The sequence below is a fragment of the Euprymna scolopes genome, chromosome 5 (assembly GCF_053919585.1).
Source record: "Euprymna scolopes isolate OS-2025 chromosome 5, ASM5391958v1, whole genome shotgun sequence".
In the NCBI taxonomy this organism is placed as follows: Eukaryota; Metazoa; Mollusca; class Cephalopoda; order Sepiida; family Sepiolidae; genus Euprymna; species Euprymna scolopes.
In genome coordinates this window covers 45,996,955-46,069,043 of record NC_136486.1, presented here as the reverse complement: position 1 = coordinate 46,069,043, position 72,089 = coordinate 45,996,955, and the positions used below count along the sequence as shown (strand labels likewise).

At 32.1% G+C, this 72,089-nt stretch overlaps 1 protein-coding gene across 1 annotated transcript; it reads left to right on the top strand.

The window, feature by feature from the left end:
* Window positions 1-36,725: 36,725 nt before the first annotated feature.
* LOC145276577 (protein FAM200C-like) lies at window positions 36,726-57,467 on the top strand. The gene is made up of 2 exons (XM_080127772.1): window positions 36,726-37,254; window positions 57,385-57,467. Exons 1-2 carry the CDS (start codon window positions 36,726-36,728, stop codon window positions 57,465-57,467), a joined length of 612 nt encoding a protein of 203 aa, XP_079983898.1.
* The last annotated feature ends 14,622 nt before the right edge of the window (window positions 57,468-72,089 follow it).

Here is a 72,089-nt window from a genome sequence, read left to right as displayed (position 1 = left end):
CAAAACTAATCTGACGGTCAGGCCTTTATGTGCTTTAGACGTACCACGCAACATAACATTAGTGAGTTTAATTTTCTCTACCGCTCTCCCTCGACCCAGGACTGTACCCTTATAAACAAAGTCTCTGACAGCATAGATACATCAGTTTCCCTCTACACTAATGCACAAGTGCATATATTTGACGACCTCAATGTTCACCACAACAACTGTATTGGATTTTCTACTTACACATACGCAGCTGGTAGCAAACTCGAAACTTCTCGATATCTCATTCACTATCACAGACGGTTACGTTTCGGACACGTTTCTCTGACTCGACAAGAACAACACGCATCACTTTTAGATCTGTTTCTGACCACAGTCCCCGATGATTGTGTAACAAATGCCCACAGCCCACTTGGAAATGCTAATTATGGAGTGATAATAGTTGAAATCGCCCTAAACTCTATAGCCAAAACGGAAGAGCCATTGCTCAAAACAACTAGATATTATTAAAAGGCTGAATGGGAAGCCATCAGGGATCTCATCAGAGTAGCTCCATGGCGAAATATATGTTCACTTCCTGCTGAACAGTGCGCACATGAGACCACTGAGTAGTTAAAAACGGCAATTGAAGCACATGTTCCCGCAAGGAAGTTTAATAGCAAGCGCCACACTCCCCAATGGTTTACTTGTACTTGTGCAGCTGCCATTGCGCAAAGGCAGCGTGCGTACCGCTTATTTAAACGACATAAGTCCAGTTCAAACAGACAGAAGAAAGTCAACAAATATCATTTTGCGATCAAAACAAGTCGTCAAAAATGAAGTCTCAAACGAAGAAATTAAAACGATGGAAAAAAGTTCGGGGCATCGGAAAATAGGCACAAATGATGGAAGAAGCTATGAGAATACAAGTCTTTTGCTTCATCTCTGAGACCTCAAATTATTGGGGTGGGATTTTGCTGCTTCACGGGTTAATCGGGCTATGTACAACGATGCGTATATGTTTTGTTATTTCACCAGAACATTCCATTAAAATACATGTAAAACAGACACAATGATGCGACATTGAAGTGATGAGACAGAAGCTTGAAGACTTTATTATTATTATTATTATTATTATTATTATTATTATTATTATTATTATTATTATTATTACATTTTCACCCCAAACAAAGCACAGTGCCATTTTGAAGTAGAGAGGCTACAATTGGGGGCGTAAGTAGCAGGGATATTATTAAGGGAGATATGTAGCAAGATTACTGTTGACATTACAATTGAACTTCTGCATATCAGTACAGTTGGGAAAATAGAATCGCTGTCTAAGAATGACAGACTAGTGGCAGATATTCTAACCCACCTATGGCAACAGTACTTCATGCATCTTAGAATGGTCGCTTTGTCAATATATAAGATGTTTTCCATTCTACAGTTACCATTTTCCTTTAACGTTCTTAAGTATTTTTTTATCAATTTCTATAATTTACAGAGGACAATCTCTCTCACTACCTTTTTTTATATTTCATCATTTACTTAATTTTAAAATTTTATTTTCAATCACCTTAAAGATCAAATTATGTGTGCACGGTTGACAATTATACGAAAAGTGTCATTAATGTATCTGCAATTATAATTTTAAAGTAATTAATTAGAAACAAAATTTCGGCTTCCCTGTTTGCATATGTGTGCAGTGAGCAATATTCCATATTCCCGGTCGAAATGAATTGCGTCGAGTCTGCGATGATACGTGTTATTTTTCTTAACGCACAGTTACCAGCGTTGTCCTAATGAAAACCGCTTAGACGCTTGTAACTAGTCTTTTGAAAAACTTTTGACTAATCTTCTTGGCACATCTCCAAATTCATCCTCGAGCAGTTGACGCGTTCTGGCTTCTGGTATGGTGTGAGCAACCTGGGAATCCATCTGGCAGGCACCTTATGCATATGCAAATGGTCATGAATGATAGTTTCCCCAGATCCTGTACTAATCTTGACATCTTGGGCTATTTGGCGAATAGTAATGCGCCGATCTTCCAAAATAGCAGCCTCAACTTGACGGATATATACCTCAGTAATGGCAGAAGGCGGACGACCGGGTCTGGGAGTTGTTTCCACGGACTTCCGGTCATGTTTGAATTCACGGTGCCAGCGTTTTACAAGGTCATGTGATGCGGTATTATCACCATAACTTTCTTTCATTTCATCAAAAGTCTCCTGTGGTGTGCGTCCTTTCAAATACAAAAAACCGGATCACTGCTCGACATTCAACTGGCTCCATTTCACGCCTGACTCAGTTCAAACGCCTATGAAACAGAAACCACAATTAGTTCAGAGCTGTTATTTGCCATATAACCCGTAGAGATATAAATCATTGCACATGGAAAGTTTCAGCTAGATCAGACAACTGGAAGTGGGTCAGGGTCTTTACTTATTGCACGGCCCTACGTACAAAAATGCAAGCATGAAACGTAATGTGGTTGAGATTTAAACAATGAAAAGTAAAACGGTTTGTTCTTTAACAAGGAAAAGAAAAGGACACGATATTCTAATACAAAATATTATACATTTATAACTTAACATACCGCAGCTTAAAGATTTAAAAACATTATTTTTTACACTATATAATTAATTTAAATTAGTACTGCCGTAATTTAGTTTATAAATTTATCATATGTTTACTAGAATATCTTGTCTATTTATTTTCCAGTTTTTACAAGTCCTATTACTTAACTGTTTTACTTTTCCTGCTCGCATTTTTTATGTAATCCATGATTTTTCCTTGCTTTGCTTTGACATAATTTTCTGTTTCACCTGTACCTGTAAAATATTAGCGACAGTACACCGGAGCTCGAGATCGGGACAGCGGTGACAGTGGCAGTTTTTTTTATATACTGTTACATCATCATCACAGCCATTCTAAGCCGATTTGAAGTAGCGTAACAGATTTTTGTTTATATGGTGACAAACAGCCAATTCCCCACTAAAAAACATCTCTCCGTTCCTTACAGATCCGGAGAATTTGTGAACCGAGTAATTTTATTAAAACGTTTGTTTTACTGAAAGAAAAATTGTTGTTATTTTTAATATAGGGTAGAAGGTCACATATGAACTGTAAAAATTGTTTGAAATTTAGTCGCACAATGAGTGAAGCTTTAAACCGGGGTTAAACGAGTAAAACAAGTACTTAACAATATATTCAAACACAACCATGTTTGAATTATTATAGACCAAAGTTTCTAATGTACTTTTATATTATATCTAATCTGATGTAGTGATTTGAAAAGTATAAGAAATTATGATTCGATACTATCAGCTACAACTAAAGCCAAAACGTATAGCGCTTCAGCTTTTATTACTCTTTGAGGTATTTTATAGTCAGAAAAATAAGAAATAAGTGAAAAAGAACCCATTTTTCCTATCTATCTATCTATCTCTCTCTCTATATATATATATATATACATATATATATATATATATATATATATAATTAGTTAGTTATAAAATTAAAATTAGTTATAAAAAAACATAAAAAACAAACCTAAATTAAAAACAGGTCAATAAACTAGATATCCAGAAAAAATAGAACACACACAAAGGAATAGGTCAACCAGAGGTCGAATATGCCTTTTTCCGGTAAGTGCATATTTATTGGCTGATAGGTAGGGCGCGCTGGATACTAGAAAGCTGATTGGCTAACTAAAATATCAATAGAATGTGCGTATATAAAAACGACAGACAACCACAAAATTCGCGCATAAGCCTGAAGAGTCCTAGGGTTGATGAATCGCGGGATATTCAGTGTAGCTTAATCGCCATATATATTTTATAACTTACTAGCTCTACCTACGTATTGAGCACTTTTGAAGTAAATACTTAAAGTTTACGCATAAATTTATACTTTCGTATATTAATTTTATGTGAGTAAATGAAGTAGTTATATATATATATATATATATATATATATATATATATATATATATATATATATATAGGTGCATGTGTGCAAATAACACATTTATTCGAATTTCGCTTGCCAATTTCTAGTATTTTACATTTCAGTAATTTAGCAGCTATTTTTACCAGTTACAATTCAGGAATGAACAGTACACAACAAATGCTATTATTTGACATGTTTCGCGCAGCTGGGCATCTTTGTGGCTAGGAGAAGATCGATTTTGAAAACATGTAGAGCGACAGACATCTAAAGTTTAAAAAAAAAATTAGATAAATCTCATATAAATCAAGAACGCTCGTTTTTATAGTTATGCAAAAAGCATCTCTTAACAAATATGCCAAAGTTAATTGTTTAAAATGCATTAACTAGAAAACTACTAGTTGCTGTGTCCAACCATTTACGGCTATGTCTTGTAGATTATATATACACAATATATTGTTGTATGCACTTTTATAATCAAAAGTGCGTTCTTGTTTTTTTTTTCTATTTTTTTTTTAAATCTGTCATTTTTATATTATTTTAAATTAACAATTGCTGTCTGTAAAATTGCTTTAATCAATATATGTCCGGTATGTGAATTCATTGTGTAAAAAATACAATTAAAAGTTGGTATTTTTGTATGTTTTTTTCTATCTCACGTTGAATATTGATTATCTGATTAAACGTTCATTGCTTCGTAATTGAAATTTGTTTAGATGACTTCAAAGGCGATACATATTAAAGTAAACAAGTATATACATACACAATTGATTGAAAATGACTTATCAATAATAAAAAAAAACTTGCTAAGCGTGAAACCTTGGCTTCATTCTCATTAAAAATAAAATTAAACGAATCAAAAATTATAATTAAATCTCTTCTGAACATTTAAAAGTATTATATAAATTAAAGTGTCCTTTTCTCTTTTCGCCGTTGTAATTAATTGGTGCTTTTATTTTTCCACTTTCTTATATTCGCTCGACGTTTGAAGCACTAATACTTTTAGAGGCACTAATACTATTTAAAGGATATAAATTAACTCAGCGTCTGACAGGACGCATTAAAAATTGATAGGCTGCTTTTTTTCGCCGTTTTCTCATCATTTTTTGTTGTTGTTGTTGTTTTCTTTGTCAGGTCTTATTGTAAAATTGTAATCGTTGAAGGAATGCAATTTTATGTCGGTAATGAATTTGAGACCATAAAAAGCCGATAACATCAGAAATTAGAAGGAAAAGATGAATACAGTTGTGAGGATGACAATTAGAAAGTTATATGTACTACTTCGACAGACAGGAGGTGACAGTGGCTTAGTGGTTAACGACACGAACATGCAACCTGTGTATGTTATGTTCAAATCCAGTTCGTCCCACAGAAATGCTTTCCTTAAAGTGCTAAGGACTACCACCGAAAACATTCCTGAAGATATTTAATCTCTTTATTGTAAGAATTCTAACTGGATACCAGGATACTTACTACCATTTTAAATAACAGAAGCAGTAAAATACTCCTGTTTCTACTTTTACTTTATAGACACGATTATATCATAGCCCGGACAGCATCAGATGTTCTTATAAAGATGTGAGCGGCAGACATTTGAACTGGTGATAATGTTATGGAAATAATATATTTTTGGTAACGGAAGTGTGTATGGATATAGGACTGGAATTTGATACAGAAATGATTAAGCCTAAAAATGTAAAGCAATCAAATGTTTAGAACGAGGTTTAATACTATAGGATAAGAACAGTTGGCTTTAATAAACAAAGATACGTAATAAAAGACCAGGTACGCCTCTATGGTTACGTAGGTACATGGCCTAAAGAGATTGGAGACAACTTAGAAATTTAGCAAATATTCAGTCTGTAACGGGCGAACTAGAAAGAGAGTCAGCCGACAGAATGGCACCCAGCGAGGGTAGAATTAATATATAAAATGTAGATAGGTTTGTATCAGCGTTCAACCTTTTAAAGGTAGGAAAACTTCTGGTATACATCTTGCTTAAAAGTAGCTCGGTGTACGTTGTTCCTGGTAGAATTTCGTTGCAGTTTTCCATCCAACAAGATCAATTATTGGCTAAGTGTGTCCCTTAATTGACCAAATGTATTAACCGCAAAGAATGCTATTTATCCCTTTTGCTGAAGGTGTTTCTACCTTTGTTCGGCCAAAGATAAAGATAATTATTCCGCCTCTTATTTGTCGTTATATTGGAATATACACTGAATAAGTTGTTTTGTGACATTTTCCAAACTAGGCTATCAGAGGCAAATACATATATGAAGAACAGCCGCAAATCTCTCTCTCTCTCTCTCTCTCTCTCTCTCTATATATATATATATATATATATATATATATATATATATATATATATATACAGGGTATACAGGGATGAACGAGAAAAAGTGTCGCCCTAAAGAAAACAGCACTACAGCTTTATTTTAAGACCTTTATTGTAAAGATAAATTCAGGTAACTTGATTCTGTAATAGAGTTTATATCTATTCAGTGTAGCCACCTTCAGCTTCAATCACCGCCTCGATACTAGCCCGGACTTGGGAGCATGCATTTCTACAAGCGCTGACGGGAGCTCGGCAATTCAAGGCGGATAGGGCGATCAGGCTGGCTTTGATTTTGTGGGAGATTGTGTTGGTGATGTTGCCCAGGTATGACTGAACGAAGTAGTTGTGAATTCAGATCTGGTGATGAAAGAAGGGTGCAAAGACGTAGAATTCCTTTTGAAGCTAATCCTGTGTCTCTTTGGAGTTGTGGGTCAGCACCGAATCCTGCTGCAACACCCAGAGTCTGACAGCTGCCACCTGACTGCACTAGCGGATTACCACATTGTTCAGCCCATCCATGTGCACGTGACTGTTGACTTCCATGCCGACTTCGCAAATGTGAGGTGGCACGATGTCGCCCTCACTTGAAACCACACCAAAGACCATAAACTTTAAAGGAAACTTTGTTTTCATCACAGTGGGTGCGTCCCTGTTATTCGTGGCAATTCAACGATGCATTTTAAACTTTGATATGGCAATGACCCTGTTCTCAAAACTTTGATAGCTAGAGAGCATGAGTTGTACAGAAGCATATCTCCGATCTCGCTCGTCGAACACTTTCACACATGATAGTAGGCTCCTGTCGCTCTTGGAATGTCAATCGGTCATTTAGTAGATGATTATCAAAACAAAACAAAACAAAATAGAAAAGTGGTTTTCGCCAAACAAAGATCGAATCCTGCCGTCTTTTCACCTTCTATATTATTCAAAAATGATCATTTCCTCTTTGGTAGTAAAACTAATGTTCTGTTGTATGCAATAAAACAAATAAAGACTTTCATCCTGAACGTTCGTTTATTTGACAGAAAAGTCGACGAAAGAATACTAGTATAAATGAGTAGTCCCTAATTCTGTGTAAGTCCACTTGAATACTCCTGTCCATACACGCGTAGAACCCTGCGATTCGGGTGCCCTATGATACGGTTTTTCAGGTTACAATGCGGAATACGATGTTTTTCCGGCCCCTGGTAACGTTATTTGCCTCGCCTTACTTTGTTATTTATAATGTTATTTGATTATATACATGTGTATTTCATACTGTACTGTATGTAGTAAGTAATTTTAATGATGTATCTCGGGGTTCTATTGTTCATGCTAACATTATACCACGTTTTCATCTACAAAATTTTAAATTAGATTTATTTTTCAATTATATAAATTATTACATATTTCCCAGGAATCATTGTGGCGTCACAGATAGAGCAATGTTCCTATTTCCAATTCCTTACCGTAATATTACGGCAAATATTTTCTCTCTTAAAGTCTGTTTCATTATTTTCCATTTTACGCCGTATACGGTTTGCTGACATTTCCCGTGTTTATAATCATCATTTATCCTTATTTACGATATATTGCCTAAGTTGCTTACGTTATATTTATATTCAGGATTTTTCCTTGGTTATTCTTAATTATCAATAAGCCATCTCTTACTATTTACTGGACACAAATTAGAATGCACTGCTTCTCCAGAACAACACAGGACGAAATAAAAAGAAGAAACTGAAAGTGGTTTTATATTATTTCTATGTCGGCAGGCAATCTTCACATTTTGATCAACGATTATAATGGCTGCCATGTGAGCTACCAGCAAGCAACCTCTATTTTTCTTGTAAAACTTCAAAGAAAAAAGGCATTATAAATTATACAATAAACTGCCTGGATTTATTTTTGTCTATTATCGATGAGGTGAAAGCTATTAATCAGCCGGTTCTGATGTGGAACCTCAGGTCGTTTGGCATGCCGCCTATATATCACGTGTTCAAAGGGAATTCTTATCTCACTTAAAAATTTGCGAAAAAAAAAACATTTTGCGAAATTAATTTAAAAAGAAGCATGAAAAAAAAACATATATATTTACATTTTTAATTGTATGTATGTATATACGTATATATATATTAATATATACATGTGTATATACATTAATATATATATGTATTAATATATATATGTATTAATATATATTTCTTAATATAAATAAAAATATATATGCATTAATATATATATGTATTGATATATATATATATATATATGTATTAATGTGCATGCATATATATATATATACGATTTTGCGAGATTAATTTAAAAAGAAGCATGAAACAAAACATATATATTTACATTTTTAATTGTATGTATATATATATATATAATCATATATACATGTGTATATACATTTATATATATATATGTATTAATATATATATATGTATTAATATATATTTCTTAATATTAATAAAAATATATATGTATTAATATATATATATATGTATTGATATATATATATGTATTAATGTGTATGCATTTATATATATATATACATATATATATATATATGTACATTATGTATACATAAATGCATATATACCTATCTATATATGTGTATCTCTATTGTTTATAAACATGACTTTGTGTGTTTGTGACTTACTTTCTCATAGGTTCCAATACGGTTAAGCCTATCTTTTGCAAATTCTACGCAAAGGTAATGTATATATCTAGCAGAGTTCCTAGATTTTTTTGTACATCCATTCATCCGATAACTATAGGCACTTGAAAAAAAAGTAAAGGAATATTTTACCAAGAGAAATAGTAATTTTTTAGAAAATTACTAAAAAAAACAAACAAACGATTTATTATGAGCTAGAGGCAGAGCTAAGTGTAGAGCACTCTACTACAGAGCGAATGATCTCCTATTCAAGCCCAGTTGTGCCTTACCATTTTATTTCATTTCTTATTAATGGGTTCAATTTACGATAAAAGAAGAGATACTATTTAAAATCGCCGCAAATCAATTCTTCGTTTGCATATTTTAAAATGAAACATTAATCAGAAGTGGATCTTCCAGGACATTCATCGTCAAGCCCAAATATCAGTTGCCGTGATATTGTAAACAAAACGGACATAGTTTGATGAACCCTATTATAATTATTATTAAATCTTTTTTTTTTTCTTGAGAAGTATTATACCGAAAAAATTATTTTTCCTAATTTATAATATTCAACGGATGATTTATTCTGTAATAATGCATATGCAATCTGCATAAATTAAAATATCATGTTTAAGCGTATTCTACGACGAGCAACGCCGGGATATATATATATATATATATATATATATATATATATATATATATATATATATATATATGTATATATATGAGGGTGTAGATAAATAGATAATCAGAGATAGAGCATTAAACCAGCCAACCCTTTATTACAGGAATATTTTTTTAATTGTGTATAATACTACATGTTTTCAAATATGATAATTTGAATGAAAAACAACAATTATAAAAGTAAAGTTCCATTGATTAATTATTGCTTTGTTAACAATGTTCCTATGTATTTAACTACATAAAATACTCAGTTGAATATTTCTTGCTTTTGTGGTTATGGTTTTATTTTAATTAGTCAGTAATAATATTTTAAAAATTTTTATTCAAATTAGCAGAAATTTACACGGCTTGTCAAATGATGTATCCCACACTAAGTCCTACAAATTAGTTCTTCGCTTTTTTTATTCCATTTTCAATGCAAACACGGCACAGTGCGATTTTTATGTAGGGGGTTACTATCCGGGATATAAGTTACGGGGATATTATATAGAGAGTAGAGCAGCGAGATGCCCGGTCACATTATACTTGAACTTCTGCATGTCCTTTTAATTGGGAAAGTAGGAACTCGGAAGAGAGTTCCAAAGTCTAGCAGTTCTGGGGAACATACTATTAGATTAGAAAGCTTTCTTACTTCTAGGGATCTCTAGTATGTAGGGGTGGAATTTTGCTGATTGTCGGGTTTGCCGGGGAGTATTTACAACGAAGGGGTGCTATTTAAATACTTCCACTATTATACAGCAATTCTAACTCTTAGGAATCACAGTATATTTTCTCCCTTCCCTTATCCTTTTCTCTAACCGCGCGTTTATTAACTGCTGAATTAAAGAGACAAGCAATGAATTACGATAGTCTAGTATCAAAAACATGGCATAACCAGAAGCGGAAGTTTTAGCTGAGCTGTAGTAGACATATAAACAAGAAGGTATAGAGGGTGAAAAAAAGAAATAGGTAGAGGATAGCGAGCGGATATATCATTACATTTGATTTATAATTATATTTTTTCAGACAAAACTGGATATTTAAACGCACTTTTCCCTTATTTAGATTGCTATAATATTTGTTCCAACGTTGTCAGTCATTATAAAATGTCTCTTACTACCGGCCTTACTCTATGCTGGTTCATAGGAGCTGTCTACGGAGATTGATTTGAATATAGTCTACTGTAGACACCCATGCAATCTACTGTGTACGTTTTATCTAATGCTCCTTTTCCTCGCAATTTGTGTATGTGTATATAATCGGACAAGCTAACACAGTGATATATATATATATATATATATATATATATATATATATATATATATATGTGTGTGTGTGTGTGTGCACTGTTTTATGAGATGTTTACACTGTTTACGGTGATTGTTATTTTTTTCCTCTTTATTTATCTGCCCTAAGACAGGGTATATTTAAGAACGATTTATGTGCTATGCTCAATTGTCTGATGTGTATCTGGACTCTCAGGCCAGTGCAGCCTGGCGTGGCCTAAAGCTGTCGCTAAAAATAAACAAAAAACATATTATACATATAAAAAACAGGAATTTAAATCATTACAACAAACAATCTCAAACTGACAAGCAGGAAAAATTCGAGGTTTACTGTAGCTTGCTTCATTCAATCTTTTTTATCATTATTACAGACGATTCACTGCTAAACTTCGTTTGTATATCTATTTTTTAATTTATTTTTTACATGTAAGTATTCGTTATTGAGACATTTGTGAATGTAAACTATACAAGTTTATGTCTACTAGATTAATCTAGAACGATAAGCAGCTTATATTATTCAATTAGTTTTTATCTATATAGTCTAGATTGAACTCGGAAACTATTTTAATAAGCTTACGAAATGTTCAATTAAGCTAAATTTCTGGCAACAACTATAAAATAATTAAATACATTACATGTCAAATAGCTGTAAACTAGGCAACAGTCCATTTCTTGAGCAACCACTGTATATATACTTATTTCCGCTTCCTATTTTTATCCCTGTTGCCATGTCAGTAATAAGGGTTCTGGAGGTAAACGTTTTACCTTCACTGACATTATCCGCCTGATAGCTAGGCATCCTAATCTTGGATTAACCTCCAAGAAAGCCATCCTATTAGTAAGTTCAATGTACTGAGACTAATGAATTGCAAGTTGGTGAAATGATTCTCGACCATAGGCCTCCCGGCGCCATATTAGTGGGTAATGTGTAGTTTTGTATGCATTGATTTGCATATCAATGAAGCTTTCCACCCAGGAAAACGTTATGAAATAATAAATCCAGAGGGAAAGGGAGTCGAATTCTTGGAACCGGACTTAAAAGATCGGAATGTAAAAAAGTCATACGAACAAGGACCATCACCTTTTTTTAATTGCCTGCTATTTCGACATGAAAAAGAGATCAATGCGACTGAGACAGAAGTGGGACGTGTGCACATTGAAAGCATCGAGAATATGAAACATTGAAAGCCTCGCGAAATGAAGATATTAAAATGATTTTCGTCGAAATTCGTGAAATTTGAAAGCGTCGAGAAAGGGAATAATTAAAATGATTTGCGTCGAAATTCGTGAAAATTGAAAGCGTCGAGAAAGGGAATAATTAAAATGAGTTGCATCGAAATTCGTGAAAATTAAAAGCGTCGAGAAAGGGAATAATCAAAATGATTTGCGTCGAAATTCGTGAAAATTAAAAGCGTCGAGAAAGGGAATAATTAAAATGAGTTGCGTCGAAATTCGTGAAATTTGAAAGCGTCGAGAAAGGGAATAATTAAAATGATTTGCGTCGAAATTCGTGAAAATTGAAAGCGTCGAGAAAGGGAATAATTAAAATGAGTTCCGTCGAAATTCGTGAAAATTAAAAGCGTCGAGAAAGGGAATAATTAAAATGAGTTCCGTCGAAATTCGTGAAAATTGAAAGCGTCGAGAAAGGGAATAATTAAGATGATTTGCGTCAAAATTCGTGAAAATTGAAAGCGTTGAGTAAGGAAATAATTCAAATGATTTTCGTCGAAATTCGTGAAAATTGAAAGCGTCGAGAAAGGAAATAATTAAAATGATTTGCGTCGAATTTGCAAATTAAAAGCGTGGAGGAAAAGAAATATTTAACGATCGTGCCGAACTTTGTGAAAATGAAAAACCCCGGAAAACGGAAATATTAAACGATTCGCGTCGAACTTTGTGAAAATTAAAATAGTCAAGAAAGGAAAAGATTGAACTGATTCGCATCGAACAAAACAAAACAAAAAAAATTAAAAGCATCAAGAAATGCAAACATTAAATTATTCGCGTCGAACTTTGTGAGAATTAAAAGGGACGAGAATTAAAAATATCAAACGATTCGCTTCGAAATTTGTCCAATTTAAAAGCGTCAAGTAATCAAAATATAAAAACGATTCGCACGAATTTTTTTGAAAGTTATAAGCGTTCCCAAATTAGAAATGGTAAACCATTTCCATACAAATTATGTAAAAACAAAAAGCTTCGAGAAATAGATATATAAACGATTCGGGTTGAACATCGTGACAATTGAAGGAGCCAAACATTGGAAATATTAAACCATTTGTGTCGAAATTTGCGAAAATTGAAAGCGTCGAGGAATGGAAATATTAAACGATTCACCTCGAATCTTGTGAACATTGAAAGTGCAGGGCCATAAACATATTGTTATTATCCAGGTCAACGTTTGAAATTTAAAAAGCGAAGACATGAAATTATTAAAGGATTCATGTCGAACATTGTGCAAATTTAAACCTTAAGAAATGAATAATTAAAACTATTCGCGTCTAATGTTTTGAAAAGTGAAAGCGGCTACAAATGGAACTATTAAACAGTTTTCCTCGAACCTTGTGAAAATTGAAAGCGTAAAGAAATTTAAATATTGACAGTATAGAGAACTTTAAAGATTAAAATGATTCGAGTCAGACTTTGTGAAACGTGAGAGCATCGATGGATGGAAAAATTGAATTGTGATTCGAGTTATTTTTTTTTTCTTTTCTTGCTAATCGCCGTTATATATTCAAGAATTACGATTCGACTTTTTTGTGCTTGGAGAAACTAGTAATGTCTAGCAGTGCTAAAAAAGCAAGTTAAATGTAGCAGTTAAATGTGCGGTTGTTAACAGGGAAAATGAGAGGTGGCTAGCACGGGAGAGGAGAGAGAAAATAGGCGACATGGCTAGCTGTGTTCGAGAGGTTAGTAGTGCCTAACGATGTCTAAGAGATTAGTTTTGTCTAGCGGTGTTAGAAAGCGATGTAAGTGTCGGTTATGGTTATTATATGAGATTATATTTACAGATTATGGCCATGTGTAGTTTGATATGCTTTGATTTGTACATCAATGAAGCATCACCCTCCCGCAAGGGAACGTTATAAAAAGCTAAATTCGAAATGGGAATTGAAACCGAACTGCATAGGTCGGAATGCAGAAAGTCATAAAGTCGCTGACAACAATCCATTTTTTTTAAAGGTTCATAATGCTATAACTTTCTTTCTACATGGTCTGCAAAAAATTATTCTTTCGCTACTGTTTCTGCTTTTCTTTCCCTGTTCAATCATTAACTGATCAGTCTCGTATCCTGACTATTATATACTCTCTTTCTCATATGATATGGCTGTCGAGAAACGCGGGGAATCAAGTTACAAGGTGCCTTTCACAAATTTTCAGTCTTTAATGCGTATGGATAGTTTTATCAGTAGTACACACATGCAATTCTATTTGACTTCGAAGTAAGCTACTTCAACCGAAGTAGTATGCAAACAAGTAGTTCTAAAAAATAAAACATTAACTTTCAACCAAAAATACGGCTCTTCTCAATTGATAGTGTAATTTTTAAAAAAATATCATCAACTATTCTTTTACTTTAAAATGTGACATGCCAATCAGTAGATAAAAATCCTTAGCAATTTCCCGCACTAAGATTTCTCACGCTTTTCATTTGATATATATATATATATATATATATATATATATATATATATATACATATATATATATATATATATATATGTATATATATTCTCTTCGTTCAAAAAGAACATCAAGTATTTTTACTTACAAATAATATATCTATTACTCTGATCCCTCTCTTTTTGGCAATTAATAATTCAGTCTCTTTCTCTCTCACTTACTTCAGCGTCCAAAAGCCAACACTTACGATAAAGGTAAAACATCTCAAGAAAAAGAGAAAGTAACTTACCTGGCCACCATAGCTTGAGAGAATACTCAATGACCGACCATTGAGGATCAAACTGGAGGACTGCAACGAAATTCTGCGTGATGATCACCAAATTTGACCAAAGTTCATGAACGGTCAGCGGCCACGATGATCTTTTGTCTTGTGACAACACACAGTGTATTTTGTCCACCGAACCAAATGTCTCCGATAGAGACGATTATGAAGTTCCAAAGGGCCACGTCCTGGTCAAACGGCCGCAAAAGTAACTCGTAAGCTCTATTTTCACTGTTATTGATGTAAGATTTGACACTCAAGATGGTTGGGTCACACCTTGTTGGGTGGTGGAAGGCCAACATGGTTCCACGGGGAACTATATCTATCGATCTCTGTCATAACGCAGGTCACCAGAGCATCAAGAACTGTGAGATTTGAACCATACCATCTCCCTGTTGTTATTTCTGATATTCTCTGAGAACCGTTGGGGCAAACGTCGCGCAAATCTTCCACATCTTAATTCTCTCGGGAATAATTTTATGTACAATTCTCACGCTGACATGAAACTGTGCATTTATTGGATTTATAGACCCACATCGGTTCTTAATCATGGAATTCTTTATTTGATAAATTAATTCTGGTGCTCTGACTGTAGTACTACTCCTACACTTCTTATCATCGCTCACAGACTCCCTTTTCTCCTTTTGTCTTTTATGCAACTAAAACCTATGCTCGATTCATGCAAGCTTGTTCAAAATCAGTTTGAAGCATACCGTACATTTCTAAGGAATTTCTGCAAATAAAATGCATATACAAAATATTTGGGAACTTATTAAAATCACATCTTGTGCACCCGATTTATAACGTATTATAACGTATTTGTAACGCATTTATAACGTATTTATAACGATTTATAGCGTGTTATAACGTACTGCTGGGCCGCTACGTTATACGTACTGGTCAGGACAGCTCAGGCTGTAAGAATTAATATTACTTAAGATCACGGTACGCAGGAAAGGCTTACGAATGTTGAATATGTCAAAAATATAACTTAAACATTTTGGACAGGTTCTTAACGCAAATAGAATTATTTCTGACTTCTAAAATATACATTTAAGAAAGATTGGAGCTTGTATCGGTTAAAAACTCTGGACACTAACAATCAAAATATTAACTTTGATACTGTTAAGTAACCTCAAATATATCATCCACTTGATCAAAATGAAACCACATTTTCATCTACAATAATGATAGCACTATGTAAATTTTATCAATGTTAATACGTTATTCTAATTGATATCAAATTTAATACTGTATTCTAATTGATATCAATTTTAATACTGTATTCTAATTGATATAAAATTTAATACTGTATTCTAATTGATATCAAATTTAATACTGTATTCTAATTAATATAAATTTTAATAGTGTATTCTAATTGATATCAAATTCAATACTGTATTCTATTGATATCTTTAATGCATGTCCTTATATCATCAATAAGAACATCATCTTATCATCTAATTATCAATTTTTTGCACTTGATTTTATTGCAAAGAAATTCATTTTTTATATTCGGGTAAAATTCATTTAAATACAGATTTTATCAGTAGTTCTCTCTTAATGGCAATTAAAACACATCCGTACACATTCTACATACATTGACAGATACATTCACATATATCTATAAAGGCATACATACATACATATATATATATATGTGTGTGTGTGTGTGTGTGTGTGTGTGTGATATTTCTTCTTTTACTTAGTCGATTATATATTTTATACACACACACATACACACACACACATACACACACACACACACACACATATATATATATATATATATATAATCGATTATATAAAATAAGAAATATCAAATATAGACTTGTTGTGGAGACATTCACACGCTTATAACCGCTGAGATCAACTTAGGCATATAACCAGCAAGTCTAGACCGCTCAATGAGAGCTATCCCAGATGTCGTACAGAGATGCATCCCCACGTACTTACTCACCTTTTCTGTACGACTAACCCTTGCTTGATATGAATGTTCTTCTTATTCTCACGAAGTCGTCGTGGTCCTACTTTCACTATTTCCGGCTTCATTACAATGGCGATAAGGATGTAAAAAATAAATACTAAAAGAACTCACGCGCAAAAATCCAACTTTCAAACGTACGAAATGGTCAATTGCAAACTTTCTAAGTTACAACGAAAACCACACATGTTCACCGACGGAAAATTTCAGTATAAAAAACTCTAGAACAATTAAATTTATCTACTCAAAAAATTGTGAGTAGAATTTATTTTTTCATGCTTTCTAATAAAGGTAACCTTGTTTTAATTTGCCGTAGAACGTGTCGACCTAATTGTTTATGCAACATACACATGGATTTATGTTGGAAGATGTTTTTCTTCTGTTACTGAAACTTTTGGAAATGAATTCTTCTTTCATGACAAAGTGGTTATTGTTGAGCGACAAGTTGTTTGTTTGAACTGTACCAAGAAGAAGAAAAAGAAAAAGAGGCATTAATTTTATTATCGCAGACAATTATCCTCATTATTTTCTTAGTTTTTTCACGACGTTTCGGTCAACTATTCCTCGGGCCTTCGGCAGGTGGTAACCGCGACGGATAGGAACTCCTGACTGCATCAACTGCAATTACTGCCGTCCGTAGTTGTTGTCGTCTCCCCACGTTTTGGCCAAGTAAGCCTCTGACTGGCTTTGGGCAGGATTGAAACCGCTATCTTTAGACAGCTCTTACTTGGAACCGTAGAGGGTCAACGTATCTATCATTTGCACCACGGGCCCCGCCGGGCGATCAAGGTTGATTTTTTTGGTCTCATAAATTCATGTTTATTTTATTATCTTCCGTGATCGGGTCCGTATTGAATAGTATATATTATTTAATTGAAATTCATTATTGAGATGAGTATCGTTTTATTGATTTTATTTATTGCTGACCATTATCCTCATCTTTTTCTTTGTTGTTTCACGACGTTTCGGCCAACTATTCATCTGACTTCGTCAGGTGGTAACTGCAACGGATAGGAACTCTAAATTACCTGACTACATCAAATGCAATTACTGCCTTCCGTAGTTTTGTCGTCGCACCTCGTTTTGGCCAAGTAAGCTTCTGGCCGGCTTTAGATAGGATTTAAACTTCTATCTTACGACAATTCTCAGTTGGAACTGTAGAGATTCAACGTCTCTATCATCTGCGCCATGAGCACCGAAGAGCGATCAAGGTTGAATTTTTTGATCTTATGAATTCATATTTATTTATTATCTTCCGTGGTCGTGTTTGCACTGATATTTCTTCCAGGCATAACGCCGTCGAACGACTACCATTACCCACTGCATTGTCCGATGGGATTTTCGCGAAACTGATCGGAGGTTAGATCTTCTTTATGGTCGATCTCAGTGAGGATTATCTTCAGATTCCGGTTCAAAGCTCAAATCTACTTTGCATAAACACCAATAGGGGTTTATACAAATTTGAGAGCCTAGCATTTGGGTACAATGTCCCTTCGGCGATTTTTCAAGAAATAATAGATACTATGCTAGACGGACTTGATTTCGCAACTGCATACTTGGGCAATATAAGTATCATCAGCAAATCCAAGGGACAACAAAGAGAACACATACAAAAAGTATTTTCACGGATACAGAATTTCGGTTTCAAAGTTAAGGAAGGAAAGTGCGATTTTTTTTCCTACATAAAATTAAATTCCTAGGATACATAATTGACAGCGAGGGAAGGAGACCAGATCTTGACAGGACAACTGCAATCAAGAACATGCCAACTCCCGGGAACGTCACCGAACTTCAAAGCTTTCTAGGACTGACCAACTATTACCAGTCATTTATTCCCAACATGCATAATCTTCAGGCCTCACTCAACAATCTTTTGAAGAAAGACAATACTTTGGAATGGACATCTAAATGCCGGGAGGCATTAAACATAATTGAAACTGCATTGACGCCCGACCTATCTCTTACACATTACAATCCAGAATTAGATACAGTTGCCAGCGATGCAAGCTCTGTAGGTATAGACGCTTGCATACTAGGGAAGGTCGACTTGCAATTTTTTCAGAAAATCTACATGCCCCGAATGATGATATTTGGGATTTGATGTGATAAAAACATATACCAAAAATATATTCCTATCGTGAACAGATAATTGAGCATTTAATTTTAAAAATCGTGTAGAAAAATGCTGAAAAAGCCTTCATTTTCATAGCATTTTTCATAACACTGACTTTGAAATTTCGCTATTTTTATAAAATATATAATTAAAATATTTATATGAAATACATTGAAAGAAAAGTATATAAATGAATTATAATTTTAACTATGAATCACACCTAGCAAAATATCTCAACTTTTACTAATTGATTAAACAAAAATTGTAAAAAAAGCTAATTAGCAACTAAGTCTTTTAAATTTCACAATTCAAAAAAAATATGTGGAGATGTATTACACAATATAACAACTTGATACAAGTTACAGAACCATGTATTTTATTTTTTTTATTAAATGCAATAATATAAACTGTTATAATAGAACTAAATGTTTATGTATACTTTCCTTTCAAGAAAAATGAATGTCTAATTTGCTGGCACGACGACTTTGTAATAATGTGTCTATGTCTTGCTTCCTGCCCATATACAACTTTTCGAGAAAAATTAGTCAAATTTTACTAATGTGTGGCGGCAAAATTGATAGCAGTAATCCTTTCATATTTTTTTAATTGTTCACTATTTCTGGAAACAACAACACTATTTATGGAAAAAACAGCAGAAAAACAAAACAATTATTTGAAAACACTTTTTTTAATATATTTTCGCGATGTAATATGAATAAAATTAACTATTTTTTGGGTAAATAAGGAAAACTAATAAAATTTAATGGATAAATATTTATTTACCTAATGGACAACATCGTTTGAATGCCCTCTTCTCTCACATCCAGTTCATATGAGTTTATACGATATCATATTTTCCGGAAGTAGTGCAAAAACACCATATTTTGAACTGTTTAATAAAACAGTCATTTGGATTTCAGTTAACTATTTTGTTCTCTGAATCATATTAAAATATACTGTTGTTGGTTAAAAAAAATATATTCGGTTATGATCTCAAACCAACTAACTGCTTACCCCTGGATGATAAATTTTGCCAAAATGTTTAATTTATCATAGTGTTTGAGGATAGACAACTCTAGTCTATAAAGACATTAATCTTGTGGCTCATGTTAGCCATCTTCCTAGATTCAAGGGCCCAATTTTCTAAGTTAACTTCTCCACAAGATATGCCTACAGCATACTAAAAAAGTAGCCTTGGTTTTCACACTTAAATTATTTGTTTCTTCGGCTGTCATATAATGATGATCGGGAGGGACACTAATTTTTTAAAATTCTACTTGAGGCAAATCTTGATAATGTGTTTAGGCTTTTTGTTGTTCCATCAATTCATTTAACACTTGCTGTAAATCGCAGTTCTTCTCGTGGAACCTGAAAATTGGAAAATTTAAATACCAATATATTATTTTATTTTCCACAAAAAAGGACCATAATTGCAGGTGAATTTATAGAATTAATTTTACCTATTGTTAGAAGAACAAGTGCAGATTATGTGCCTTGTTTGAAAATGTTCTGTCTTGCACGTTACTGCAAAGTCATCATATCTCAAGTCGGGAAGGTTACAGCTACAAGAAGATATATCAAACAGTCTGTCTAGCTGTTCCTTCATTCTTTTCACTTTGATTGCTGCAACCAATTTCCTGTCAATCTGTTTGGCCCTCTTATAGCAAAGTATATTGACCTTCTGTCCTATATAATATTACCTTAACAAGGGCAAATGTAGACTGACGGCTTGCCGAATACTAATTATTTCCTTGGCAATTAACTTAGACATCTACTATTTTTTTTAGTGGGATGACTGTTTTTGAGGAAATAACTAAACTGGATGACTTGTCGTGAAGTTGGGGATGTTGTTTCATTCAAATGACAAGGTGGACCAGCAAATTTTGTGAACCACGGGTTAAAACTGAACGTCGTGATTTTACTGACATTCTAGTCTGAAAAGTAAAACAAATAAATTAATTATAACTGAAGAAACTATATTAGGTTATCTTCCAATTTCATACGTAAAATAGAGGTGCTAGTTATAAGAAATAATGAAACACTTTATAGAGTTGAATTAGATGTATTAGAAAAGAGAGGATTAAACCAAATCAGAGGCATAGTAGTGTTTAGTTTAAACATTTTTAGCAGATTTAACTCCCCCTTCAATAACATGAATTTATCCATAAAAAGATTGTGACATTTTAAACGAGTGTTTAGTGTTTAGAGTTTGAAAAACCAGGGCTTGTGCATCTATCTTACTAAGCTATTTTAAATAGTATTTTCAAGTTAAATTCAATTTTTTATGAAATTTTTGTTTATTAAATTTTGATGTGAAAGTACAGAATAGTTACAATACAACTTCCTTCCCATATTAAGAATGGTTTTCTTAATAACAAAGTTATTTTAGCACAATAACATAGATGCAGACATAAAGAACAACCTTTAAAGAAGTTTCCTTAATTACTTGTATTAATCTTTGTGAGTTATCTGATTTTAAAACTATAATTTTAAAAGAAAAAAAAAAAACAGCTTAAAAACAATTACTCCCTAAAAGTAAAAGAAATTAAAATTTGATATTACTTTTCTACAGAATATGTTTTTTATTAAGTAACTTGAAAATTTACGTGGTTATATTGCGTAAAGAATGTATAGAATGAAATTGTTGGACTATATTTTTGTTGTTGTTTTAATATCAAACTAGAGTAATACCATATTTTAATAAAAAATTCAAATAGAATTTGATGTGAAATATTAGGTTGGTGCAAAAATAATGCTTTTGACGTCCATTTCAACGTAAAAAATGACATTGTTTTGTGTAAACCTAATAGAAAAACAAATTAAAAAAATATAAAACAAATATGTTTTATTCACAGCAGAGACTTGAAATAAAATAATATATATTTTAAACAAGTCTTTTTCGTTTTCCTTTCGTAATAATAAACCCTAAATCGTAATGTTTTCAAATTAAATAAGAAAACAAACGTTAATTTTCAATATCAATAACGAGCGTGTTTTGCGAGGGTTAAATCTAAAATGTTCCCACCCTCCAAAAGTTCATGAAAGGAAAAAGCGAACTTTGGTCGTTATTATTTAAAAATCACAAGTTTGCCTTCACCCTTTATATTTATTTTATTAATGGATTATCCTCACTCATTTTTATTTAAAAATTTAGTTTAAAAATTATTCTAAATAAGGATTCTGTTTTCTTAACAGTACGGATTGTTTTGATGACGGGACGTTCTTGACAATTCACCGTAAAAATTTTATTCACTTCAATTGTTCAACTTTTAAAGTCATTTCCTCAAGCAAAGGTAACGATTTTGAGAAAGATATTTCGTGTAGATCTTTTCTATGTCAAACCCCAACTATCATCACCATTGCCTCACCGGGGTTCCAAAATCGACCTGCCCTATTGCATACTACACAGAATTCCGGACAGAAGCGAGAAACCAGTGACACATGCGTCATCCACTTTATTACCATAGGAAAAACATTACTCGCAGATTGAGAAGGAAGCCCTCGCAATAATATTCCCAGTAAAAATGTACCATCGTTATTTGCATGTAAGATTTTTCAATTTGCAAACTGACCATAAACCACTACTAACTCCGGACCGCAGAAAAGACAACCTGTGTATGCAGCCAACCTATTGCTGAGATGGGGCACGATCTTTCTTTACTAGAACTTTAAGTGCGAATACTTCCCTTCACAAAATATGTTCATGCTGACGGATTGTCGAGGTTAATTCCAAGTCAAAGCGAACCACTAGAAGACAATGTGATCGCTTCTTTAAAAAACAACGGCGAGATCAAAAATCGGATGCTTAACGTGAGTAAAGAACTACCAGTTACCCTACAGGAAATAAAATGCGAAGCCCGAGAAGACGAATTCATTTGCCCCACAAAACAGAAGATCATGGTAAAACATCGAAAGATAGCGGACATTTTCACCTTGTGTGACAATGTGCTATTATACAATGAAAGGGGGGTTATAACCAAGGCTTTACAGAAACGAATACTAAGACATTTTCACACAGGTCATCCAGGAAAGAATATGATGTAAAGCCTTATGCTGACCAAACATGAATTTAGACATGTCGAATGGCCAAATATTAATTTAGACATCTCAAATTTGGTGGCTTCTTGCAAGGGTTGTACCCTAGCAGCTAAAACATCACGAATCACCTACAAACTATGGCCAATGATAGACCAACCTTGGTCAAGAATACGTGTTGATTTCGTAGGATAAGTGGAGTTGATTGTAGTAGATAGCTATTCAAAATGGTTAGAAGTACTCAGGTGCAAGAGACTCACCACAGGGGTCACTATCTCCTTCCTCCATGAACTTTTTGTCCGCTTTGGCGTTGTCGATCGCTTAGTCAGCGACAACGGGACACAGTTCACATCAACTTCAGCGACAGTTTTCAAATAAAACACATCATTATACCTTCATATAATCCAAGGTCTAATGAAAAGGTAGGACGCTTCATAAACGCCTTGAAAATAGCATTGAAGAAAGCTTCTGGAACACATTCAGATAAGACCTTACAACAGTTCTTACAGGTTTACAGGATAACACTGAAGCCGAATACCCCTGCACGGGCGTCTCTTGCAGAGACCATGTTTGCGCGAAAAATTCGACCAGTATTCCAGAAACTACTTCCAAAACAAGCAAATTCGTGTAGGACCACTACCGTTCCAGAAAAAAACGTATAACCCACGATAAAATTTTTCTTTAAAGCATACGGAAACAAAATATTATTTTAGGGGACAGGGAACAATTGACAAAAGAATTGTAAACACATCATTATGGTCCCTACCACCACTCACCAGAGACACCTTAATCAAATTAGACGTCGTCGTGACGATGGAAAAGACACACCTCAAGTCGAGAAAGAAGCTAGCGATACGTTGTATTATATGTTTGATCTCAAGCCTCCTCAAACAAACTTAGAACAGCGCCGATCGACAAAGAGCAGAAAGGTTACTGAACCTCTTATCATCGATCCAAAAAGGAAGAACTACTAACGTGTTTTCCCCTGAACAAAAAAGCATGGCATGAGGGTGTGGTGGGGACATACACACCCTTATAACCGCTAAGATGGACTTGTCCATTAGCCATATAACTAGCAAGTCTTAATCGCTCAATGAGAGCTATCCTGGATGTCGTACAGAGATAACTCCCCACGGACATTCTAACCTTTTCTGTACCAAACACCCTTGCTTTATAAAAATGTTCTTCTTATTCTCACCAAGTCGTCGTGTTTCTACTTTCACCCTTTCCGGTACAACTACAAGAATATAAATACATGTCAATCATTGGGAAAAATAAATCTCCACATTAGACTCCTTATTTCTACTAAGAAATCACTCGGCGTTCATTTATTCAACAACTAAAAATACGGTGTACGTTTTTAAATGTTCTGTATGAGAATATCACCAAAAACAAAACATGCATCGGTATGACTATTACCAGTACATCTCGCCGGCTTACATGTCATCTTCACAGAACAGTTCCATGCAGCACATGGCCCACCTAAAATCGAATTTAGGACAATATTAATTAAAAGCACCGCATTTTTGCCCCTTAAACTTTGTGATCTGCGGCTCCCAATTAATGAAGCTCTACCAATTCCCATGAAAAAAAAACACCATCAATCAGACTCAATATGAAGGGGAATCACGCTTAAGTTTTTTTTAATGATGTGTAAATATTTAAATCGACTTTTCAATATATTGACAAGACGCAGATTTTAATTCTATCGAAAATCTGTGGAAAACTCATAGAAGTCGAAACGTTTGCCACGTTAACTAATATTTTATACACTGGAACTGAACGTTCGAACATTTACTCGCCATAAAGAAAATATAGTTTGCAAGAAGAAAAAAACAGTAATTACCCTGCTGCTCAACGAAATATACATACATATGCAGTAGGACCCCGGGATACGGCAATTAAAATTAGTAAAAAGTAAAAAAACAGTGCAATATATAATAGGCCTGTGTATAATAAAATAACATTATATATAACACCCTCAGACGGGGAAAATACTGTTACCGGGGCTGGAAAAGCATCGTATTCTATATAGTTACCGTAAAACACAATATCCTTGTGTCACCCTATCACGGGGTTCGTAAAATGTATGTATATATATATATATATATATATATATATATATATATATATATATATATATATATATATGTGTGTGTGTGTATATATATATATACATATCATATATATATATATATATATATATATATATATATATATATATATATGTAAGAGTGCAAGTGGTTATGTAAACATGTCTGCTTGAACACGCCTGAATTTTCAGTTTTTGTTCGATTCTCCGCGATTGTTCGACTAGTCCCCGAACAATCTTCGTTTGCTTCGGCTATGCCACTTTATGATGGTTGTTTTTGCTATTTTCTCAAGCGCTTTTGATTTTTAATCACGCCCGTCATCAAGAGTGGTTGTTATTGTGGTTGTCGAGGTGTTGTTTAGTGTAGTAAATTTATTAGTATGCTCTGTTCACTTACTTGTTGTTATTGCTATTTTATTTAAGTTACCTTCCTTCCTTAAGTTGAATAAACCTAGTTTTGAAGTAATCTTATTTACTTTTATGAAAAAAATGTATTTAAATGAATGTTACTAAAAAAAACTGATGATGAGCAGGACTCGAAATTCAAGAAATAAGTGCATTGGTTCGATGTAAATTTGAATTATTAAATCGTCTAATAATTTTAAGAATGAGACATGTATTATAATTACTCAATACTACGTAAATGTTCATACTAATTGAAGTCACTTTAAATCATTTACGAACTAACATATTTTAAAATGACCATATGTTTTTGTCAAGTATTTTACTGTTGTTAATTCTCTCGTTTATCTATGCAATTGTTTGACGAGTAAATGGTGGACATTGGTACTATTGCGTAACTTCGTTTTAATTGATACGTCAGATTTGATTGCAAAATGATCACGTCATAATTAAATACGGATTTCTATAATTTCCTCTTGCAAAACAGGTAATTAATTAATTAATCCGCCTGTGTACCTTTTCTTACAACCAATCAATTCCGTTTATTGGAGAATATTGATTAATGCTAAGTAGGAATATCAGTTCTCCCTATTAAAGGAAAATGTGCTTAACTACTAGGAAATTTTGTGCTTAACACAACTGCACAAAAATGCACACACGTATATATATATATATATATATATATATATATATATATATATATATATATATATATATATACAGTGTTTCATGGTAAAGAACTGATGATCCCTTAAAAAAATTATTAGTAAATTCGAGAGCGAGTTGATGCAGTGATTGCAGGTGGTTAATTGACTTACTGGCTAGATAGTTTTCTATCTTTTTTTGTATAGAGTTAAAGGTTAAAAACTTCAAAGACTATATTTATATATATATATATATATATATATATATATATATATATATTTGTGTGTGTGTGTGTGTGTTTGAGAGAGGGTGGTATTCCCAAGTTGGGCTTCTTTTACGCTCATTATACTTTTTAGATTCTTAATACAGTTTGCTTTAAATGACCCAACATTTATTATACGAAAGAAAAGTTTCGCACATCATAATACTGAGAACACATATATTAAGCAGCTAATTATCGAAGGTGTTCAAATTATTGGCCATTGTGGTCAATGAACAGCTGGCAACGCTCACTGATTGAAACGAAAACGTTCCTAATCAGTTTAATTAATATGTTGACACATCATCTTTCAATGATTGCTTTCAACTTATTCATTGCAGCTCGTTTTTTAGTGAGAACCCTGTGTTTAACATGACCCGACCAACTCACTCCCGCCTCCTCCCAAAATAAGAAAATTCCAGGAGGGGGGGGTGATTTCAAATTCTGTGAGAGTGGACAGTACTCGATACTTTCTCTTCAGTGTAACTATCTGCTTCGCAGATGACTATTAAGATATGCTCTTACGTCAGGATGATGTACTCAACTCTGCTGGAAGTGCTATTCTTTCTTTCTAATAATATTTATGGAAGGTGGTTTAACGTATTCATGTAGCAAGTTGAAATGATTTAAAGAGTGAACACATTTTATTGGGGCATATATATATATATATATATATATATATATATATATATGTGTGTGTGTGTGTGTGTGTGTGTGTGTGTGTAATGCTATATATATTCGTAATGAGTGTATTTTTAATCGATGTGTGGATTTAGACTTTGCTGCCAATAGAAATTATTATCCTCATATTTTTTTTTAATCGAAGTATAGTTCTATAAACCTCCGCTGAATTAGACGCTTACTTAATTCTAATTATTTTTCTATATCTTAAACAAAATCAGTAGCATTAGGTTTCACTTGTTTGAACTTGTAATGAAAATTTCTCTTTCTTTACTTATATTTTTTCTGTTCAATTTCCAATCGACGGCGTCGCTTAGACAGAAAGGTTTGGCGTAATTACCACAAGAAAAAAGGAGAGTAGAAAATCTGCAGCATTGAATATTAATAATCAAATGTGTACGCTCATGTGATCGACTGATTTGACGTGATTCAACTATCCTTTGATTTAGTGCTCGCCTTTATTTCTTCAATCTTGTTTTCGAATCATTATTTTCGTTTGAAAATTAAACGGGCATACATTATAATACAGTATTTGATGATAGCATAAAAACTCTCTCCTTTTTACACTTACGCACACTAAAATCAATCGGACGACGGTATCTGCAGTTTCTTCCTTCCTAATTGGTTTCTTTTGTAAAAAGTAGTTAATACCTAATAGGTGGTTAGGTAAATGTAAGAATTTAAAGTAAAAATTTCAAGATCAAATAAAAAATTCACATTTGATTAAAAAAAAAAGCTGAAATGGAAAAGGGAGATAATTCAAACTAATTTAAACAAGGGAAGTAATCTATAAATATAAAAGCGAAAATGTGTGTATGTCTGTATGTATGCATGTATGTTTGTATGTATGTATGTGTGTTTGTGTGTCCGCAAAAAACTTTCGACAGACAGAACAAACATTCACAAACCTGGTTTCATATTGAAGCTCTATCCTTCGCCCTAAAAATATCGAAAGATTGGCCAAGAACGTTAATTTTTTAACCTCGAAATCGACAATTTTCTACAGAGGGGGCAGAGGGGGTAAAAAAACCGTCCTCTCATGACGACGACCGGTTCTACGCATGACGGCATAACCTGATTTAGTTTAAATAGTTAAAGAATTGACTCAATTTTATTTACGTCATGTTAGGTCAGTTGGTTAGGGCGTTGGTTCCTTATCTAAACTTTTTGCGTTCGAATCGTGGTGTGAGATGTCTTTCTTTTTATTTTTTTCATTTTTTTTAAATTTAAATATTGAACCAGTGTTATTTAAGCCATTTTTCACGTAACGTTCGTTTTTCTGTTTTTTTTTTGTTGTTGTTTACTTCGCTTATTCTTAGGTTTTTATTAACACCCTCGACCGACCACACACACCCGAAAACACCCGGGTACCCACCGATTTTTAAAATTTTAATATCAAAACGGGCTTATTTAAGCCATTTTTCACGTGTTTGTTTTGTTTGTTTTAACGTTCGTTTTTCTGTTTTCCTTTCTGTTTTTCGATTTTTATATTTAACATCGTTTGTTTGCCTTACGTTAGTTTTTTTTGTGTGTGTGTGTGTTTTTTTTGATGTTTGATTACTCCCCCCGGGTACCCCCCGCTTCGTTTTTCTGTTTTCTTTTTTTTACTTCGCTTATTCTTAGGTTTTCATTAACAACCACACACACCTACAAACACTCGGACAACGCCGGGTACCCCATCCCGCTAAGCAGAGTTTCTTTACGTTCGTTTTTCTGTTTGTTTTTTTACTTCGCTTATTCTTAAGTTTTCATTAACCCCCCCACCACCGAAAAACACCCGGACAACGCCGGGTACCCATCGTTAGTTTCACATAAAATGAATAAACGTTATTTTTTTTGTATTGAAAAGGGAATCAGATTACAGCTGGTGTATTTTTCTTTGTTAATGTACACGTTTAAATAAAAAGATATATATATAAAGATTTATATAAATATATATGTATGTATATATATATATATTTAATTATGTGCATATTTGAGCTATTAATATGAATGGTTCCACATGTTAAACACTTTTGCTTTATTGAATTAAATAAAAATGTAAACGCCAGAAATACGCATGTTTCTCGCATTCATACACTTGCCATTTATAAGCTTTTCCTTGGCCTTCGGATCAAGATCACAGTGTAGTAACTCTTCTGATGCTACATTTACACTTTTAATGATTGAGACAACGTTTAATTTTGTTTCTATCTAGAGTTACCCTATTCGGGGAGCTCGATCTTCCCCACATTTTAAACAGACCTTGTGCCTAACTCTGCCGTCGTGGTGAGACAAGTTAATAGGAACATTAACTGTGTTCACTAACTTTATGAAACCCAAAATTCGTAAACACAAAATTGGCGCTTTTGGATAAAACAGTGAATTAGAATACAGTGTAATGTAACGGATTACAACATAAACACACGCATCATCTTAGACATCGGAGTTCTTATGTGTGCAGTATAAGCTTTGATAGTCTAGATTATCTAAGATTTCAAGTGAACTATATTTATTTATTATTGACGATAAAATGGACCTCTCTTCTACTAAATTCGAGATCTGGATATAAATAACACATTCTAAATATATTTATTAATGCTAAATTATGCTAAACAATTCAGGAAATAATTTAAGGATTAACGCATCTTGTTTAGAGAAGCAAACTAGAAGTGAAGCCTTTAATCTCAAATACTCACGAATTGAACACAATTTGAACTTTAGTCTCAAACACTCATGACTGAATAAAATTTGAACAGTAGTCTCAAACTCTCATGAACTTAATTTAATTTGCTTTGGCTCGTGTAAATTAAGCGTGAGTCTTTTATCACTCATATCCTTGCACTATAACGTATTCTGCTTTTCAGGCTTCAGAATAGTATATGATAAACCTCAATGGTCTTTATTTTACAGCACTGTTGCTGACATGTAAGGAAAAGATAGGGCACTCTCTTTTCTTTAGCACAAACAAATTCATAAAAATATTCCTGCTAGCAACGTCAACTGCTCAATCCATATTAACCCATGCTAAGCATACACGTTTACTCACAATTTTATTAGAATCACAAACGAAATTAAAATGGGAACCTCTTATTCAGAATTAAATATTCTATTATCCAGAGTATTTTATTCCTTTACAATAGAAATAACAATATACTAATACAACCAATCGACCGATAATGTAAATATTTTCATTGATTAATATATTCTACATTCTTTTTTTTCAGGTTGCGTGATTTTTACTTCTTTATTTGTTAGACGTATTTGCCTGTTACGAACTCATAAGTCGAAACGCGCTTATTTAATCCAGAGATATTCAGATTTGATTTCACCTGTTTTTTTTTTTTTAGATTAACCAGTTTCAATTATTCAAACAAAAATTCGTGTTTGTTTACCTATGTAACATAATTTCTTTTGATCCCTTCCTTTTTTCCAAATGCATCCATCTTTACTATGGTCTTATTTTTTTATACATTCGGGGCAACAACTTGTCTAGATACAACACCTATAATGTATCGTTTGTCTTCTCTGTGTAGGTAAAAATAAAAACATAACTTCATTGAACACCGTTTTTTTTTTCAAGAATAATCTCCCAGTGGACAGAATTATATGGGACTACTTTCCAGCTAACAGACCCATGATTATGTTCAAGTCCAGTATAAATCAATAGTTGTTAAATTGTTTTTGTAAATTATCAAATTCTATGTAATTTAAATCATAGTTTTCGATTTGAAAAGTGTTAGATCATTTTTCTGACACAAAATCATTAACTTTAATGTATAAGTGGCTTTTAGGTCTTTATTTATTTATTCATCTACTAATATCAAATGTCTCCGATTTCTTTCTAGTAAGAATACTTTCTAAATTGATAATATTACTAACAGGAATGACCACGTAAAAAGTTCGAATATCCTAAGACCAAAATTATTTTGTAGAACGGATGGAATCTGAACTTTACACTCCCAGTTCACCAGTCTGTGTCGCTAATTACTTAGATACAGACACGTGTATACATTGATAGATTTGATCGATCATTTCATTGAAATCAGCGCAGTCAACTATGAAACATATACTATCAGATTAGTTTTTTATTCTAAATAACGCTATAAGAAGGACATTGCTAAATATTTGGTGAAGCGTGTCTTCTTTATCTTGTAATGAGTAGATTTAATTGGAAAAAGAATTACTAAAGATTTTACTTATTTTCATACAAGAAAAACGACGAACAAAAAAAAAACACGCCATGAGAACTATTTTTTTTCCTTAATCAGATAGGTTTTGTGCCTGTGGTAACCTACTTAAATATCAAATATCAACCACAAAAACGTCAAATGAGATTTTTTTCCAATATAAACTATATATGATTTATTTCCTACGTTGTTCAATATGTTCACACGTTTGTATTAGGAAAACATAATTGGTTGTTCATCCGACTAGACACTGATCCAAGTGTCCACAGACATTATGCGTTTACTGATCTCTGTATTAATTGCTAAGACATATAGCTTTATAATAGTAATTTACTCTAACGTTTTTCTCTCTCACATATTAATAATCTCTGCATCTCTGTCTGTCTGTCGGTCTGTCTGTCTGTCTGTCTGTCTCTCTCTCTCTCTCTCTCTCTATATATATATATATATATATATATATATATATATATATATTATGGAGATAATTCAAACTAATTAAAATAAGGGAAGTAATCTATAACTATAAAAGCGAAAATGTGTGTATGTATGTGTGTATGTATGTATGTATGTATGTGTGTTTGTGTGTCCGCTAAAAACTTTCGACAGACGGAACAAAAAGAAGAATATCGAACAATTGGCCAAAAACGTTAATTTTTTTAACCCCGAAATCGACAATTTTTCTACAGGCGGGTCAACAAACATCGTCCTCTCATGACGACGACCGGCTCTACGTATGCGTCAGATGATGTCATGACCTGATTTAGTTTAAATAGTTGAAGAACTGACTAAACTTCATGTACGTTGTGTTAGGTAAGTTGGTTAGGACGTTGGTTCATTTTCTAAACTTTTTGCGTTCGAATCGTGGTGTGAGATGTCTTTTTTTTTTCGATTTTTTAATTTAAATATTGAACCAGTGTTATTTAAGCCATTTTTCATATAACGTTCGTTTTTCTGTTGTTTTTTTTTTAATTTTTACTTCGCTAATTCTTACGTTTTCATTAACACCCCCGACCGACCACACACATCCAAAAACACCCGGGTACCCACCGATTTTTCAAATTTTAATATCGAAACAGGTTTATTTAAGCCATTTTTCACGTGTTCTTTTTTAACATTCGTTTTCTGTTTTCTTTTTAGTTTTTCTTCGATTGTTACATTTAACATCGTTCGTTTGCCTTACGTTAGTTTTTTTTCGATGTTTTGATTAGCCCCCCTCCGGTACCCTTCGCTTAATTTTTATGTTTTCTGTTTTTACTTCGCTTATTCTTAGGTTATATCACGTTTTATTCTTGCTTTGCACAGCGTAGTACGGATGTTTAGAAGCATTCTCCGATTTATTTTATATCGTATAAGTCTGCTTTCCTTTCTATCACAATCGTCATTCTTTCTTATTTTAAAGTAATATTAAAATCTTCCTCTGTAATGTTAGTAGTTATTTCTAACATAGAACGGTAGTTCTAGAATTGATACCTCCTAGTTTATTATTCTGCCTGAATGGATCAGATGCATATGCAAATTGCATTGTTCATGATAGTTGAACTCCTGCATTCATAACCTGAAAAAGAATCCTATCTTTATTGCAGATATAAACGCTGTAAAATCCGAGAAAGAAAACACTAACATGCACGTACGCAATTAAAAGAGGTGCATAATTACATTTCTTCATGCAGAAATAATTGAAGCTATCAACAGTCACTGGCATCTGATGCAGTTGGTACCAGCACAGAAGGTGGTCGAGTGTGTATAGTAACGGGCGTGCTCGATAGATATAACGTATGCTCAGGACCGAATTTCCACCGAAGGGATTCTGTCAGAACTTTTATAAGCAGTACGAAGCCGAGCGTATCGGATTCTTGAAACGTATCGACACTATTTACAAGACGTGATCTCACGATTAAGAACAGCAGTTCAAACGGCAATGGATTTATTGACATCACCCATGCTCAGTTGCAAAGAAGTTCAACTCCGACATTTACAGGCAGCATAACGTGTACCGTCTTAGATTTCTTAGAACCAGGGTAGACTCTCAACTCTGACCGTTACGTGTAAATGTTGACATTGTTCGTGAAAGGCTGGTGAAAAGAGAACGATTCCGTTTGAAAAACGATTACGTCATGCTATTTTGGGGAACCACCCTTAAAATGCAAAATACATCGTTCATGTACACTAAACCTCATGGCGATCAGGGGATGGATCTAATTCTAGAGCGAACCTCGCATTCTCGGTGAATTACCAGCACTTTCCGTTTGTAACTATTCCGTTGTTTTCACGTGTTAAACTGTTATCCGTTTTCTGTTCTTCACATGACTATTTGAGAGCCATAACACATGTCAAAACGATTTTGAATAGCACCGAATTGGTGACAAAGTTCGGATGGACGTTGCTGTTTCATCTACTATATAATACTGACTTGGCACCGTCAGACTTACACTTTTCCAGACCTCAGAAGGACGTATTAAGTGGGAAGCATTTCCCCGACAACGATGCCATAATCGCAGCCGGTAAAATTGAGCCGCCTTGGCATACATTGCCGTTTACGTCCATGGGCTTAAAGATCTCGTTCCAAACAGGATAAAGAGCATTGGGAATGTTGATGACCATGTGAGAAAATAAATTTCGGTGCACGAAATTAAAATTTTAACAATCCCGTCTTTGTCGCTAATCATCTTCTTGAATAAAAAATAGATCTTACTTTAAGAACAACATTGGTTATTAAACCATATTATTGGGCTCGTATAATATAAAAAAAAACTAATAGCAAATATTAGAAAGATGTTAAGAGATAAGCTTTAATCAATGCATTAATATATTGTCCTAATGTAAATGTCTTTCGTGAATTATATTTACATTTATTCTAATGCGTAACTATATGTGTAAGCTTAGATACAGATAGTGTGCTATGCTTATATCAAAGATCCGCTCGTATACAAATCAAACGACTATTATTTACTACGGAATACATCTTATCAGAAAACCTGTGAGTACCTGTGCAAAGTTTTCTCTCTGTAAGTTTACGATTTCATGATAATAGGTTCAGAAAAACGCTCAATTTAAAGCTAAACCCTGGTAAACTCGGTGTACAAAATAATGAAACATTTTGCGTTTTCTGTTGCTTTATATTATTATTAAACAATATATAACTAAGATTACACTCGCCTCTTATCTAACTGAAGCGTCATGCCAATGTTAACGTATACGTGCCTATCAATGAGGACATATATGTTATGATTAGTAAAGCTGTTTCTTGCATCAATAAAGAAATATGCTTCTCATCTAACAGAAAGTTCGACGGGCAGTGCCTGCTAAACATGTGTTATCAAAAATGAAACAGTTTGGGAATGTTCCAATAAAATAAACTAGGATATATATATATATATATATATATATATATATATATATATATATATATATATATATATATATATAGCAATAGTTGTTAACCATCGAGTCATGGTACGCTTTATATATATATATATATATATATATATATATATATATATATATATATATATCTGTATGATGTGTATGTATGTATATATATATATATATATATGCATATATATATATATGATTGTATGTATAACTATAATATTTTATAATTAATATTTTGTGTCGATTTTGAATGATAATTAAAACAGTTCTCGATACATGAGTAGACATAGGTTATAAGTCATGGAAATATATATGCGTGTAAGGATGGAATTAATTGCGTTCTATTCACGTGACGAATTCTCCCCAAGATGAACCGCATAAAATTGTGTGTTGGTTAATTGTTATATATATTTACAACTTACTATCTCTCTCCTCTCTCTCTCTCTCTCTCTCTCTCTCTCTCTCTCTCTCTCTCTACATATATTTATATATATAAATATATATATATATATATATATATATATATATATATATATATGTGTGTGTGTACGCACAAGTGTGCGCAATTTAAAGGAATTATTCAAATTTGAAATATAATCATTGATTACCATGAGAGATCCGTAAGCATAATAAAATAAATAATCAAACGAATCTAGACACATTTCAAAATGACTTTCAAACATTAAAAATCGCAATTAGGAAATCTGGTCCCAAGATAATAAGGAAATTCCCCGCTGGTGTTCACAAATTTCTAAAGGAAACCGTTTAACCTAACTGATCTCTAGTGTCATTGAAGTCCACAGGGGCTTCCAACAACGGAACATATGTTTACCATCTCTTTCAAAGACATCAATCTACCTACGCCAAATACGATCAGCTTGTGCTTCCGCGATTCTACACAAATCAGACCATTCCTTAATTATCGGATTTCCTCTTTTGAAGTAATTATTTCCGAGATGAAATGTGAAAGTTTCCGGTAAGAGTATGGCTCTTTTAACAGAATACTTAGTTATTTTTTTTTTATTTCTACAAATGTTGCATAGGTGGGGTCTTTTAGAGAGAGACACGCATTACTTAGAACAGCGGTTCTCAACCGGGGGCGAATCGCCCCCTAGTCGGCGAAAATCAAATGTTGGGGGGGGGGGCGATTTCAATCAATTTTATCTGTGAAAAATTTTGACATTTTTGCGAGTAATTTTTTTAAATTTTTTGAAATTATAAACGCGTAGCTAAACTATTAGTGCGAAACTTTGGTCACTGGACCTATGAATTGCTCTTTTATAAATGAATTGTCAGTTTTGAATATTCAATTTATTTCAGTAAATCCGATTCTCACAGGTAGCTCACATACGGCAGCTGAAAAGATTATTAAGCCTGCAGTAGAAGCAGTAATAACAGAAATTATGAATCAAGATCCTTCATCCATCATTAAGGCAATACCTTTGAGTAATGGTTCTATCCGTAGGAGAATTGATAAAATGTCAGATTATATCGAAGACGTACTAATTCAAAGATTGAAAATACAAACTTTTCCATTCAAATCGACGCAAGTACTGTTGTTGGCAATAAGGCTCTTTTAATGGGATATGTGCGATATTTTGATAATAATTGTGCATTACAAGAGGATTTATTGTTTGTAAAACTGTTGGAGACTGACACTACAGGCGCTTCCATATTTTCTGCTGTGAAAACTTTTTTTGAAGAAAAAGATATTCCATATACTAAAAATTTAGTTTCAAGTGCTACTGATGGTGGGAAGACACAGAGGATTAATTTCTTTTTTTGAAAAAGCTGTGCCCCGATATTTTAGTTATACACTGTGTGCTACATAGGCATCAACTCATGGCCAAAAATTTAAGCCCTATTCTAAATCAGTCAATGAATACTGTTATAAAAACAATAAACAAAATCAAATCTAACAGTAAATGTGACCGTCTTTTTCGAAAATTTTGTGTTGATACTGACGAACAATATATAAGATTCCTTTTGCATACCGATGTCCGGTGGCTATCAAAAGGCAACTGTTTGCAAAGATTGGTAAACTTATTTAATGCAATAGTTGTATTCCTACAAACAAAAGGACAGTCAGACTTAGCTATCGAAATTCAAGTTCAAAAGAAAAATATACACTATCTTAGTTGGATCTTCCGTAAGTTAAATGAAGTCTCTCTTCTGCTGCAAGGAAAAATGATAACCCTGATAGACTGTAAATGGGTGATGAGAGTTTTTGTTGAAAAACTTAATATGTTTCAAATTAATTTAAAACGAAGGCAATTTGATAATATACACGAATTAGCGGAAATCGACTTATGTGAAAATGACATTGTTATTCATTGTAACCATCTTTCAGCCATGAAAAATGATCTAGAAATCAGATTTTCCGATTTATTTGACTTCACTATTGAGCCATGGATGATTGACCCATTCGATTGTGATCCTCTCAGTGCACACGAAAATATCCAGGAGGAAATCATCGAGATAAAATGCAATGATGAATTGCAAATCAAGTTCAAGAGAGAAACTTTGTGTGCATTTTGGCCATCAAACACTGTAAAATCACTGTATCCAAATTTGTGGTCACAAACGTCGAAAATCCTTTTGTGTTTCCCAACATCATATCTTGTCGAAACTCGATTCAGCGCTGTGAATCACATTTTACAGAAGGAACGAAACAGATTTGACATTATTTCTTGTGGAGATATTCGTATCTGCTTGAGTAATATTAAACCTGACATTGAATTTTTAGCGAAACATCACGAATCTCAGGGCTCACACTAGTAAGACTCTCTACATTTCTTGTAAATTTGCAATAAAATTATTTTTAATTAATTTGTTTTCCATTTGCATGTACAAAATGTTTCTAGTGTTGGTTAGTCATAATTACAATATTTGTTATTATTTATTCTTGGAGGCGATTATGAATTAACTTAAGTCAAAAATAGCTTTTGGGGGCGATAGCCGGGAAAAGGTTGAGATGTATGTACATTCACCTAACAATTTAATGGAACAAAACATACCGTAAAAATTGAGTATAACTTAAAAATCCTATCTACAAAATAGCACAGCCCGTATCCCGCATAAGTACCAAAACCACACACACACACACACACACACACACACACACACACACATACATTAATTCCATTACGTGAATTTACAAAAACACAAAAAACACTTCGCGTTAATCAAGTTTTCATTATTATAATTGTTGTAAAATACTTTATTTGCATTAAATCAGTTTTCATTTTAAAAAAAAGTTTAATTATATAATATTTATTTGTTTATTAAAAGCTCAACAAATTATATTCAGAAACAGAATATTGTTTTATGACTAAAAATTATAAGGGGGCCCACCAAGAAAAGAAAGAAGGGAAAAGGGGTCCATGGGTCAAAAAAGGTTGACTTAGAAGATTGCGGTTTATACACAGAGTTCATTATAAAGATGATGAGTGGGAAGAAGTTCATATAAAATGAGAGGACACACAGTTCATATTAACTATTATTTCACATTACCTTCAGTTTGGTAGAAACATGACACAAGATAGCTGTTACAAAATATGATGTGTTCTTTTATTACATTTGACCAGACGCAATGATGATGACATCCAGGAATTCAAAGTCGATTACATGATTAAAACTTCCTCCCACGCTTTCAAAGGGACCCTTTCCGACCGACCCTGCTAGACTGTTTCCTGTCCTCAATGCTGTCTGCCCGTCTCCAACTCTCTCTTCAACTCTGTCTAACTCTGTCTCCAACTCTGTCTATTATATTAAGAATTGATTTTTGCCATGACGCCATACGCATATTCAAAAACGTGATCGATCAACATGGCCTGAACATGCGTGGTTCGCACACGTCTGCAGACAAAGAATTCTTACTAACCTATTTTCCACCTAAGTCATTTTTCAATATGTTTTTAATTTGCTATTGTTCGTTCTTGTAACTGACCTTATTTTAATTGAGTTTTTATAAAAAAAGAATTGAACAATCAAAGTTCCTTTTACTCAAACATATCTACTATTTTATATTGAATTGAACATTCTATATTCCATTTCTGACCCTATTTCTGAACCTTGCGTACAAGGTTCGAATCTCGGTCTATCTAATGACATTTTTACTCATCTAATGTGTTTCTTACTTACAAGCAAAGTGGACCTTTTCCTATACCACAAAAAGAGTCCCGGAAATAAATACTTACCAATTTTATATTTACTATGATAATATAAATGTTTAATCGACTTTAGATTTCCAAAGTTTATAAGTATTTGAACTGTTATTATCTGTGTGTTTTTCATATCATTATTTCTATATAAAAAATGATGTAAAAACCAACATGTCTACTTCATGCCGCAACATAAGATTGGATAGTCTCGCTCAAAATATTTAAAAATAAAAAGAACTAGTAACATCTTTGGTAAGAAAAATGCACGTCTGTCAAGAATCAAATAGTCGCCTACCTTGTTACATTTATTAGTTGTTGTTTTTTATAAATGTTCAACTTGTTAAGCATATGGAATCGAATCTTAAAATAAACTACTGAAATCACCTTATCTTGGATTTTATTTGAAACCTTTTAAATATCGGATAAATAAATGGAGAAAACATATGTTTTAAAAGTGCTCGAAAACATGTTTTACGTAAATTTATAGATCCTCCAATTTTCTTTCGTATGGTTACTTCATTAGATGGATATATTTGAATTCACTTTATTTGTTACCAATCCTTTAATTCCTCCATTAACGATATAATAATATTAATACTGAGTAGATATGTTTCTGTGAATAATATTGTGCATTACATTAGTTTCTTTGCAATGGAACCTAAAACTTAGTAGGTTATTATTTAGAGAGAAAAAATAAGTCCATATCTTTTCTAGACACCCATCTAATAAATCATAATAATAACGAACTATGTTTTAAGGTCCGTCGTAAAATAACTAATAGAAATTATTATATACATTTCTACACACATCACAATGATTAATTGAAAAGAGGTAGTATAAGTGTGCTTTCATTTTAGAGCCCTCAGAGAAGTTGCAGCAGGGAATACATAAATCAGGAATTTGATTAGATAGAACGCACCTTAAAAATCCTCAATATTAACCAACTTTGAATGCTACGGATTTGCTTTCAGTTCCATTAGAGTTGAAGATATTCAAATACACTTTTGGATTACTTTGTAAAGCACGCATTAATAATAATGCAAGTAAGAAAATAATTTCACCCAAGGCATGACAATTGTTAAACAACATGTTTTTTACTATAGGTTTTAAAAATAAAGTACAAGACTCAATTTGAAAGTTATTTATATTCAAAGTGCACTGTTGCAAAAACATTGAAAATTTTATATCTATATCATTAATTGCTAGATGATAGATAACGTTTTTAAATTGCAACAAAATGTACATTACATAAAATAAACCCAAGGTAATTATTTGATTCAATTTAAATTAAATTTTTATACCGTACTTTGTAAAATTTATAAAAGTGTACTTTGAAGATAAATAAATTTCAAATGTAATCTTGTACCTTTATTTTTAAAGCCTAGAGTAAAAATATTTTGTTTAACAATTTTCATACCTTAGATGAAATGATTTTCTAACTTGTATCTTATCTTTTTAAGATTATATTTTAAAACTTTCCTTCTCTCTATCTCAGGTTGTATATCTCCTCACACCACAACTCCCCCGTTGTAACATAGGTCTAAATAATGAGAAAATTTGAATTAAAAAAAAAAAAACTTTAAAATAACATTTTAGATTCAATTTTTTAACCATCATTCGGAATAGAAAATCTTAAAAATTAAATAAGGAGCATATTTTATATATGTTTCATTAAGAAGTATTCAGTACATATACGAGAAAAATAGAGATGAAAATTTCAAAAGCACTGATTACGGGGAATAGTACTTCTCGCCAGCGAAAGTCTTTTTAATTGTTATTCTATTATTATTATTATTATTATTATTATTATTATTATTATTATTATTATTATTATTATTATTATTATTTAAAACATTTTGTGCCCCGCTCTTTCGCGGGAGGAATAATGTACGAAATGTGGACAACGTAAAACCTTATATTTAAGTATATTCTACACTAGGGAGAAGTATGTATGTTTGTGTGTGTATATGGGTATATATATATATATATATATATATATATATATATATATATATATATATATATTCAAGCAAATATTATTAAAGGCAACGGAGGCACTTTGCTTTATAATTCTTTTTTTTTTTTTTCGGTTTTCCGTATACTCTTTTTTTATATCAAAATAAAAAAAATATTAATAAACGTTCCATGATTGTTGCTGTCATGAACGCTTTCGATTCGTCCACGAATCATCTTCAGGTGTTGCAGTAAAAATGTGAAGTAGCGAAAATGAGAATTAAAAGTGAAATGGTTGAACCTACGGCCATCGCGTTAATAGTCGGCAGTCCTATCTACTAGCCAATCGGACCGGTGCTCGGAAATTACCTCAATAAATATCCAATTTACATAAACGGTCACCCACCGCTTTAGAGTGTTCGAATATGATTGTTTATTTAAAAACAAACACACAGTGAGCCTATAGCAAATTTAGTAGCTGGTGAACTTCATGAACTACGTTTACGACGGGACGGGGCCTTAAAATATCTAGTTATCCACATATGGTACTGTTCGTAGTATCGCAACATATCAATACGGCTAGGTTAGTATATTTTCCTTGCCGGGGATTTAACTGACAACTATATATACATATATATATATATATATATATATATATATATATATATATATATATATATATGAGCAAATGGCTAATACCACATGTTAAAAAACACATTGAAAAAGAGTTAAAAACATATTTAATCTGAAAAGGAAACACTTGATAAATGGATAGTCCTTAATGTGCGGTGTTTCGAAGAAATACGTTCCTCCTCATCAAAGGATAGGAATTAGCAAAATTTTTTATTAAATGCAAATAATTTTATAAGACCTGGACATGTAGTGTTTCTTTTTTGTTTTTTTTATGTTTTTTGTTTTTTGTATGGCGTGATCTCTAGGTAAAAATTCCGCACAAAAATTTCTTAATGTTTTTTTTTTCGCTAACTGGAAATAAGTTTTTATGAAATCATTTTATAAAAGAAACAGTACGTTACATTTCTATTAAGCGATGAAAATTTACAAATGGAACCTTTCCGGGTGTAGGCAAGCAAAATACTTTCTACGGAAACGCAAATATGCTATACGCGATAATGTTTTTATATTCATATGGACTACCCTCAGATCAGAACAGGTGATGCTAGAGAGCTCTATGTTTCGGTTTCTTTTTAGCTGATGGCTCCAAGTCATAGTTTTATACTTAAAAAATCCGCACTTTATATTGGTTAAAATAAAAGAATGTATACATAATCGGGCCCATAATAATAAATAAGTAATGTGTAAAAATATCATATTTAAGCGTATTCTACGACCGGGCAACGGCGTGCTCCTGGCTAGTGTTTCTATAAAATTGCAATCTGATCAAGGAACTCTTGTTCAATAAATCTTACGTTCAGCCATAACCTGATTAACCTCGTTTTATTACTCAATGACGTCTTTTCAAGATGTCCAGCATAACGAATAACGATTATCCTACATGGCCCATTTTCCCAGCTCGGCAATTTCTGATTAAAATCTTAATCTTTAATCTGCTTTTATTTCTGCCATTAATCACCGGAAGTTGAAAACGGTCCTGTCGCCTTTGTGCCCGTTCCTCATATTTCGAAAATCCAAGGCAAATTCGCCACAGTCCTAGTTATTGCCTTTGGATCTCATCAATGAAGTTAATCCATAAATCTGGCACGAACATCGGCGAGCAATAACGAAAGTTCAGACTGCTTCACGATATATCATATAAGAACAGAGATACGGTTTAACCGTTCTGTGGCACCGTCTCATGTTCGGTAGTCATTCCTAGATATTCTTAATCGCTGTACTTAATCGCTGACACAACTACTACTATTACCGCTAGTACCACAACTGCGATTACTAATACTACTACTAATGATAATAATGAGCTCTGCTATTATATAAATACCACGCTCTCTCTCTCTCGCTCTCTCTCTGTGAGTTCGTTCCTCATATACTTTGAAACGGCTGAACAAATGTTCTATGACATTTACAGAACTTTAGTGTAGAAGTCTGGGAGTGATCTGAGTTAAGTTTTATCTCAGAATACCTCCGATAATTACCGATAATCGATAAGCGAAACAGTTATTATAATTTATCTATCGGCGGTAAAGCTGTTTTGCCATGTTGTCGCTTAGAAACAATAACAGAAAAACGGGCGGTGAAAATTCTACTGTGGGTAAGTTCATAGGGTTTTTTGTTGTTGTTGTTGTTGTTGTTGTTGTTATCGTTGTTGTTGTTTTGCATGACGCAGTGTGTAGGTTCAAACTGCGAAGGTAAATTTCTTCTTCTTTTTTTATTAAATTCAAATAATTTTATAAGACCTGGACATGTAGTGCGTTTTTTTTTTTTTTTTTTATGTTTTTTTTTTGTATGGCGTGATCTGTAGGTAAAAATTCCGCACAAAAATTTCTTAATGTTTTTTTTCGCTAACTGGAAATAAGTTTATATAAAATCATTTTATAAAAGAAACAGTACGTTATATTTCTATTAAGCGATGAAAATTTACAAATGGAACCTTTCCAGGTGTAGGCAAGCAAACTACTTTCTACGGAAACGCAAATATGCTATACGCGATAATGTTTTTATATTCATATGGACTAACCTCAGATGAGAACAGGTGATGCTAGAGAGCTCTATGTTTCAAAATAACATATGATTTAGGCTAAGTTATTGCATAGAAGAATGTGAAGCTTCCACCCTGTAAATTTCATGGATTTCGAAGACAATAAAATATAAGAGTGTAAAATATTCATAGATCATCATTCAATCCCAGTCAACATCGAGTCTCAATGCAAGTATTAGGTAAAAATAGAGCTTTATCCAGGAAGTGTATGGAGAGTATTGGAATTAAGGTGGAGCAGAATCATTTGATCTTAACTTTCAGAAAATACCAATCGATGGATCACAGCTGTTGCAATAAGGCGATGAGAATTTAATCGTGTATCAAAGTTTATAATTTCAAATAAATACTCGGAAAGCGATAATCTACTACATAGTTCAACACAAACGCTCCACAATTTGAAATACAATTTTAATTTATCTTTGCCAGAAAATGATTTTTTGCCCTGATTTCTAAAATATCTCCTTTTTTACGCAAAGATTCATTGGAGTCTTTTCTGTTGAAGAACGACGGCAGGTAGGAATTACTTGAAAGTCCACTATCAATACATTACACCATTAATCATAGGGCATTATTACGCTATTAAAAACGAGGCTTCATCAAAGGAAAGGCACTTGTATTTTGTCCAGGATTGAAAATGGGTACTTTTCTTCGAGAACAGTTTGACCTTCAAAAATGTTATTTAGCCTTTTTCGAAGCGTAATATACAGACTACCTATTGACGGAATAATAAGAATATAATATCGAATAAGAAAAATTAGACGAAAAAACGAAAACGTTCTGGAATATTAAATAACTCTAAGATTAAAATGAAAGCTAAAGAAGAATGGAAAATTGTAATTAGACTACAACTATTTCATATATAACTATTTCAGATGTAATGACTTAACACATAGATTATGAATACAGTCAAACCTGATACATTATTAGACACTCATTTGTGCTGCTCGTTCGGCAACTCGTTCCGATCACTGATACGTAGGAATCGAGATTCCAATCTCGAAAAATATAATTTCCATGACCATTTAATTGGCTAGCAGAGGCATTTGTTCTCAGTAGTCATCGGAAGCTTACATCCCCAGGCCTTTCCACCATATTTTTGGGTGGAGTTGGGTTATTGCTTACTGCAAAAGGCGCCCTAATCAGGAGCCGTTGACAAGGTTGCAGAGCGAATTTTTCAAAGACCAGGAGACTAAGAAAGTTGAATAGATTCTCTGTACCTTTCGATCTTGTGTCACATCTTCATGTGATAGAAGGGAAGTAACTAATGGCAGAGATTCGTGACAGTTTAGCCCCCGGAATAATGATGCGTACTTCTGTTACATATTCTTGCGAATACACTTTTTTGTTTAATCTACCAAAATGCCCGCCTGGATATTTTCCTGTCTGACATAAATAACGTTTTTGTCATTTCTTTATATCTGAAAAGCTAGCTTTGCCCTCACAATTTTAATCGTGATTTATATAATTTCATACCAACATATAACGGTTGACGTATTAAGTCGAATGTTCCAAATTTATATTATACGAGTCTGGGTGCCCGGCATTGTTCGGGTGTTTGGAGGCGTGAGTTGAGCAAAAACAACAAAAAGGGGGGGGGTAGTAGGCAAAAAGCCTCAAACCTATACCGTGAAGGAGGGAAAAAAACGTGAATAAAAATGGTGAAGTCTTTGCCGTTGCGTCGATCGCAAAACCGGAAGTGACGAAGGTTTAAATTAAGGCTATTCAACCTAAAAGAGGGGATGACTTTCGAAAACATCGGGGAAAAAAACGGCCCCTTCTTGTAGAAAATGCCCCCGTTGAGGATGAAGAATTAATGTTTTAAGCCAATTCTACGATGTTTATCGTCCGAAGGGTCGAACTACAAAATGATATCGATGTCGTGAAAATGTGTCGCTACAGTCGGAAATTTTAGGCATACATACACACATACATACATACATACATACATACATACACACACACATTATAACATACATGTGAGATTTATTAATCTATTTTATGCGGACTATTATCCGCATCTTTTTTAAGTGATGTTTTACGACATTTCCGCCAACTATTTCATTTTGCCTTCGTCAAGTGGTAACCGCGACGGAATAGGAACTCTGAATCTCCTAACTGCATTCTCAGCAATCACTGTCAGTCATAGTTGGTGTCGTCTCAACACGTTTTTGGCCAAGCAAACCTCTGAGTAAAATTGAAACCGCTATCTCCAGACAATTCCCATCTGGAACTGTAGAGATTCAACGTCTCTATCAACTGCGCCACGGGTCCGGAAACAACATCTAAGAAAGATGAGGATAATAGTCTGTAATAAAGTGGATTAATAAATAATACCCATCTAAATAATGAATTCCAATTAAATAATATATATATATATATATATATATATATATATATATATATATATATATATATATATATAGTAATTTATAAAATGTATATAGCGATTAAGCTACACTGAATATTCTGCGTTTCATCCACTATAGGATTCGTCAGGCTTATGCGCCTAAGCCTGACGAATCTTATAGTGGATGAAACGCAGAATATTCAGTGTAGTTTAATCGCCATATATATTATATAAATTACTAACTAGCTCTACCTACGTATTGAGCACTTTTAAAGTGAATACTTAAAGTTTACGCATAAATCTATACTTTCGTATATTAAATTTATGTAAGTAAATGAAGTAGTTATATATATATATATATATATATATATATATATATATATATATATATATATATGTGTGTGTGATATTTATATTATATATAGTGCCGACCTATTTTAATATAGTATTTTAGTTATAAAAACTGTCAAAAATCTACTACATATCAAAATCCTGATTTCCAGATTTGGCAATTCTAATAATTCCTCACGTTTTTGTTAAATAAATTAATATAGCCATGGACTTTATTTCAGTGTTGATTGTATCTTTATATATTTTAATGTTGATAAATTAAAATAATTAAAAGTGCAGAAAATAGTTTCTAAATGACAAAAGTCCAGTGAATGAGAAAATGTATTCGGTTGGAAAGACAATTGGTTGTCGAAGCGTGACGACGACAGTTGTAGTTCGATTTCGTCATTAATTTTAATTTGAAATTGCAAATTACTCGATTTTCTTGTAGTTTATTGCTCGTTCAGTGATTTTCAATACTGTTCATTTGATCGGATTTCGTTATCGATAACGAAACAAAGTAGAAAAAGAAAAACGAAAACGAAAAAGAAAAAAGAAACAGAAGTAGGGTCCAGAAGAATATACAGAAAAATGAAAAACACGAAAACAAGGAAGAAGGCAAAATATAAGAGCAAGAAATAAAACAAAGTTGGAGACGAACAATATTTTGTAGGAAAAAGAGAAGTTTAAGGGGGGTGGGGAGTCGGCTGCGGAAAAAAAAAGATATGCAACAGTAAAAATAAAACAAGAAAGGCGAACAAAAGGACAAAGGGAAATATTAAGATAATAACAAAAAAACAACGAAAATATATGGAGAACAATCATAACGAGAAGGGGAAAAAAGATTTAGTAAGAAGCCTAGGACAAATTGGAGGAAAGAAAGAGAAAAGTAAAAGTATCAAATGGAAGCAAAATATGACTACCAAAAAAAGTATAAATATATATAGAAAAAATTGAACACCAGATCCAATTTTATTACTAATATACAAATCATCTAATTGCAAGAAAGTAAATAACAAACTTGCGCATATAAACAGTACAATACGAGGGGCGTGCAATAAGTAATGTCTCTGACCCACTTTCAGTTGTCGGATCTAGCTGAAAATTTGCATGTGCAATGATTTATATCTCTACAGGTTATGTGGCAAATTACAGCTTTGAACTGATTACGCTTTCTCTTTTACAGGTGTTTGAACTGAGTCAGGTGTAAAATGGAGCCTGTTGAATGTCGAGCAGTGATCCGGTGTTTGTATTTGAAAGGAGGCACACCACAGGAGACTTTTGATGAAATGAAATAGACTGATTGTCATAATGCCCCATCATATGAGCTTGTAAAACGCTGGCATCGCGAATTTAAACATGGCCGGAAGTCTGTGAAAACAGCTCCCAGACCTGGATTTTCTTTTTAATCTCACTATAAATGTTTCAGTTCTGCTGTTTGTTTGTTTTTTAATAAATGACTTAGTGGTCTGTATACTCTTCGACGTAGAAATGGCTCTGCTTGTTTCTAAATGCCTTAACCTTTCTCTTTAATTTTCTTCTGGAAGAAGCGAGAGAAAGCAAAATGTAGAGAGAGAAATACGTAGGTGTCTGTCACTAGCTGATTACAGCTAGTATGGAAGGTTGATAGGTTAGATGCATTGCTTCTAGGTGAAAAATGATGGGGGTCGGCTGACTGTTGTTTTATACCTACAATAAGTGGCCAGTGGCAAGTAATGCACTATGGCCCCGCTATGATTTCCTATTACAATATTTCGGTTTGCTCGAAGATGGTACTTCATTCAGCTAATTTAGAATATATTAATTTGTTTTAATGGATACTCAAAATTAATCACATGCAGAAATGAATTACAATGCAAGCGAACGTATGAATTAATATACGGATAAATTTTGTTTTATAAGTTTTACGGTGTGTTTCTTTTTTTAAATTGCTTCGCCTGGCACGTGTTCCCCAATAATAACGCAATTGTCATACGGAGAATGAAACTACGATTCATAAAAATAAAATTACATGTCCAAAATTCCATTTACATTTGCATTGTCAGGCATGAGCGGTTTTTATCTCTTCATATTATTATCCAAATTAATTGCTTGTCTTACAAAAAGTAATTAATAAAAAAAAAAACATTATGGACAAGAGCACCGTCAGAAATTGTAAAGTATCGCCGTTTTAAATGAAGTGATCATTGTATTCATGTCAGGTGGAAATAACGGATTCAAATAAGCTGCATTATAATGATATTGCATAAATTATTCAGGTTATGATTCTTAAACCGCATTTACATTTGAGTAACATCATACAGCACAATTTCAATTTTACGTATGGTTTTCACGTCCTCGTCAGTCATTGCTAATTAAAATTCTACACGTGGTAGATGTAAAAGAAGGTTTTCAGATTAAAGGTTGTTTTACGAACATTTACCTGAAAATGGGTATTTTTAAACTGTAGTATTAGCGACTACAAGTCTTTAAAACTAGTTGCGAAGAATTAGTAACCTGACAGAAAATACTAACATCTAGCAGTTCGAAGTAGAAGTTTTAAGACTAAAATACTTTCCGGCATCATAGTTTAGGTGTGGCATATTCATTGCTGTCCAGTACATTAACGGTATATACACTGAGAGAGTTTAACAAGTTCGACGAGGCACATCAAGTTAAGGTAGATATCAAACAAACACAACGATGCGATTTCGCATGATGAAGTAGATCTTTGTTTATTATTCGACACATAAGAGATTCTTTTGGACCTTGTTCTGTAGAAAGAGGCTGGTGGTTAATTTTTGACAGAATTAACTCTGCACGATAGATTTTGCTATCAGTTACTTAACAATCGAACCAGTTGTTTGTAGAAAAAATACTTTCTTATTTATATTACTAATGGACACCACTTTATCTAGGAGAAAATTCAACTAGAGGATAAGGTCTTAAAAGATGGGAAGATAAAGTGTTCAATACTGAATAAGAGAAAATATTGTTAGAAATGAATACCTCTTTTTTACTTATGGGGACGGACAAAAACAGGTTAGTCAGCATAGAATGTAAAGAAAGGAATCAGTAAATATATCTTAGAATTCATGTTCAGCTGAGCATCATGGAATTGCTATCACGCATGAATTCAAATTTACACCCAGATATCCATGAAAATACAATGGTGTCTGCCAAAATAATTTTTGCATTTAAATTTTTCCAAGAATTCCCCAACATATGCTTTTTATGTACGAGGTGTGGCTTCATTTTGTTAAAAAAAAAACATTGGCCACACCTTATACAGCAAAAGCATCGATGACTGATGTCAAAACTACATTACCTAATCATGTCATATATATATATATATATATATATATATATATATATATATATATATATATATATATATATATATAGACACCCTACATGTATTTGAGTTGTTATCTGCGAAACTCAGGAAGGAAACTGATTTAAAACATTTGAATATAGCGGTCTGAAGTAAATATCGCTGTCTCTTGACAAAGATGGACCAAAAATCTCGAACTTTCCCAAAGCACTCACAGCACTCACTTTTGGACTGTATAGTGGTCGCCGATCTAATTCACGAGGATTTTCTGAAACACAGTATCGTTGTTTTGCTTGTAAAATATACCACTGGGGTGAGATTATGCTTCATCACTCAGTATTAGGGACAAATGCGTGTTTTCTTCAAAATTGTCAAACATTGTTTGGCCAAAAAAACAAACGTTGTTGGTAATTTCGCGAATTCAATTGTTAGGCAGTTACAATTTTGTATCCCTAAAAGACTAGGTTTTGTGTAAGATACTCTGCACAGTAAACTGACATATTCCGATTTCTGCAGAGGGTCGCTTAGTAGAGGGCATGGAACTCCGTATGATTTCCTGCTGTTCTGACGGTTCTGGCAGGGCCGGGTGATTTGGTTTTCAATAATAAACGGTCATTCTTAGCCCGCTAATAAAACTAAGAATTGTATTGCGGATGTTACATTACCGTGGCTATCATTATCGACTCTGGGCTTAAAAACGCGTTGTTTTTTCACTGATTCACCATTTTCCACGTAAATGTCAAAGACAGAAACCCACAGTGTTCACGACTCCACGATAGCATGATGGCAATGATCTTTTTAAAAAAAGCAATAAAAAACAATACCTAAGTAAAACAAAGTATACGGCAACAGCTAAACAATTAAGAACAAACATCACAATTAAAGACTACCTTCCTCCCTCACTTTCTATTCCTTGCTCAAAGAGGGCAATGAGCGTTCTAAAAACACCTGCATCCCGTAACGCATCCTGTATTATATATATATATATATATATATATATATATATATATATATATATATATATATATATATATATAGAGAGAGAGAGAGAGAGAGAGATAGATATATATATATATAGATATATAGATATATACATATATGTATATATACATATATATAATATTTATATATATATTATCACATATTATATATGCACATGTATATTATATATATAAATATATATATACTTATATATATATATATACATGTATATACATAAAAAATACATATATATATACATATATATAGATGCATATTATATATATATATAGATATATATATATATATATGGATATATAGATATATAGATATATACATATATGTATATATACATATATATAATATTTATATATATATTATTACATATTATATATGCACATGTATATTATATATATATAAATATATATACTTATATATACATGTATACACATAAAAATACATGTAAAAAAGGTGACGAGTTTTTTAAATTACTGAAATAATTTATTTAGTAAGGAATGAAATTATATATACATGTATACACATAAAAATACATATATATATATATACATATATATAGATGCATATTATATATATATAGATATATATATGGATATATAGATATATAGATATATACATATATGTATATATACATATATATAATATTTATATATATATTATTACATATTATATATGCACATGTATATTATATATATATAAATATATATACTTATATATACATGTATACACATAAAAATACATTTATATACACATATATAGATGCATATATATATATATATATATATATATATATATATATATATATATATATATATATATATATATATAATAATAGCAGAAGGTCCGGCATTGGCTGATCATAAAATACGCAAAATTATAATATTTTCATTACTGCAGTTGTTGTATTTATTCTTATATTACATTGGCCTTAATATATAGTAATGATTCTAAAACAAAATTAACAATGACTGGTGCGCAAACACCGTGATTTGAAATCAAAACGTTTTGCTTAGGATTTATTACTTCCTCTGCCGTAATTGACTGAGCTATGAAGATAATTCTGCTGCGAGCCTAGACATACAGACCTGAGTCAATAGCTACTACGTTATGCATGCACATTCTTAATGTCGTCGTTTGGCTTTCACCGGCCAAATTTCATTTTGTTTAAAAATGTTTACACTTTTGTACCGAGTTTCCAAGGTAAACATGGAAAATTGTTTGTGTTTACTACAATCTATTTATGCAAATATTACACACTTATATATCATGTAGAATATCTGCATTAATAATAGTTTACTAAAGATCCTCCCATGAGAAAGCGAAAAAAAATTATAGGAAATTAATTAAAACGAATGCTTATGAGGATAAGCTAATTAGCTAGATATTTTGCTAGTGAATGCCATTCCACAAACCATATATAAGAAAGTTGATTTTTTTTAAGAATAAATAGAAAAAAACGTTTCACTATAAATATCAGTACACAAAATAGACCAAATTTATAGAAGCCTGGGTGGCAAGAGGACAGTCCGCACTTAATTTTTTTTTTTCAAAAACCGTAAAGTATTGCTAAATTTAATGTAACTTTAAACAAACTACACCTCATTTTATAGGCCTTTTATTCTTCTATAATTTTACTTATCATATTTGACATTTTATTGAAATGTTCTAGTCTTCACTTCAATTAAAAAAAAACTTTAAATTAAGGAGGCAAAAAGAAAGTCCGCACAATGGAAAATTATTATTTAAATGTAACTTTAGGACATTAATGCAGCACAAATACAACAGAGACGCAATGATCTTGTTAATATTTAGTAGCATAGTTCTTCTGCAATTTCACAGCCTGCAATCTTTTGCCACTTTTTTAAATAGACTGCAGCAATACTCCGGTGAAAGGGCATCCCACTTTTCTTAAATTTTTGTACAGCATTCTTCCACATTTGAAATTTTATCATTGCGTAGCTGTTGCTTGAAGTAATGCCATAAGTTTTCAATAGGATTGAGGTTTGAAGATTGTGCAGGCAAATCCAAACGCGGAATACCATGCTCGTCCAAGAACCTCTTGACATTGCCAGTGTGTGAATGGGAAAATTATCTTGTATGAAGATGGGATTATGCATTTAAATTCACACAAAAGTAAGGCAGAAATGCTCAGTCAACATATTAATGTACAGGATCTACATGATTCGATCTTGCAAGCGAACTATAGGGCCGTTGCCATTGGTACTAATAATGTCCCACGCCAAAACTGAACCTTCACAAGCTTGCAGCGTTGAGACTAAGTACCTAGGAATAAATTCTTCCTCTGTCCTTCCAGGGACGTACTACCTCGACTACAGAACTTGCTTTCGCCGCTAAAAAGCACTTTTAATCAATGTGGAGCGTTATGATCGTCATAGCATCTGACGAAGTCAAGACGGCGCAATCCGTTCTTTACAGAAATCATTGGGTTGCGTCTTGCAGCATATTTTCGCAAATTAAATCCCTTTTATTTGTTCTTGACAGTAGAAAGAAAGCACTTTTTCACAAGATTCCACTGTTGTTGGATATTGGGAGCCGTTTTAAATTTGTTTCTCAGGCTGCGGATCTTGATATCTTCCCTCTAAGAAGTTACGCTAGTACAACCAGATTTAGGGGCATCACGAATACTGCCGGCGTCTATTCTACCATTTTCGCATCACATTTAATCCAGCGGCCGATTTCTCGTTTGGATAAACCAGAAAGGTGGAGATTAATGAGCTCCTGCCGATCAAATATATTCGCAAACTAACGAATAGCTTTACGCATAATTCCTAAAATCTTTCATAAATACGTGATGTCGGATCTTCTCCCGATATTTTTCGTCAACGACACTCATTTACATATATTTCTAAGCAAAAAAAAAGTATATTATTTCCGAAGTGTATATGGGAAAAGAATACAATATTTATATAATAACTGTTTGTTATGCCTAGCGAAACATATCTGTAAAAAAGGTGACGAGTTTTTTAAATTACTGAAATAATTTATTTAGTAAGGAATGAATATATGTATACATATATATATATATATATATATATATATATATATATATATATAATATTGTTATTTATTACTGATAATCAGTATTGAAATTAATAGGATTAGTATACACGAAATGTCAAATTATATTGAAAAAATATTTTACCGAAAAACGCACACAGATATATATATATATATATGCATATATATATATATATATATGCATATATGTATATGCGTGTGTGTGTGTGTGTTCATGTATGCATGTATGTACTGGAAATATATATATATATATATATATATATATATATATATATAATGTACATGGATATCTCATTAAATTAATGAACTTTCACAATTTATTCAAAAAGAAAAACACAAAGAATATTTTTAGTGTTTCCCGTTTGACAAAATATGAAATCAATAAAGCAATCTCAACCTTGAGTCAGATAATTCCCTTCTTTAAAATTATACACTTTATATTTTTTTTTATATTCTTTTTTTTTGTTTTGTTTTTTTTTTGTTTTTTTTTTTTGCTAATGCGACATTTCTGTTAGGGATTAAACATATTCATACACCTAAATATAGGTGTATATATACATACTGTATGTTAAAACAATCGTATTAAATAGTTTTGCAAGTTTAATTAAAATTCAATATTATAAATATTGGACTATGATTATTAGTTTGAACATATTATTTCGGCGATATACACCATATTCAGAGTTTTGTACTTTTTTCTTTTCGCCATAATGATAAACTGAAGTAAACTTGTTGGTAACGAGTCCGATTTTTGGTCTTTGTTCGGTGTTATTTTGAAATTAGTTTGAAATGGGGTAAGAAAACACTTGGCGTACGTGATAAAAAAGTCAGTCAAGTTTTCTCTGATAGAAGCGCTGATTGATTTTTAAAATAATATACGTATGATATACGTTTTAAAGCCAGATTACAACGCGATATTTTTTAAAATGAACAAATGGCTGGGAAAAAGAAATACATCCGTATGAAATTCTGAAGTTAGCGAATATTCTCCTAATATCAATTTTAAACAAATTAATGTTTGTTTATTTTCATGATAATATGTTTTAATTTGGTTTTAAACGTATTGCATGTGTATTTGATTTTAAAAGTCAATCAACGATTCTACAACAGAAGAAACTACTGGCTTACATATTCTAGTTATTGCATCTCTTTGTGATAATTAAAATACTACGTCGAATTTGTTTCATTGTGAATTTTCTTTCTCAGTTATAAATCATTGTGTGTAAATTGTCAATGTTTATGACTTCTCAGTGTTTATTAGAAAACATACATGATTCTATAAGTGTATTGCTATTCTAGGATTTATTTTTCCATGCACCATAACAAAAAGATGATCAACAACAACTCTTTCCTGATTAACGCCGTTAAATAATAGTGAGGTTAATGAACTTTACGATTTTGTTTTTTAATTTGCTTTCGAACCCAAAAATTCTCCGACCCGTTATAATGATGCAATCTTGAAGACACTTCATTTATTTCTGCTTGGAAAATAAGCATAGATACTTTCTCTGATTGATTTGATATGTCTAAAGTGTCTGTCGGAGAAAAGGGTGGTGAAATATGCCTGGCTCTCATGGGAAATCATTAACCAATACCGCGAGGAAATCGAAAACTAGTAATCTGACGTAAGCGTCCAAGTCGATAACTGCACAAGCCAACAAGACACTCGGCGAGATTATTTTTTCTAGCATTCTTATCACTAAACGTTGTTTTTATTATAGTCTACGCACGGACATTGTACGTCTTACCCATTAAAATGTTATTTCGCAGTATTATTTGAAATATTTTCTATAGTACGTATTATATATATATATATATACATATATATACACATATATATATATATATGCATATATATATTATATATATGTGGGTATATATTTTCTCTACTTCACTATTTGTTACCAAGTAAGATCTACGACTTGTAGTTTCATTAAATACTTTTGCAAGCAAAATCACATTCCGCATATTTCTAAATCCTAATCTCTGATGAGAAAAAAAGTATTTTTCGAAACTCTGGGGATTATGGACTATCTTCTTATTTTCTGCTTCCTTTCTTTTTTTAAAAATTAAATATGTTTTAAAGCTTTTTCAAAGTGTTTTATTATGTTTTATTAACTACTTGTTCTTATATATATATATATATATATATATATATATATATATATATCCAAAAAGGAATCCAGCAGAGTGCTCAATTATAAGGAAAACCCGATAATAAGAGCCTATTATGTATATTTTGTTCATACAAATTTTTAGATAGGAAAAGCCATCGGTACCGTCGGTTTCACATCCGATAATCAGGGCCCGCTTTGGATACCTATATGACGCTCTCTTCAACCAATACTTATATTCGATATATGGCTTAAGCCAAGCATAGTGGTGGGATTAGTATTTACTGAAGAGAGCTTCATACGTATACCTAAAACGGTCCCTAATCATCGGGTTCGAAAACAACGGTATCAATGGCCTATCCTATCCAAAACTTTTTGTATACAATATATATATATATATATATATATATATATATATATATATATATATATATATATATATATATATTCTAGCTGTATATACCCGGAGTATACTGGTCGACACATATTGTCGGTGTAAACATTAGCCACATACTACGTAAGATCGATCGAGTTCCCTAACTTTTACGAAATCGACTCCGAGTTTTATTTAAGGAAACATATATCACATCTACCTTGGTCTATGAAAATCAAACGCGAAATATACCTCAGTCTTTACAAGGAAATTTACTCTCATAGCTGAAGTAAATAAACTTACTCTCTGCTGTAAACGAATCTTTTGTCAGCTATTAATGGTTAAGAGAGATATTAAATGAAATAATAATTAAATAAAAAAACAATTAAATAAATCAATAAATATGTTTATTACTATCTCTAATTGGAGCAATTAAACTGGATCTATTCATCATCAACCGGGTCTATTCATCAGGCTAAATGGCAGAATGGATTGTTCTTAATGTAATATGCAAATGAGGTAAGTATAAGATGTAGATATCTTTTCAATTCATATATATACATATATATATATATATATTTAAATAAGGGAGTAGTCACCAACAATGTGTATTTTTAACATTATTTTATTATTCTGTATCTTGGTTTGTCATTGAGAATTATTTTTGGATCATTGTAATACTGTTTTTAAGTCATTGACATCGTTTACGCGCGTTTCAGACATTATTTTCAAATGTGTAAAAATGGCGATTTTCGTAGTTAATTTGAAGTTTTTCCAAGGGGTGGAGGCTTGTAAGTGTTTAATAAACAATAAATAGGCTAGCTTTGGTGTTTTAGGCGGTCATCTTGGTGATGTTCTCGATTCATTACCAAACAAACTTGTCCAGAAGGTTCAAGTCGGGGGAGGAGGGAGAGCAGTGGAAGAAAAATGCAAAGTATTAGCACACCTGAAGCCAAGCGTGTATATTGTTGGACTTAAAAGCCAAGCGCGTATATAGTTGGACTGCTGTCACACTCAGGGTCTGACAGCAGCAACGGAATTAAAGATCGCCACACACTTTAGCATATATAGGTACACTTTGGTGTTGACTTTGAAGCCGACTTCGATGATATATGGTGTATGTCGTGACCTTTGTTTGAAACTACACCAAATGCCATAATCGTGGCTGAATCTTTGTTTTCATCAGCCTTTTCACGCCCCTGTTGTGCCTGGCAATCCGACGTTACATTTTGAGGGTGCTGGAAATAGTCATGTTTTTATAACTTAGATTAGTAGAGAGCATGATTTGTACAGCGGCGCATCTCCGATCCGGTTTGTTGAACATTGTCTCACATTCATACATAATAGAAGGCTACCATGGCTCTTCCGATCTGTACACAACTTGCTAACTAGTAGATGGTCTGCAACAAAGAAAATCGAATCATGCTCTCCTTTCTAAGGCGACGATTTTATCGCTCCGCACTATCTATATTTATATATTGCACTTTTCTTAGCTGTTTATTGCTATTACCTTTTAAAGAATTGTGTTTTACTCTTCATTTCTGCAGGAATATCGGAAAGTCCAGAGCTACAGCGCCATCTGCGTGCTGACATCTGGCCATTGAAATCTTTGCAAGTTTGCATTATGTAAAGAAGTTAATAGCAATGATATGTCTCCGTCGGACAGAATCCGGATGACTGTATCATTTTGAGGCTTACCCATGCGGTGTAATATAAAGGGCAGTCTATCTACCAAGTAATAAATAACAATTATTTACTTTTAGTCGTTTTTTTTTATCTAAAGGAAAAGTAGGGTTGAAAAATTTGGAACCAACACCGTCGCAGGTACAGGTAGAATAGCATTGTTGATTACGCGGAGCTCCAATCCGGATTTTATAGGCTTTACTCCTGAAGACTTTCTCACATGTTAATATTCCACAAGGAAGTGGAGGTGTTCTTTTTGGCTGGATGGACTCTCTATCAAGTATGACTATTACTACCTACTCTAAGGAGATAACTCTATAGAAATATTATAGTCTTTCAGCGATATTTTTCTAAGGTTGAAACCAAACAACGCACATTTAAACCGAACATATATGAACTATTATGAATCAGGTTTGTATCAAGATGTTTATGAAAATTATATTTATATTACTTCATATTGGTACATTCTGAGACATAGTTTACTGACAGGGATAATTCTAAACGTGAAGGAGGAATAAGAAAACTATTTTAAAAAAACAGCTTTCGGCAACGCTTACCTCTACAGTTAAGGGAGTAAATTTGCTCCCACCCATGTTACTAAGGCGTATTTACGTAGGGGCTTCAGAGGTGCACCCATTTTGTTGGAGTAGGTCTAATATAGGTACTTGCATAACAATCATACAGATGCAACATTCTGGCGATAGGGTCGGAGTTGGTACTGGTTAGATTGCGATTGACCTATAAGAAATACTAGACTACCGTGACCAATTGGGTCAGTATGTTATGTTAGCGATGGAATTCATGTATGCGCGTGACACTTGTGACGTAAAGAAACTAGTTTTTTTTTTTTTTTGTTGTTTTTTTTTACATAAGATAAACATTTCTATTAAAGTATATTAAAATGAAAAATCACGGACGGATCACTCAAACGTGAAAAAAATATTCCTCTTTTTTTCGTGTAAAGTTACCTATTTTTCTGAATAATCGCTAAAAAATCAGAAATTAAACATGGTTTTCCTGCGAATCAGACGCCGACGAAAGTCATTTAGCAGTAAAAACGCACATGCACCTACCGATGAGAAATATAAGAATGAAAAAACCCATATTGGAATCCTTCAATTAAGTTATAGAGACTTAAAATCTAACAAACAAACAAAAAATTAATAAAACATGAAGCAAAAAAAAAAAATAAAACCTAAATAAACAAAATAAAATAAAACTAATGTTCAAACTGATTAGTAAATGCGTCGACAAATTCACCGTTCTCACCCAACTATTTTGTATCTAGAAATGTAAACAAAAAATAAAAAATAAGGAAGGAAAAAGAACGGATAGCGAGTAGTAGTAGTAGTAGTAGTAGTAGTAGTAGTAGTAGTAGTAGTCGTCTCAGCTTTACTACAATTGTTCTTATGTTTGTCAACGGGTTAAAGTTGTTTGGTTGTAAGAAATAGCGACAGTATAGTTGTAATAAAAAATAGTTGCAAAACACCCCCACTCTTCCGATGTTTAATTATAATTTCGGAACATTAACGTTAATATTTCAGTGCGTAGGTCAAAATCGGCAAAAGAAGCGATTTGTGTTTATGTGTTTACGCTGTTATGCTGTTATGTTTATGCGCGCATGCGCAACCGGATGTCGTAAACCAGAAAGTGGGGTACATCACTCGTTACAAGGTCATTTGACTTTTATAATTATGTAGATTACAAAGGACAAACCACATATTACGAATTTCATGATGTTAACTCTCTAACAATGTATTCTTTAAATTACGATTGCATTCACAATTCTTTACATCTATTGTTTCGTAGTACAAAATCATGCACTAAATTTATATACATCAATGAATATGTTTTGCAATTTACTAATCAGAAAAAATAGCAACTATCAATACACCAAAAGAAAATAAAATGCATTTGAGCATAATTACAAAATCTGAAAATTTGTAGAAACTTTGCAATTGAACTTTATCCTTTATTACGCCATTTTAGTTAAGTTCAAATTTCGATATATCTTTTAATTTAAATGCGAAAAACAAACAAAACAGTTGGGATACTGAAAACAATACGCTTTATTGTCGCACAGTAAAACAATACGTTTTATTGTCGCGTTATTTCTTTAAAACGCAAATTAAAAATATTTTTTTCAGGGTTATTTATTCATGTTGGTGCAGTCGAAGTAAATGTATGAATGTTTTTTTTAGAAAGGTGCATTAAAAATTGAAGAATAAAATTAAACAAAAAATGAACGCTGTGGCTAAAGCGCCGTTGTAAAATGTTATTGTGGTTATCAACGGGTTAAAGTAGATTTATTTGTAAGAAAATTGCGCTAAAATTACTTAAAAGGAATACGGAAAGGAACGATCTTAAAAAAAAATCAGAAAGCATTAAAAATTGTTTATTTGGATAGTTTAAACGCGAATAAAAAAATTGCAACGCTGAAAACGTACACAGTAAAACAATACGTGTTATTGTCGCGCTGATTATTTGTGTATGTACGTATGCGCAACCGGAAAGCGCAAACTAGATATTGGGTTACAAAATCCGTTACAAGATTATTTGAGTTTTATAATTATATATATATATATATATATATATATATATATATATATATATATATATATATGCAGAGTAAGGCAAGGGAAAAAGGGCAAGCGAAGTCAGAAAAGAAAGATAAAGGGAAAGAGTGGTCATGAATGCAGAAAAATCAACATTGAATAACTAAGTCCTGCGAATAAAATCTTTGAGTGAGTTGATCAGCATTTTGTTAGAAAGCTAATAATATGCAGAAATATATAGATATATGTGTGTGGGTTTGTGTATGGGTGTGTGTGTGTGGGTGTGGGTGTGTGACGAGAGAGAAAAAGAATGGTAAGAGAAAAAGGGTGAGAGATGAGAGAAATTAGAAAACAATATTGATAAATAGAAAGAATACCAACTGATAGAAAGGATAACAAAAATAGGTAAACTACTGAAGGACATTTAAAACCTACCTTTCCGCATCTAACAAAAGTAAAATATGCAGAAAATAAGAAACACTGAAGTAGGGAGTTGAGTAGATATAAAGACGCTTAGAGATTAAAAAAGGATTAAAATACAGTAGAAAAATATAAACCCGGTAAAAAGAAATTAAAAATATACCCAATTGACCACCATGCAGAAATTACCAAATGAACAAAGAAGAAAATCATCAATTTTAAAGTTAACCTTTTTTTTTAATTCTTGTTTTCTCCCGATTTTATGTGAGATGTTTAAAAAGAAAGCCTGTTTTATGCGTCTGTTGTCACGTAGTTGATGTAAAAGAGAGCGAATTTTCTGACTGCGTAATCTAGCAACTCCAGACGGCGGCAAAGCGTTACGTGAGGCCGCAGAGAAAAAAAAAAAAGAAAATAAAGCGGGAAGTCTGCTTGTGCAAGACGTAAATGATAGCGCGTCGTTCCAGGTTTCTTTATGGCGAAAACGTGATGCCGGCACTATTTTCATCCAATGTCCGGTCAGTCAGGCTAATAAGAGTCCATTCTTTGTTGCAGTTTCCTTTGCAAAACCTTGATTAATCAGAACATGTTCAACGCAAATCCATCAGAAACAATTTCACGTCTCTTTTGTATTTGGCTCGTCTCTTCGTTCTTTTATTATATTTTTTATACGAACATTTTATTTTTTCCTACTTAATAATTTTTCAAAATAAATTGTAATTTCGAATACTGTTTTTTTTTTGTTTTTTGAATAATAAACGTGAGTGCTGATCGTGTTTATTCAAGTCATGTATTTCCTGTGATGAATGTATTCGTGCCTCCAAATACGTGCGTTGTTTTACCCCATTGTAATTTTTAGGTGTTTCTTCTATAACTCCTCACAATAACCTTCCTTGGGAAAATTAGATCGGTCCATTTGGGTGCGAATAGTAAGAGTGTTCGCCAAGGAGACAATATAAAGCGTGAGTTTAGTGCAATACAGGAATCCGAGTAAAGAATATTGCTCCCATGATTATACCTCAACATAGTACCTAAGTAAAGGGAAGTGAAATACTTTTTTGTCTTCTTTTTATGAGAACTTAAAAAAACATCAAAATAGTTTAATAATAACCCACGCCTTAAAATAAATATATCAAAGTTTATGCTTACTAGTTTCTCCACGGTTAAAAATTTAGATACAAGGTCAATTTAAATCAGTTAGAAAATGTCTCATACAAAATATAATTATGTCCTAATGATCGTAATTGATAATACCTCAACGTCGTACACGCACCCACACGCACACACACATATATATATATATATAAATTATATATATATATATGTGTGTGTGTGTAAAATGTAAAATTATGTAAAATTATGTAAAATGTAAAATGTAAAATTATGTAAAATTTCAAATGTTTGACCCAAAATTTGTTTAATAGTTTACAAGAGACCAAAAAAGACAAATTTTTAAAACTTGGACTTCTTGTCAACTTAATTTTCGGCCTAAACGTGATTTAAAAGCTTGCCGTATGTCTGAATACACTGTATGTAAAATTTTAAATATTTACACTCAAAATTGGCTTGGAGGTATTTTTTTAAAATTTGAACTTAATTTTGACAACTTAACATTTATTGTTTTTGGCTCAAATTGAGTTAAAAAGTTTGATGTGTGATCCATATCCAATAAACATACATCTAAAATTGCAAATGTTTAGACCCAAAATTGTCGAAAGAATAAATATTGTAAAAAGAACATTGCACTAATGTTATCTAACGTAGCAAGATTAAAATGTATATATTTGAGGTTAAAACCAATTATCTGGGTATAAAGCCACTGACAATAAATCTGAGGAACATGGGAAAATAAAGTGAAAACGGTTGAATTATGAGCATTCTGTCGTCTACACCATCATTATAATAATCCTTCAGAAGATATATATATATATATATATATACATATATACATACATACATACATATATATATATATATATATATATATATATATATATATATATATATATAAACTGTACAGAAGGCAAGTTAAGCATTGATACCATCTGTTTCAAGGCAAAAATAAAGTGGATCAATTAATGGAAAATAATGTTAGGCTTTCGTCAGCCATATTGTGTATGACTGACGAGAGCCTTACATTATTTACCATTAAGTGGGCACCCTAATGTTAGGTTTGAAACAGACGGTGCCAATGTCTGTCTGACATTCTGTACAGTTGTAAATAAATAAATATTAACGTCTTATATTGAAGGTTTTCTTTGTGATTGAGCACTTTGATAGAATTTATTCACATAAACAGTATATATATATATATATATATATATATATATATATATATATATATATATATATATATATATGTGTGTGTGTGGACTCTCCTGGGGCGAAAATCCAATGGAAACAGTAATGTAAATTTATCATGGGCTCAATAAAAAATTTAAAAAATATATACCGCTCTATTAACATATTGAGCACTTTTATCGTTTTTTTTACCTTATTTCCCTTGAAAAGATACATATATATATATATATATATATATATATATATATATATATATATATATATATATATATATAATTTTTTTTTTACTACTAGCATTTCAGCTGGTGTTGCCCGGGTGTTTGGAGGGGTATGTTAAGCAAAAAAAGAAAAACAAATTAAGGCTAGACTATTGGGAGAGTTATTGCGTAGAGAAATCTACACAACACACACACACACACACACACGTTCACTGTTATAGATATATAGATAATATTTAAATACCTACAAACACTAGCGTTTCATCCTTTCGGGAATCTTCAGTGCAGGGTGTTAAGATTAACACCAGTAAACAGATTCGAACTCAGCAACACGAGTCATCGCTGGCTTGATTAGCAAAGGCCGCATCCATTCGGCTACTAGTAACCGCGTGAAATAACGTTGAATTTTAACATTTCAATTTTAAATGATCTTTACGTCAGTCACACAGTGATCTAATCGTTATATGATGATCTATGCATAAGCGCTAAATTGGCCGACCTAATTTAATTGAAAGTACTCAAAGATAAATTTCTTATATATATACATATATATATATATATATATATATATATATATATATATATATATATATATATAAGAAACTTATCTTTGAGTACTTATCTTTGAGATTTTGTGTATATATATATATATATATATATATATATATATATATATATATATAAATATATATATATATTTATATATATATACAATATCTTTTCTACCTTAAGAGCAAACAAAACAGTCTTCGAAATTTTATGAACCCATCATCATTTCACCTTTCCCCAGAAGGGTCGCCCAAATAGGAGAATCTTAGTTGGGGGGGGAGGTCTGAAAGCCAAGAATACTGAGTACTGTTATTTTAATTCTCTAAAAACATTCTTAATCTATACTCTTCCTGTTACGATATAATTTCGGGTGTATTATCGCAGTAAAAAAATATTTGTTGTGATGACCGCCAATTATTGTCTATTCTTTCTACTTATCAGAAGTCGTATATAAAATGATGGCTTTATTTGTAATAGATTGTAAATATTTTATAATCCAATAAAGGAATAGAGAGAGGGATCTATAAACTGTGAGAAAATACTTGACTAGAATTACTTATTTCCCGTCTTAACTTTCATCATCTGAATTTGGGGTCCAAATTTTATGGTAACCACAATCATTCTTAAAAGTGGCCAAAGCATTCTAACATTGAAATTACGTCATCAACACTAACCATTCACAGATGTCACATGAGTACATATTAATTCTAACTGTAGCATTGTTGCCGTACTTGGATTAGTGATTTTCTATTCAAGTTGAATCTTCAAAACACATTCTTTTTATTTTCTTGTCCCTTTACCTACACCTATTCCCTCCCTCTCTCTCTCTCTCTCTCCCTAAAAAAATGTTGCTAGCGCCAGTCTTTTTTATAAATATAAAAATTACATTTCCTTTTTACAACGATCTGCTTGTTTGTCTTGTCGGCTTATACTCATCACCACTTTGCCGTTTCTATACATCTTTGTAATAAATGTTCCAATTCTAGTAGACTTTTCCAAGACTTGCATACGCACGGGACTTTTTTCCTTTGATTGTTTTCTTCTTATATATAACTACTAGCCTGGGTACCCGGTGTTACCTGGTTGTTTGGAGGGGTGTGTTGTGCAAAAGAAGTGGTAGTTGGCAGGAAGGCTTGAACCCGTAACACTAACAAGGAAAAGACTAGAAAAAAAAATGTCCGCCATTGCCGTTGCGTCTATCGCCAAACTAGAAATGGCGAAGGTTTAAATTACGGTTACTCAATCGAAAAGAAGGGATGACTTTCGTAAATATCGGAGAAAAAATCAACCCCTCCTTGTAGAAAATTGCCCAGTTGAGGATGAAGGAATAAATATTTTTAGTCAATTTTTCCATATATGTCACCAACGATCTTGTGAAAATCTGTCGAAAGTATTGGGCAGAAATACAAACATAGATACATACATTTTAACAGACAGGAGAGGTTTATATTATAGACTAACGTGCGTGCCCGGCGTTGCCCGGGTGTTTGTCCATGTAAATGAAAAAATAAGTTTTAGTAGGCAAATAGGCTCGAAACCGAAGCCTTGACGCGAAGATGGAAAAGAAAGAGAAACACACCTTACCGATCGGCCAACATGGGACACCAAGTAAAGATCGTCTTAATTTAACGATTAAAAAGTTGAGTGTCAGGTGCGTAAATCTCATGAGGTCAAACATCACACAATAGGGAAAACTTAACTTTTCCCCCAAGATGTTGGGGAAAACCAGCCTCCCATATAAAAGGGAGTGCCCAAATGAATAGCAAATTTCTGATATGACAGGGTTTTTTTCCTCCGCATTGATCAAACCTCATTGCACGAAAGGCCGAGAACACCACTTCGCTTTCATAGTTTCGCGTTTATTATACAGAAAAGTCAAGAAGACACGCGACTAAGAAATACTGGGAAAATAGCGTGTAAAAGTCGCCTAAATAAAAGATAACCACGACTTCCTTTCGTAAATCGGAGATATTATAATATTGCTCTAAGAAAGAGTGACCCCCTCCGAGCACCCCCCTAACGCCGTTACCGGACATACACGAAATGTGCACACAATAACACACATTTTCTCCTTTTATATATATATATATATATATATATATATATATATATATATATATATATATATATATATATATATATGGCGTTTTTAAAACTATGGTCACTACGTGCCTCATGTTTTGCAATGCCCACCTTTTTTTTATTTATATCTCCTTACAGTAAGTGGTTTAACGCCTTGTCTGAGGCGAATTCCATAAACAATGTATTCAGCAAGTTTGTCGCTCATTCTAAGTTGGTATTATTGAATCTGTTAAATGTTTTATGCAACAATTAGTGACTATATTACTAGGATATAACTTAGATATTCATTATGCTATATAACCAAGATGATGGACAATTAAATTAGACGATAAGCAAAACTATGTGCAATAATATAAGTAAAAAAACAGGAAAGCCAGCTTCATAAATTTAACAAGCATTCAAGTTGAAATATAATCTAATCTAATGCATGAAATATGAATCATAAACGTCAGATTTCTATTAAATATTTACAAAGATATGAAACGATTTTTTTAATAGCAATAAAAGACAGTTATAATTGCTTTATGTTCCAAAATAAAGACGGGATAAAATTATGCACAACAATTAAAAATTATTTGTTAGTTTATATAAGCAAGGAACAATTCAATTCCGAGTACAGCCGTTTATGATTGTTGTCTTTGATTTTTAACATGAAGAATTGTACATAAATCTAAGTTGATATACAAAAGGAAGATGAAATAATTTTACGTTTTGATGGCTGTCAATATTTGCATACGAATGATTACAGTAGGGAAAAATAAAGAAATATGAGCCTAATCTAAATAAAACTAAGTATGTATTTATATGTAAATGTTTAGATGTATATTTTAACATACAAATATATGATTATAAAAGCACATTTACATATAGATACACGTCCATAATTATGTATGTAAATATATAGCCTTAAGAGTAAATATTTACATATAAATAAATATAACTATGTGTGTATGTCTATATAAACATTTTTAAATATATATTTGTATATACATGCATGCATACGTGCAAACGTATATATGGCATTATTATTAAAAAATAACACTTTTGTTTCTTTGATTACTTATAATTTTGCGCATATATATATATATATATATATATGCACACACAGATGTAAACACACACACACACACGTATATATATATATATATATATATATATTATTTTATAAATCTGCATAAGTTTTACGTAAATAATTCTAGCATTTACTTCGATATTGCTCAATACGTAGTAGAGCTAGTATGTTAGAAAGTTTTTTAAAATATATATTTCAGTTTAGCTGCGCGTAAATTTCCGCGTTTCATCCTTGTGAGCATTAGCCTGACGGATCCTCACGAGAACGAAACGCGGAATTTTCCACGTAGCTTAATTGTTATATATATATTTCAAAAATGTAAATTGCCATATATATTTTCAAAACTTACTACACACACACACACACACACACACACACACACATATATATATATATATATATATATATATATATATATATATATACATAGATAGATACAGATATATATATATATATATATATATATATATATATATATATATATATATATATATATATGTATCTATCTATACATATGCAGGTAGATATCTGAAGTTAGGTATATTTTAAGGTTATTATAAATGTATGTAACAAATTGTTCCGAAAATAATTAACTGAACTATATGCATTTTTTTCAAACAGTCGATTGAGGTAACTTAACATAATGTGAGATAATCTAAGTTCTTATCCTATCCTGCAAAGTAGAATTTACGTATCAATTAAACTTTCGGAAAATTAACTTTAATATTTTCTTTTAGATGTTATCAATGTATAATCGTCATCAATTCCTTTCACTAATTTATTTTTGAAATATTAAAAGAGGTTTAGGATGCATAACGTTGACATAAACATTTAAAAAGAAATGCAATATTTTTGATTTGCGTAGGATAAATCTACATTCATTAGTAACCAGTTGACGATAATTTCAGAGTGTCATCTCCGTCTGACGTTTACTGTAATTCAAGTCTTAAATTTTACTACTAATTTACAATAAAAATAATTAAGTAGAATTTTAAAAAGATAGATTCAAGATAAAATAAAACACGGTTTAATATTATTATGTACTGATGTATACGGATTGTATGCACATTAATTATGGGAATGCTTTTTTTCGTTCTGAAATAGAATACATAGCTCCATTTTACACGTCTAACGAAACAAGTATATTTCTAAATATTTTACTGTCATTTTATTGATAGAAATCAAACATCCCGAGGAGGAAATCGTGTAAATTAAGACGGAAATTTTCATATGTTTATATATATATATATATATATATATATATATATATATATATATATATATATATATATATATATATTAAATCCCCTTTTTTCATGGTAAACAACTGATGATCCCTTGAAAAATAAATTATTGGTATTACAGTAAATTCGAGAGCGAGTTGATGCAGTGATTGCAGGTGATTAAATGACTTACTGACTAGATGGTTTTCTAACGAATGATAAAAAATATTTTTTGTATAGTTTTAAAGGTTAAAAACTTCAAAGACTATATATATATACATATATAAATATATATATACATATATATATATATATATATATATATATATATTAATTCACACTCTTTATATGTATTGGAAGCAAGTCATTCTCAATCGCGTCTAGTTTAACACGACAGCGTTATTCTTTTTCTGTTTTTTTTTTCTGTATATGAAAATGGTCTTTTTTATATCAACTGGCATACTGTGCAAAATGACGTTGTAATTAAGTAATGTTCTTCTCAAGCGCTTTTTATCTGTTTGTCCAATTATCATCAGGAGCGATTTTTGTTGTTGTTGTTGTTGTTGTTGTTGTTGTTGTCGTTTTATTTTTATTTTCCTGTGAGGCTCGCTGTGTTTACAGTTATGTTTTATTTTTGGTTATAAAGGTGGATACAGAATGGTTAGGTGCGAATTATTTTTATTTTTTTATTTCGATTGTCTTATTTTATAGTTCATTTGTTTAGTTTCTTGTTATTTTTCTTGTGTACTTGTTCTTAAAACATGATGACATATTTGTCCCGGTGTTAAATGATATCCAGTTAAAGGAGGTGTAGTTTTTTGATAAGTGTGGCTTCTAGTAATTTTAGTCGTCGTTTAACTATGTAATTTTAATACTATTAGTTAAGATATTTCTACTGTCTGACGATGATAGGTTTTTCTTCTAGGATGTTAGGGGTTGTTTTATTGCGATATTGTCAGCTAAATGATAGATTAATCATCGGGAGAGTGTTGTTGTGGTGTGGCCTATATGCGTTGTATGAGTTTTTAGAGTGGGTTCGGAGACATTCTTCGAATGGGAAAATAAATTCATTCGATTAGTTTGGTTTAGTGTGGTGTTATTATTCATGTATTTAATTATTAAATTAGAGGTTTTAAATTTAGTATAATATATTATTAATTTGATATTTTGCTCTTGTCGGTGGGTTGTGTGTATCTTTTAATTATATTTGTTATTATTTTTTCATCTTTTTAGTTAGTAGTTGTAGTTTTTATAGTATATTTAGATGGTGTAGTTTTTATTAGGGTTAGGGTTTATGTTTTTTTGTTATTGTGGAGTAAGTTTGAATAGGGTTTTATGTGTTTATAAACGATTTTATTGGAATAATTATTGTTTATTAGGCTTTATTTTATGTTTGTTAGTTCAAACTCAAGAAAGGTCATCACTATATCTAGTTTCATATACAAATACTATTCACATTTGTCGACATTTTTATGGTATTCAGTGATTAAAAACCACTTCTTTAACTGAGAGTTTTCATTGTGTGTTTTTTACGCTTTAAATTATACAAATTCTGTTAATTGTTTTCATTGGCAGGTGACTATTGCTTTACTATGCAATCAAATCGATACATATGCAGTTACATTCTGAACACAGACATCTTGTAAAGTGTTGGGATATTTTTACACTGCACAAATATCACACATATGAACATTAACATTGTTTATTCTTGTGAATGGCTTTGCACCTACAATGGAATCAAATCATTTAGGAATACAACTAAGATTATTATTGTGATTAGTTTTATATTTTTTACGTAAATGTTCATTCATTAAAATGTATTTACGAGTTACGTTTTTAATTAAAGTAGAGTTAAATACAAAATACAACTTAAATATTTTTTTTCTGATTTTTTTTACATTTCTATGCAACATTCGCCATACAACGGTTTCTGTTCATTCATTATAAACCTGGTTACAGATTAATCTCTGAAGTAACTCTACTTTAAACTACGTGCGCATTACTTTTAAATACATATCTTTTTTTCGAATTATCTCAAATATTTGAAAAAAGGTAATACATGGTGTTTACGCTCTTATGTTACCGTGATGAAAGAATAACGTTATTATTTAAACATCCATTCTTAACATGGGAAGAAAAATGTGTTTTGTAAATATTCTCTACTTTCATCTCACAATCTAATAACATATATCGTAAAATTTAATTAAGTTTACAATTTTGTTTAAAAAATTATAACAATAATCGAAGTGCATAACCTATTTAATATTTCTGGTGGATTTCTTTTGGGTATTTTATTTTAATTAGCTGGAAAATCTGAAGTTTCAACTCGCAGTAAAAATATAACATTTTCAGATCAAACTTTAATATAAGGAAAAGTTTTGCTCTTGCATTTAAAAGGTACGGCCTCCTCTTATACTCAATATAAATATGAGATTTATTATTATTGATGAATGTAAAGGTTAAAGAGCAAATGCTATAGTGAAAACTACTACCTACCTGAATAAATTGTTGAAAATCTAACAAGTATTACAGAATGGATATCTTATAGTTCTATTGATTATTATATTTTTCCATGTAGTAATGATTTTAAAAGTTATAAAATAATTTGGGTATCATCAAATAGAATAGAAATGAAAACATTCAGCTTTCAAGCCTTAATCGTTATCGTTTTGGCTGTCGACAGATAGATCAGAAAATGTTAAAAATTAAGCGACTGAAAGAGAAAAAATGTTATTTTGCGCATTTTAGAAGTAACAGTTTCAGTAGGCTTATCTTTGCTTACATTGTTTATTTCGATTTAGCTCTTTTAGTGACTATTTTAACTGCGTCAAATACAAATCGAACTTGTTCCGCATGACCAAATCTTATATATAACACGTTTCAAAGGGAAATATCATGTAGACAAGAAAGTTCTTGCGTTTTTTTTTTCATTTAAATTCAAATGAAGATATCTCGGCTTAAAAATGTATTAATCGAAATGAGCAACATCAGAAATCACACATTATCTCAACTCAAAACAGATGTTTTTATACCGTTAACGTAAGGATCTTACGTTCTGGTGGAAATGAAATCGCTGAAGGTGTTCTGGATATCACTTAGAAATGTTTAAGCATTTCTCCTGCAGTAAGTTATCGAAATGATTGATAAAAAATGGTCGGCAGGTCAAAAGTCTGAAAATGAGACACAATTCCGTGACCCAACTCGTTCAACTTTTGCAGGGTCGGTTTAGCAACATGCGGTTGGACATTGACATGGGTGAGAATTGGTCGTTTACTGTTGACTAATGCTGGGTGTTGTTGTCGACATTTCTGATGCAATTCATCAGTTTGTTTACAATAGTTCGCTGAATGGTTTCGTCTGCATAAAAATAACTATAATAGATAAGACCAGACGCAGCCAACCAAAAAATCAGCATGACTATATTTTCGTGGAACTTTTGCTTCCGGAAGTGTCGTGAAACTTCGTCGGCGTCTAAACACCGAGATGAGCGTAGCGGGTTGTCGTAAACAATCACCTTTTAATCGTAAGTCACAACCAGATTGAAGAACTGCGTTTCTCGTGGTTGTCTTTCAATTAATGAGGCACTCACTTATCGTTATTGTTTTTTTTTAGCTTCTTTTGTGGTGTGAGTTCAGACGGGGTTTCTCGGCCAAACGCTTCGTTAATATCGCGAGCTTTTTCGTCAGGTTTTTGGCCTAACTAGAATTGAAATAGGAAAATTATGCGAATTTGTTTTTTTTTTTAATTATCTATATAACGTACTGAAATAAAGCATAATTATTCTAAAACAATTGTAATTTAAACGAATAGATAAAGCGAAAAACGCTCGTAAAAATTACATATAAGTGAAGATATTATTGCTGTAACTTATTTGGAAATACTTCATTTGAATTCAAAATAAAACATTCCGCAAGCGCCTTCTTTTAAAACCAAAAATTGTGTGAGAGGGGTGTTTAGTAAAGGTTGTTTCACGCAAAGAGATAGTATATATATATATATATATATATATATATATATATATATATATATATATATATATATATATATACTAGCAAAGTATCTGTCGTTCACTGGGTTTTAAAACAGCCTACGAAATATGGACTCTGATTTATAAAAGTATGATAGGTTATGAAAACGAAGGGTTGTAAAGAG

Excerpts from the sequence above, each read along its gene's own strand:
- LOC145276577 (XM_080127772.1), top strand. The coding sequence starts at position 36,726 with ATGATAACCCTGATAGACTGTAAATGGGTGATGAGAGTTTTTGTTGAA. Across the intron at positions 37,255-57,384 it reads AGATATTCGTATCTGCTTGA|GAATATCGGAAAGTCCAGAG; the intron begins GTAATATTAAAC and ends TCATTTCTGCAG.